The sequence below is a fragment of the Triticum urartu genome, chromosome 2, assembly GCF_003073215.2.
Source record: "Triticum urartu cultivar G1812 chromosome 2, Tu2.1, whole genome shotgun sequence".
Lineage (NCBI taxonomy): Eukaryota > Viridiplantae > Streptophyta > Magnoliopsida > Poales > Poaceae > Triticum > Triticum urartu.
Genome location: NC_053023.1, coordinates 86,831,576 through 86,903,143, shown reverse-complemented (window position 1 = coordinate 86,903,143; position 71,568 = coordinate 86,831,576). Strand labels below are relative to the sequence as shown.

The window sequence follows — 71,568 nt, the reverse complement described above, 5'->3', positions numbered from 1 at the left end:
GGCACTTGTTGATATATCTATCATATCAATCCTATTAAACCTTGCTGATGTCTAGGACTTTGTTCATGTTCATGAGTATGATGAAATTTTGAAAAAATATTTCAAACTTCCCGGTCATATTATGTATCATATTTTGAAAAATAATTCAAATTTTTTTTCGAAACCATTTTTTCTGTTACTAGTGGCGCACCTAGCATACGGTGCGCCACTAGTAAGTTTGAATTTTTTTGCCTCCGGATCTTAAAAGCCCCGTAACTTTTTTTTGTTAGGTTTTTGGGGATTTTGAAAATGTTTAACGGGGTACCCCCGTTAAATTCGGATGTAACTTTCGAGTAGATGATTTTTCATATAGAAAACTTTTTAATCCGAGTCCGTATGCAAAAGTTATGCCCATTTTACAAATTTCAGAGAGATTTTGCAAATAAAGTCGAAATTCATATTTTTTTAATTTTCCCAACAACTAGACCACATATCACATGGGAAACTTTTTTTTTTTGACATTTCCAGCATTTTCTTTTATTTTTTTAACTGAAAAGGCGGTCCAAGGGGGTGGGGGTGGGGGATGCATTCGGTGGAAGTTTTGAGCCAAGTTAGTAATGGCGCACCATGGGAGTGGTGCGCCATTACTAGTTAAACTAGTAATGGCGCACCACACCCACGGTGCGCCATTACTAGTTTTGAAAAAAAATAAAACAAATTCTGAATTTTTTTTGAAAAAACTTAGTAATGGCGCACCAGTTGATAGTGCGCCATTACTAGTTTTAACTAGTAATGACGCACTGTCCACTGGTGCGCCATTACTAGTTTTGAAAAAATAAATAAAAAAATTAAAAAAAAACTGAAAATAATTTACTAGTGGCGCATCATGGATGTGGTGCGCCATTACTAGTTTAACTAGTAATGGCACCATTACTAGTTTAACTAGTAATGGCGCACTATCCACTGGTGCGACATTACTAGTTTTGAAAAAAAATGAATTTTTTTTGTTACTAATGACGCACCGTGGATGTGGTGCGCCATTAGTATATACTAATGGCGTGCGGTGCGCCATTAGTATTTGGACACTAATGTCGCACCAACACATGGTGCGCCATTAGTATATACTAATGGCGCACCACATGTCTGGTGTGCCATTAGTGGCCATATGATCTATAGCCCTTTTCCTAGTAGTGCAAGGTCCTTTTTCCAATACTCATCAGACGAATCCATTGTTTGCCTACAAATGAGCAAAATAAAAAAATTACTTGGACATTTCATCGATCACATAGAGTGCGAGGTGTATGCCGGGAGGAGTTGGACGTATCAGGGCAGCGTCCGGTGGCGACATGGATGACGGTGTTGTCGGTTGGGGATGACGACGGAGCTAGGGTGGCGGCGGAGCTATGGTAGCGGTTGTGTGGACGAGGCAGAAAAGAAAAGAGGAATAGGGCAAGTTGGGCTAGGTTAGGGGTGACTTGAAGAGATTTGAGATAGATCCCTCCTGTTAGTACAACGTGGCGGACACGCCCGAGCGTCCCTGTATTCAATCCGCCACAGATATGGGTTGGAGGGGTGCAGGACAACCCAAACTTATGTTGCCGGTTTAAGGCATTCGGTTGGGCGGCAATTTTTTCATTGGTAGTGAATAGGTTATCTGCCAGGACGTATTGGGGATGGGGGATTTTAAGAGGTATAGTTGTAGATGCTCTTATGTATTAGGCGATGAGAGAAGTTGTGGGGCCTCCTTATATAGCATTAGTCATGAAAACCTTAATCACCACATCCCCTCTCTCTCACTTCACACCTTGGAACGTGATTAATAGATGGTTTCTTGCCTTCAAAGTTAAATCCATTTGTGAAAATTCCAAATTTTCCACATAGTCTTGCTTGCAAATTATCCACACAACGCATGCATAAACTTTTAACCGTAGTCCGTGCAAAAATAAGGCTGTGAAATTTAGGAGATACCCACATAATGCTAACATTATTGAGAGAAATTGCAATTGAAGGCATTAGCTTTTCAATGTGTTATGCTCCACACTTATATACGGCGTGTGTGTATTCATTTTCAACGTTTTTAACTCTTTGTTTCAAATATGTAAGAAACATACTCACATAAATATTCTTTTTTGGCTGATTAGGATGTGAGAACAATCCTAAGTAGGGAGAATAACAACAGAGTTTTTGTTACTTTAGCGACCATAGGTTGGGCTAGAAGACCAACAAGAAACAACTTCCTAGATTTGAACCGTCTTGGTGCGTCTGAGGCTTTGGGTGTTGCTATGAGACCCACTTGTAAGGGTGTATGTTTCTGGTTGAGGGTAACACAAACCGGATGAGGATCCCCTCACGTGAGCAATTATACCATTGGGTCACTGACATGTGGGTCCCGCCAAGCGTGGGTCCCACCTGTCAGCGTCGGGAAGGCAGGGTAAGGCAGTGATAGCCACGTCAGAGGATCCATGTCCAACACAAACCTAGCCGTAATGGACTGGCCGAATTTTCTGGTTTTGAGAAGGCACTGCCTAATTTTTTTTGCTATTTTTATATTTTAATGGTTTAAATAATTTATTATTGTTATTATTACTATGTTTTTGGATATTTATTAAAATTCATAAACATTTTTAAAAGCATGATCATTTTCTAAAATACACACACATCTTTAAATTCAAGATTTTTTTAAATCCACAAAAATATATATTAAATTTACGAACATTTTTATAAATTCATTTTTTAATTCGCCACATTTTGTAAAATCCAAGATTTTTAAAATTTGCTTTATATAACTTTTTCAAATAAAAACACGATAGCAGATTTTCTAAGCTAGAAGTGGAGCAAGCATAATAAAACCTAAGCGAGCAAGAACTTCATTGTTTTCCCCGTTTGAGCATCATAGCAGCAAGTTTTAACATGAAAAAAACTTCGCTAGCACATAATTAAAACTTAAGCCAACATAATAAAACCAAAACGAAATAACCGGACGTAATAATCTGCTAGAGAGAAAAAGTTAATCCCATAGGTGAAGAACGCACGTTAGCCTATATCACAATACTACGCCGGCAAAAAAAGACATAGAACTAGTACAAGACTTCTGTTTAGGGGCAAAAAAAGTGAAGCAGTACAGAGAGACAGAGATCTCAGCAAAGATCAGCTCATGCGATGACGAACACCCTGAGCTCCCCCCTGTCCCCTCGGGTGATGCGGGTGTCGTCGTCGAGGTAGGTCACGTCGAACTCGCCGCTCCCGGTGTTGGACGCCGGCGGCCGGAGGCTATCCGGGATGCGGGGCACCTCCAGCAGAGGCAGCTGGGACAGGTTCCCATTCGTCTTCACCGTCGTCTTGTCGAAATTGATCTTGATACTCGCGATCCCTGGCCGTGGCAGCCATCATGATTCAGGAAACACCCATCAATCAAGCAAAAAAGGCGTGCAGAATCGAGAATTGCCTCACCGGTGATCTCAAACTTGTGTGCCAGCGTGGCCGTGGCCTCCACCGGCGGCAGCGGCCACGGCGCGCCGAGCTCGAGCTCCACGATGTTGTCGAAGTCCTGGCTCACCACGTCGATCCTCTGGAACACCTGACGAGCACACGCACGATTGGGAATGGAGTTCAGCGTCACATTTCTGAAACCATTTTCGGTGCGGTTGAGCTGGGCTCAGGATTGGTGTCGGGTCCTGACCTGGCCGAGGGTGATGGGGAGCAGGCGGCCGGTGGGCGGGCCGGGGCGGCTACCGCCGAGCGTCCGCGACGAGAAGGCGCTGCTGTAGACCAGCCTCCACCGGCCCTGCAGCTTGTCGAGGTCCTTGGCGAGGTTCACGGGGGCCGGCGCCGCCGCCTCGAGCTGCCTCGCCGCCGCGTCCGCCCGGTCCAGGTCCTCCTGGCTCGCCGCGAGGCCCCGGTTCAGCCCGGCCACCGCGCTCTGCGTCCACGAATCATGCGAGCATCCGTCATCAAGCGAGCGAGCGGCTACGAAATGTCGGGTCAGATGCTGGAATATTCTTATCGGCCACTCACCAGCAGCTTGATTTTCAGCGAGGGGACGTCGGCGGCGCCGGCGCCGGTGTCCGAGTAGTCCACCGCCGACGAAGGCGCGGCCACCGCGCGGATGGACAGCTGCTGCTGCCTCTTCCCTCCGCTGGCGCTCCTCCTGCCGCTGCTTGCCCGCCATGGGTTCCCGCCCTTGCTGCTCGCGGGAGGGCTAGGCAGAGGACGGGTGGAGGTGGAGGCGCAGCAAGATGACCACGACGGCGATGCCATGGCCACGGGCACCGTCCGGTGAAGCAGTCAATCGATCGAGGAGAGCAACGAGAAAAGAAATTTTCAGTTGGGTGCCGACCGGCCAGAGGTCAGAGACGAGCACGAGAAGCTGCTCTTGTGTTCTCAAAGAAAAGAAAAGGGCAGCTTCCCTACGGGCTACGGCGGGGAATTTTTGTGGTGGGTGACCGAGATGACAATTTGGCCGCGGAGAGGAGTGGCGCAGGTTGGGACGCGTAGGGGGGTGACGACTTGGCAGCCTACGGTTACGCTTTTGTCAGGCCGGTGGCACCTCCGGAGCCGAGTGGCCGTTCTAGGTGGCCGAGGTCGTCGGGGCGCCAACGTTTCGTGCTTTCCTTCGGTTTTTTTTTTTTTTTTACAACGAGCTAGAGAGCTTTATTGATTAACTAGAATCCGGATGAAATCCGCCCGAAGGCAACTAACAAGAAACTAAGGGCTTTGATCCAGCCAACAATCCGTCCCGTCTGGTGTACTAAGGCCAACTCCACCGCATGACCCCAAACGGACGTCCGTTTTGTCCGTATTTCGTTCGTTTGGAGGGGGATTTGGGGTCGTGTCCGGGCGTGTCCTGGGATGCGGTGGCCGTGCGTCCAGCGCGCAGCCACATTCATTTGCCTCATTCTATTCGTGTCTATTTAAAAAACCAAAAAAAACGTTTCAAATGCTAAGCCCTAGTTCAGGCCAGCGGCCTACACGTCCATCGTCGCCATCAGCCAGCGGCCAGCAACACAGCGAGCCTCCAAAATAAACAATTGTCCTCGCCGGCAACGCAGCCAGCGGCCGGCAACACAGCCGGCCACCAAAATGAATGTTTTCTCGCCAGCACACAGCCAGCGGTCCAGCAGGCGGGCGACACCCATACCAGCCTCCAAAAAGAACGGCCACGGCCGATCGGACGACCTAGTTCAGGCCTTTGGCTTCGAGCATCTCCTCCTGCTTGGCCTTAAACCAGGCCCTCGTCTTATCGCTCATCTTCGACAAGTCCACGCTCATGATCGCAAGGGCCACCTCCTTCGCTCTGGTGGCGGCGTTCGTGGCCTCGATATCGAGCTGCCTCTGCCTGGCCTTAACGTTGTCGGCCTCGATGTCGAGCTGCCTTTGCCGGGCCGCCTTCTTCATGTCGATCTTCCTTCTCTTGGCCGCCTCCTCCATCTCAAGTTTCTTTCTTTGAAGGTCTAGGTATTGCTTCATTTGCTCCTCCTTGCTTTGCCGCTTCTTCTCGTCCCTCACATCCTTTTGGGACATCATGCCATGCAAAGCGTCATGCAATGCCATGGATGAAGCATCACGTATGTCATCAACCTTGGAGTTGGTCTTGCCCCTCGGCCTCTTCAAGGCCTCGCCATCTCCACCTCCGGCGTACTTGGCCGTCTTTAGTCCTCTCTTCCTTTGTAGTTCACGGTATTGGTCCTTGAACTTAGGGCAATTGTTGATGATCGTCCAACAATGCGTAAGAGTGAATGGCTTGTCATTGTCCCGGACCTTGAATGCCTCCAAATATTGAAATGCCTAAATCACATGATCAACAACAAGTGAACATGCAAACATATACACAACCGAAGTGTCATGGCCGTAGCAAGGAAAGGGCTAGGAAGACGAGAGCATACCATGTCCCCAACGCCGAGACCACTCACGGGCCGTGCTTCAACGCTCTCAAATGCGGCGCAATACTTGTTGCACTCTTGTTGGATGAACAACCATCTCTTTTGAATCGAGCCGATGCCACGGTTGCTTGTAAATTGGTAGGGCTCAAACATCTTCCTTTCATGGAATGTTTTGTGAACTCTCGTTCAAAAAACAATGCCCTTTTGTTGCGTGCCGTTCCTCGGATCTTGGCTAATCTCCATCCAAGCTTGGCAAATCAACTTGTCCTCATCTTGTGTGTATGAACCCGTGCGAATGCTCTTCCTCTTCTTTTGTGCTTCCGCTCTTTGGGTGAGCTCGTCGATGAACAATGGCTCGCCACTAATATCAACGTCATTGCCTTCTTCTTCATCACCGTCACCTTCGACATAGATGTCATCGTCTTCATGCCACGAGTCACCATGGTCGTAGTCAGCACGACCGTCGGCCTCTTCATCAGGCACGTATTGGGCGCGGCCATCCTGACTTTGGGTCTCCTCGGGGTCGTAGGCACGACCATGCCCATCCTCGAAGATCACGTCCTCCATGTACTGGTTGTAGAAGGGGTCGTCGACCGTTGGCGTTGGTGTTGGCATTCCGTCAAACAAGACGCGGGGGGCCGGCATGGTGCCTATGAACGGTGCCCGTGCTTGCTTTCTTTGCATCTCGACGGACGCCCGGCCGCCGCTGCTGGAACCAGGCGTGACGTTGAGGTCGATGACGGCCGCGGGACGCGGTGTGGACGGCGCGAACAAGCCCACATCCGGCGACCCCAAGAAACGGGTCTGGCCGTCGTGCCTTGGCAGAGGAAAGCCGGACAACATCGGCGCAGTCCGCGACGTCAGCGACTGGCAGTGCGGAGGCTGGGTGACCGACGAGCCTGTGCTCGCGGGGCCGGCGGCCGCTGCAAGGAACCCGGCCGGACGGCCCATGCAAAGCATGAGGATGGCGTGCGCTTTGTTGAGGAGGTCCTCCTTCTCGTCGGCAGAGGCCTTGCGCCGTGCAGCCTCCAGCTCCTCGCGCTGGGGGCAAACTTGGCCGCGGCGGCATTGACCTTGACGGCCGCTCTCCGTTCCCTCCTCTTCGCCAATTTCGTGTCCAACTTGGCGATCTCCTCCGACATGCATTCCGACCGCGGCTTCCTTGGCACCTTGGCCGCCTTCCTCTTCACCATTGTGGGCGGGTCGACGGCCAGGCCGCCGGAATTCAGTGGGGCGTCGGCCATGGACGGGGGAGAGAGAGGGTGGGCGGGAGGGAGGAACGTGGGAGGGTTTGTGGAAAATGGCGCCAAATGGGCGTGGGGGGGGGTTGGTTTCTCCCACCGACAGGCGGGCCAGGGGAGGACAAGCGCGCGTGTCCTGCCCGTCCGCGCGCTGTCCGTTTCACCCCAAAACCGGCGCAAACTTGGGCCACAGATGGGTCGAAAGCGGACACAAAGCGGAAAAATGTCCGTTTGCGGTCGCGCGCTGGACCGTCTGGTTTGTCCATTTTACCCCAAACGGACGAGGCGGACAAGATAGAGTCGCGCGGTAGAGTTGGCCTAACACGCTGAGCACACATATGGGCGGGAAGGTTCAAATTCCTTCCGACATGAGTAACCCAAAAATGAATAAAACTATGGACAACAGCTTCTAATTCTTTCAAGATAGGCGCGAAAATAGAGCCAGAGTTGCTACACAAGTTCCATAGGTTCACCAATTTCATGGAGTCAACCTCCAAGTTCACATGTTGGGCAAAGATCACCCCCTCCCGGAAGGCCAGGAGCTCGGCCGTAAAAGGAACAGACACCCCTAGAAGGAAGCTAGGAAGCAACTCATGTTGTATGCACGTTGGAATAGCCTGAATGATAGATTTCAAAAGCACTTTCCTAGCCGCGCACGCTAGAGTCCTCTCAAACCATCCCTGCATTTTGCTTTTGCTTCTCTCGTTAATATGCATGAAAGTACCACTTGTAATTCTGCCAATAGCCGCTGGGAGACCCAAATAACATTCAGCGAACGCTTCCACTAAAATACCAAGAGTTTGCTTCAAGAACTCACGAAGGGACTGCAATACTAAAATAATTGAGCTCTTCTCTCGGTTCACTTCTTGACCAGAACAATCAGTATAGATCAATATCATTGAGTCTCTTTGCACTTGCAGTTTTAGCACTGAGTAAGATCAAACTATCTTTAGCAAGAAGGGTGTAACACCCTCAGTGTCATGCTACAGTAATCTCTGTTAATGGTGCCATGTCATCATGTTACTGTTGCTAATCTTCACTTGATCCAAATCACAATTCAAATTCAAATCCAATCTAAAGTCAAAAATTCATATTTGTCAGACGTGAAAACTAAAATGTTCATCATGTGCCAAATATTCCATAACCAATTATGGTTGCGACCCAACAATTTTTGTAAGGTGTTTAAATGCCCTAAACTAATTAAAAGGGTTCTAGAACAACATAGTTAAATGCCTTCCATTTATGAAAAATTCAAAAAAACTCGAAAGCCTCCCAAACTTTTTGTGGCTGTGCTAGTTAATGCATGGTTTTTATGTGGCCAAGTCCCTTTTTTTTTCAAAATACATTTGCTAGCTAAAATAAAATGCAAAATAGAAAAGACAAAGGGAAAATAGAAAAGGCCCATTGCCCCCCTCCCCCTGGGCCTTAGCCTACCCAGCCGGCCCAACGTCCCAGCCAGCCCACTTCCCCCTCGCGGTCGTCTTCTCCCTGTTCAACCGACCGCTCGGTCGCGGTCGCCACCCGACCAGCTCGTCGGCGTCGTTGGCGAGGGGATACGATCCCCCGACGCCTCGGGTTCCCCTCGTCCCCTCCCACTTTCCCTTGCGCTCCCCCTCATCCTCTCTCTCCCTTTTGCTACACTCCCCTCCTCCAGATCCAGCCGCACCTGTCACCGTCATCGCCATGGTTGCCCTCGCCGGCGTGGCTACGCTCCTCCCCGGCGCCTGACGACATGTCCCTCTGCCCCGCCGTGGTCTGCTTCGTCGCCTGGACCCACAAGACCAAGACGGAGAGCCTCACATCGTGGGGATCGAGCTCTCTTTCCTCCTTCGGACGTCGCTGTTCGTCCCCGACTTCGGCGCCATCGATCCTCCCCAAGCCCACCTTTGCACCACTACGGGATCCCGGTGAGCCGCTCGTCCAATCCCTCTGTCCCTTCTCGTCGTATGGACGCCGTAGGTCGCCCCCACCATCACGCCCGAGCTCCCGAGGAGCTCACGGTCGCCACGCGCCGTTGACGCGTTCCCCTGCCCCTCCTCTCCTTGTGCCGCGCCCGCGCGCCTCGCTGCATCGCCGTCTCCACCCACTGCTGCAGCTGGAGCTACTACTGCCGCCATTGCCTGCACCCGCCGCGACCGCAACCTCCCATGCCGCACACCTGCCGCCAGCGCTCACCGCAATCGCTGCCGCTCGCGTGCCTGCACAGCCTCGCCGTCCGCCGCTGCCCCGCCTGCCGCTCGCGCCGTTACTCATCGCCGCCTCGCACTGCAGCCCGTTCTGGTCGACCCGCCTCCCCGCAGATGCCCCTGCATGTGCCTCGCTCGCCGCCGCATCGCTCGCTGCCGATGCCCTGCTACAACCCCCTCCCCACTGCGCTCGCCGCCCCGACCACCATCCGCGACTACGGCGCTCCCCCGCCTCTCCTGGCCACCACCGCCGCCGCACAGCTCCGGCCGGTCGCCCCCCACTTCCCCGACCTCCCGTGCGGCCTACTGACCCTGGCCGCCGGCGCCTCGTCGGGTCACGGCCTCGCCCCCACGCCCAGGCGGGAGGCGCTGCGCCGGGTCCGCCCCGACGGGCTCCCGCGCCCATTAACCCGCTCCGCTGGGATGGCCTTATAACACTGCCAGCGGGCCCCACGCGCCCTGGCTTTAAAACAGGATTTTTTTTGAAATAAAATAATTAATTAGTTGGGTGATTAATTAACTTAATTAATCTTGCTTAATTAGCCTAATGAACTAGATTAGTCTAATTAAACCTACTCAATTAGTTGAGTCTATGACAGATGGGCCCCACTGCCCTGTTTGACCAGTCAACGGTCTGTGTTGACCACTGACGTCATGGTGATGTCATGCTGGTGCAATAACTAAGTTTTAGTTTTATTAATAATTTCAGAAATTGTTTAAATATTTAAAAAATCATAGAAAAATATCCGTAACTCGGATGAAAATGTTTTCTACATGAAAGTTGCTCAGAAAAATCCCACGAATCTGAATGCGCGGTCCATTCACCTGTCACCTGCCCCTAACTACCTGAACATGCAACTTTTCTCCTCCGTTTCATATGTCCGAAAATGCTAAACCCGGGGAAACATTTCCGGATGTTATCCCCCTTCGCCGGTAACGTGTAGCACCGCGTTAGAACACGTCTAGCTCTGCCTGCTGTCCTGTTATGCTCTTGCTTGCTATGTATTTACTGTTTCTCCCCCTCTTCTCTCCGGTAGACCCCGAGACTGCCGCTGATGCCGCTGTGTTCAAGTACGTCGACGACGACCCCTTCTTCTTGTCTGAGCAACCAGGCAAGCCCCCCGTTTGATCATCGCGATATCGCCCATTCCATTCTCTCATGCTTGCATTAGATTTTGCTACTGTTATTGTTTGCTCCTATTCTGATGCATAGCCTGCTTTTGTATCTGCTGTTGTACCTTACCTGCTTATCCTAAACTTCTTAGTATAGGTTGGTTAGTGATCCATCAGTGACCCCACCTTGTCCTTGTTGCCCCTGCTTCATCATTGAAGACCCGATCAACGGGATCGAAGACCAGGCCCCGGCACCGCACATCACTTTCCCCTTAGTTGCTCGACACTACTGGGTTACTATCGAGTGTCGAGGGTGAGACCTCTACAACACTTCTGATGTTAACCCTGTAGTGTAGCTATTCGGTCGTGGTCATCGAGGGTGATTCCGCCTTAACCACTTTCGATAGGACTCTGTCGTGCAACCCCTCAAGTGTGAACCTCGGGGGTGGTTCCTCTTACGTTCACCTTGATGATTACATCGAGTGGAATACACCGGGGATGATTCCTCGGGTTTTCCCCTTGATGTTTGGACGCACGGTTACTATGGTTACTATGACTTTACACTGAACCATGTTACTAAAGACGGGTCGGCCCTGAGGGGTACCCGTGCGAGCTTAATTGCGAGTGATGTGGAGTCGGGTTGACCTGGAGGGTGCCCGCGAGATTATTACGAGGCGTGGCCGGGCATTCTTAGCCCTTGTCGCAAGTACTCGAGACGGGGCAACGGGGTCACATCTTTCGTGAGTCTCTGCTTGTTACCGCCCGTTCCTAATCCATTACGATTTGGATATTTGATCCGAGGGGCCTCTGGCCTAATAGCACTAACCATCACGTGGGCATTGTATGGGCGTTCTGCGTCGTATGCATCAGCCGAAGCTTAATAGACGTCAGCGACGGAGCGGCGCGTGCCGGGTTGGACTGGTAAGCTCCTGCCTTGTTGAAGGAGGTGATAACCCACAAGTATAGGGGATCACAACAGTTTTCGATAAGTAAGAGTGTCGAACCCAACGAGGAGCTAAAGTTAGAACAAATATTCCCTCAAGTTCTATCGACCACCGATACAACTCTACGCACGCTTGACGTTCGCTTTACCTAGAACAAGTATGAAACTAGAAGTACTTTGTATGTGTTGTTGGATAGGTTTGCAAGATAATAAAGAGTGCGTAAATAAAAACTAGGGGCTGTTTAGATAAAGAAACAATAAAGTAAATATAGCGAGTGTGGAAAAGCGGTGGTAGGAGTTGCGAAATTGTCCCTAAGCAATTGACTACTTTACTAGACCGATAGCAAGTATTACGTGGGAGAGGCCACTGCTAGCATGTCATCCCTGATTTGGAATTCTATGCACTTATGATTGGAACTATTAGCAAGCATCCGCAACTAGTAATGTTCATTAAGGTAAAACCCAAGCATAGCATTAAGATATATTGGCCCCCCTTCAATCCCGTATGCATCAATTTCTATGCTAGGTTGAAGCTTCTGTCACTCTTGCCCTCCAATACATAGTCCTATTAACATACAACTAACCCTATGGTGTGATCCACGCGCGCTCTCATATGATGGGCACCAAAGGACAACAACATAACCACAAGCTCATTAAATCAATCATAGCAATTCATCAACCACCGATAGGACAACGAAAATCTACTCAGACATCATAGGATGGCAACACATCATTGGATAATAATATGAAGCATAAAGCACCATGTTCAAGTAGATGGTACAGCGGGTTGCGGGAGAGTGGACCGCTGTAGATAGAGGGGGGAAGGTGATGGAGATGTTGGTGAAGATGACAGAGGTGTTGGTGTAGATCGCGGTGATGATGATGGCCCCCGGTGGCACTCCGGTGCCACCGGAAGCGAGGGGGAGAGAGCCCCCCCTCCTTCTTCTTCCTTGACCTCCTCCCTAGATGGGAGAAGGGTTTCCCCTCTGGTCCATGGCCTACATGGCACGGGAGGGGCGAGAGCCCATCCGAGATTGGATCTGTCTCTCTCTGTTTCTGCGTTCTCAGATTCTACCCCTTCACCGTTTCTTATATTCCCGGAGATCCGTAACTCTGATTGGGCTGAAACTTTAACACGATCTCTATCCGGATATTAGCTTTCTTGCGGCGAAAGAAGGGCACCAACCGCCTTACGGGGTGGTCACGAGGGTCAGGGGCGCGCTTGACACCCTGGGGCGCACCCCCTACCTCGTGGGCCCCTCGAGCATCGTCTCGCGTGGATTTTTCTTCCCCAAAATCATATATATTCCAAAAAAAATCTCCGTCAGTTTTTATCCCGTTTGGACTCCGTTTGATATGGATATTCTACGAAACAAAAAACATGCAACAAACAGGAACTGGCACTGGGCACTGGATCAATATGTTAATCTCAAAAATAGTATAAAAAGTTGCCAAAAGTATATGAAAGTTGTAGAATATTGGCATGGAACAATCAAAAATTATAGATACGACGGAGACGTATCAGCATCCCCAAGCTTAATTCCTGCTCGTCCTCGAGTAGGTAAATGATAAAAAATAATTTTTGATGTGTAATGCTACCTAGCATAATCTTGATCATATGTCTAATCATGGCATGAATATTAAGACACGAGTGATTCAAAGAAATAATCTATCCTTTAACATAAAAATAATAATACTTCAAGCATACCAACCAAGCAATTATGTCTTATTGAAATAACATAGCCAAAGAAAGCTCATCCCTACAAAATCATATAGTCTAGCTATGCTCCATCTTCACCACACAAAATATTCACATCATGCACAACCCCGATGACAAGCCAAGCAATTGTTTCATACTTTTGACGTTCTCAAACCTTTTCAACTTTCACGCAATACATGAGCATGAGCCATGGACATAGCACTATAGGTGGAATAGAATAATGATGGGGGTTATGTGGAGAAGACAAAAAAGGAGAAAGTCTCACATCAACGAGGCTAATCAATGGGCTATGGAGATGCTCATCGATTGATGTTAATGCAAGGAGTAGGGATTGCCATGCAACGGATGCACTAGAGCTATAAATGTATGAAAGCTCAACAAAAGAAACTAGTGGGTGTGCATCCAACTTGCTTGCTCATGAAGACCTAGGGCACTTGAGGAGGCCCATTGTTGGAATATGCAAGCCAAGTTCTATAATGAAAATTCCCACTAGTATATGAAAGTGATAACTCAAGAGACTCTCTATATGAAGAACATGGTGCTACTTTGAAGCACAAGTGTGGAAAAAAGGAATAGTAGCATTGCGCCCTTTTTTATTTAGCCTTTCTCTTTTTTTGGCCTTTTTTTATTTGGCCTTTCTCTTTTTTTTTGCCTTTCTCTTTTTTGGGGACAATGCTCTATTAATGATGATCATCACACTTCTATTTATTTACAACTCAATGATTACAACTCGATACTAGAACAAAGATATGACTCTATATGAATGCCTCCGGCGGTGTACCGGGATGTGTAATGATCTAGCGCAGCAATGGCATCAAAAAATGGACAAGCCATGAAAACATCATGCTAGCTATCTTACGATCATGCAAAGAAATATGACAATGAATGCTCAAGTCATGTATATGATGATGATGGAAGTTGCATGGCAATATATCTCGGAATGGCTATGGAAATGCCACGATAGCTAGGTATGGTGGCTGTTTTGAGGAAGATATAAGGAGGTTTATGTGTGATAGAGCGTATCGTATCACGGGGTTTGGATGCACCGGCGAAGTTTGCGCCAACTCTCGAGGTGAGAAAGGGCAATGCACGGTATCGAAGAGGCTAGCAATGATGGAAGGGTGAGAGTGCGTATAATCCATGGACTCAACATTAGTCATAAAGAACTCACATACTTATTGCAAAAATCTATTAGTCATCGAAACAAAGTACTACGCGCATGCTCCTAGGGGGATAGATTGGTAGGAAAAGACCATCGCTCGTCCCCGACCGCCACTCATAAGGAAGATAATCAATAAACTCCTCATGCTCCGACTTCGTTACATAACGGTTCACCATACGTGCATGTTACGGGACTTGCAAACCTCAACAAAATTATTTCTCAATTTCACAATTACTCAACTAGCACGACTCTAATATCACCATCTTTATATCGCAAAACTATTGCAAGGAATCAAACATATCATATTCAACGATCTACAAGTTTTATGTAGGATTTTATGACTAACCATGTGAATGACCCGTTCCTGTCATCTCTCTAAATAGATATAAGTGAAGCAAGAGAGTTTAATTCTTTCTACAAAAGATGTGCCCGTGCTCTAACAAATATAAGTGGAGCAAAAGGGCATTCTACAAATGGCGGTTTTCTATGTAAAGAGAAACAGGCAATCCAAACTTCAAATGATATAAGTGAAGCACATGAAGCATTCTATAAAGCCATACTCAAAAGATATAAGTGAAGTGCAATGAGCATTCTATAAATCAACCAAGGACTATCTCATACCAGCATGGTGCATAAAAGGAAAATGAAAACTAAACGCAAAAGACGCTCCAATATTGCACATATCGCATGAACGAAACGAATCCGAAAACATACCGATACTTGTTGAAGAATGAGGGGATGCCTTCGCAGCATCCCCAAGCTTAGACGCTTGAGTCTCCTTGAATACTTACTTGGGGTGCCTCAGGCATCCCCAAGCTTTAGCTCTTGCCTCTCTTCCTTCTTCTCACATCGAGACCTTCTCAATCATCGAACACTTCATCCACACAAAACTTCAACAGAAAACTTGGTAAGATCCGTTAGTATAATAAAGCAAATCACTACTCTAAGTACTGTTGCAAACCAATTCATATTTTGTTTTTGCATTGTGTCTACCGTATTATAACTTTTTCATGGTTTAATCCACTAATATAAATTGATAGTTTCATCAAAACAAGCAAACTATGCATCAAAAACAGAATCTGTCTAAAACAGAACAGTCTGTAACAATCTGAACATTCACCATACTTCTGATACTTGAAAAATTCTGCCACAATTAGGAAAAATAAACAATTTATATAGGAAGACAGTGCAAAAAGAATCAGAACCATTTGACGTTCCAGCTAAAAATGTAAAATCTCACACTACAGCCAAAGTTTCTGTCCTGCACCGTACAAACCATCAAGCAAATGTAAACATCCTAAAGGCAAACCTTGGCACATTATTTTTATTTCTAAACTTTATAAAAGCACACAACAGAAATAAATTACTATCTAAAACTTCCGGGTTGTCTCCCAGGCAGCGCTTTCTTTAAAGCCATTAAGCTAGGCATAACGTGCTCAAGTAGTGAATCGACCCGGATCCCAAGGTATATCAAAGCCAATTTGAATCAACAATGATTTGTAATTTAGTGGTGAGCACAAGTTAACATATATCATGTAATGACGAAGTCTAACTCTCTTCCTATGCATCGGCATGTCATAAAAGAACAATTCATGCACACAAAGTAAAGGCCAATGCATAGTATAAACAATTTCTTGCAATTTTATCGTGTTGGAGACATAGAGAGGTGGAGATATAGTTCCTCTCTCATAATAATTCCAAGTAGGAGCAGCAAGCACATGCATATTATATCTATCAAAATCATCATGTGCAACGGTAAAAGGCAACCCATCAATGTAATCGTTAATAAGTGCAAACTTCTCCGATATAGTGTAGTCGGGAGAATTCAAAAAGATAATAGGACTATCATGTGTGGGTGCAATAGCAACAAATTCATGTTTAACATAAGGAACTATAGCAAGTTCATCTCCATAAGCATAATTCATATTGACATCTTGGCCACAAGCATAGAAAGCATCATCAAAAAGGGATATTTCAAAAGAATCAATGGGAGCATAACAATCATCCTCCGGTAAGCACGAAGGGAAATTAAACAATGTATGACTTGAAGAGTTACTCTCATTAGAAGGTGGGCACGGGTAGCTAATCCGCTCTTCCTCCTTTTGTTCTTCGCTCTCCTCCTCATCTTTTTCATCCAATGAGCTCACAGTTTCATCAATTTCTTCTTCCATAGACTCCTGCAAAATATTAGTCTCTTCTTATACAGCAGAGTAGTTCTCAATATATAGTTTAACATAAGCATTAGAAGCATAATTATCATAGCAATATTTAAATATGGCAAAATTTTCAGATTTGTAAAGAGTAGCATCATACTTTTCAATCAAAGAAGCAATTTCAAAAGAACCCTTAAAAGTAATAAATTCTTCAATTTGTTGAACATCATAGTAATTATAAACACCCTTAGCATATGAAGATAAGATTCCATTATCAATAAACTCACATTGGTAGGGAAGGTGTTTCTTAGGGTTTTCAGAGCAACAAGTAAAATCATAAATTTCACATAAATTCCAAGCATAGCATTGCAAACGATGAATTTGATCCAGTAAAATTTTCCCTTTTTCAGATATTCGGTGTTGCGCATAACAAGCATGCTCATCTAAGGATTTGCCCTCAACTAAGCTAGTTGGGGTTTCAGCACGAGCACAAAGAGATCGAAGATGATCCAAGTAATAAGCTTCAGCAGTGTGATAGATTTTGAGTGGTTCTTCAACCATTGGTTCAGTAGGTACAACTAATTTTTTTGGTATTTTGCGTTTCCTACCCATGACTAAAGATAGAAAACAACTAAGAGAAGTAAATAAAAATTACTTAGTGATAAAGCAAACAAGCACACACGAGAATATTCACCCCACGCTATTGCTCCCCGGCAACGGCGCCAGAAAAAGGTCTTGATAACCCCAAGTATAGGGGATCGCAACGGTTTTCGATAAGTAAGAGTGTCGAACCCAACGAGGAGCTAAAGGTAGAACAAACATTCCCTCAAGTTCTATCAACCACCGATACAACTCTACGCATGCTTGACGTTCGCTTTACCTAGAACAAGTATGAAACTAGAAGTACTTTGTAGGTGTTGTTGGATAGGTTTGCAAGATAATAAAGAGTACGTAAATAAAAACTAGGGGCTGTTTAGATAAAGAAACAATAAAGTAAATATAGCGATTGTGGAAAAGCGGTGGTAGGAGTTGCGAAATTGTCCGTAAGCAATTGACTACTTTACTAGACCGATAGCAAGTATTACGTGGGAGAGGCCACTGCTAGCATGTCATCCCTGACTTGCAATTCTATGCACTTATGATTGGAACTATTAGCAAGCATCCGCAACTACTAATGTTCTTTAAGGTAAAACCCAACCATAGCATTAAGATATATTGGTCCCCCTTCAATCCCGTATGCATCAATTTCTATGCTAGGTTGAAGCTTCTGTCACTCTTGCCCTCCAATACATAGTCCTATCAACATACAACTAACCCTATGGTGTGATCCACGCGCGCTCTCATATTATGGGCACCAAAGGACAGCAACATAACCACAAGAAAATTAAATCAATCATAGCAATTCATTACCCACCGATAGGACAACGAAAATCTACTTAGACATCATAGGATGGCAACACATCATTGGATAATAATATGAAGCATAAAGCACCATGTTCAAGTAGAGGGTACAGCGGGTTGCGGGAGAGTGGACCGCTGTAGATAGATGGGGGAAGGTGATGGAGATGTTGGTGAAGATGGCGGAGGTGTTGGTGTAGATCGCGGTGATGATGATGGCCCCCGGTGGCACTCCGGTGCCACCGGAAGCGAGGGGGAGAGAGCCCCCCTCCTTCTTCTTCTTCCTTGACCTCCTCCCTAGATGGGAGAAGGGTTTCCCCTCGGGTCCATGGCCTCCATGGCACGGGAGGGGCAAGAGCCCCTCCGAGATTGGATCTGTCTCTCTGTCTCTCTCTGTTTCTGCATTCTGAGATTCTACCCCTTCACCGTTTCTTATATTCCCGGAGATCCGTAACTACGATTGGTCTGAAATTTTAACACGATCTCTATCCGGATATTATCTTTCTTGCGGCGAAAGAAGGGCATCAACCGCCTTACGGGGTGGCCACGAGGGTCAGGGGCGCTCCTGACACCATGGGGCGCGCCCCCCTACCTCGTGGGCCCCTCGAGCATCGTCTCGCGTGGATTCTTCTTCCCAAAAATCATATATATTCCAAAAAAAATCTCCGTCAGTTTTTATCCCGTTTGGACTCCATTTGATATGGATATTCTGCAAAACAAAAAACATGCAACAAACATGAACTGGCACTGGGCACTGTATCAATATGTTAGTCCCAAAAATAGTATAAAAAGTTGCCAAAAGTATATGAAAGTTGTAGAATATTAGCATGGAACAATCAAAAATTATAGATACAACAGAGATGTATCAGGAGGTAGCTAGGTCTGCTCACCGGCCGCCCCCGCAACGTGCAGGAGTTCTTGGGGAGATGGCCCATGACCCCTGGGGCATAGGTTTAGTCCGGCGTGCTGACCTCTCTATTAAGCCTAGGTCGGGTTGCGGCGTATTGTTTGGCCGAGGCCGGGCATGACCCATGAAAGTGTGTCCGGCCGGAGTTAATCGAGCGTGGTGGGTAAGTTGGTGCACCCCTGCAGGGAAGAAAACATCTATCGATAGCATGTCCTATGGTAACGGACACTTGGAGTTGTATACCGATCGATACAACTAGAACTGGATACTTGAGATGAGACATGGATATGAGAATTGGATTATGATTGGAACTGGATAGTATGGCTCTGGGATTGCTTTCTCGCAGGGAGTCTAGAAAGGATCTCTGGCCGAGGTTGATAACACTTCTACTACTTTGCTTTATGCTACTCTACTCCCTCCTGTTGCTGCAAGTTGGTGGTTTCCAGAAGATGCTAGTCTTCGATAGGACTAGGCCTTCTCTCTATTCTGGCATTTCTGCATCCCAGTTCACATATACAACCTTCCTTTGATAATGTTGCATATGTAGTGTAGATCCTTGCTTGCGAGTACTTTGGATGAGTACTCACGGTTGCTTTTCTCCCCCCTTTCCCCCTTTCTTCTTTTCGGTTGATGCAACCAGATGTCGGAGCCCAGGAACCAGATGCCACCGTTGATGCCTACTACTACTACGTGAAGACCGCCGACGACCAGGAGTAGTTAGGAGGCTCCCAGGCAGGAGGCCTTGCCTTTTTGATCGATGTTGCTTTTGTGCTAGCCTTCTTAAGGAAAACTTGTTTAACTCATGTCTGTACCCAGATAATGTTGCTTCCGCTGACTCTTGTGTATTCGAGCTTATGTATTCGAGCCCTCGAGGCCCCTGGCTTGTAATATAAAGCTTTTATTATTTTAATTTGTGTCTAGAGTTTTGTTATGATATCTTCTCGTGAGTCCTTGATCTTGATCGTACATATTTACGTGTATGATTAGTGTACGACTGAATCGAGGGCGTCACAAAGGAGATGACTAACCCAAGGTGCATGAATAATACCTGGATGCCTCTATCAATTTGTGCACCACGGTAATTATTTAGCAAAGAAGTGAGGCCCTGGGCACACAAGAGGAACAAACATGGTGACATCGATCGGATCCCCTTGTTGGAGACCTCTGATGGAGTAAAGTACAATAGAAGATCACCATTAACTTTTATCGTGAACCTTACAGAGGTTACACACTTCTTCACCAGACGGATGAAACAATCATTGAAGTCTAATCTTATTACTGGCATAGTGATCGTGCGTGATTTAATTGAACTTGTATTAGATTAGCTATATACAACAATCAATAAACTTGCAACAATGCGATGAACTCAAACACACACACAATAGTGTACTTGTATGACTACACGGTCTGCCGTGGTATTAGTATTACTAGCAAACGTGTACATGTGTTGCAATGGAAGAAACAAACCCTCACATGCCTTTGTGACCAAAAATACATTGCAGCTCATGATCTCATTAACCTTCATTGTCCAATGCCCCACTTGTACATGCTATTGTCTCTATTGCAGATGAATGAATCTCTCCATAGATATCGCCCATCATCTCTCTTTTTCATCCATGATCAATGGTCGATCTAATGATCATGCAAACAATGAGTTACCATGCATGTAGTACAAGCTAGATCGATCACGGAACAGGGTGATTAACTACCCATTAATCAGCTTGGTTTTGCTTCCAATTACAAAGCTAGGCTCATGTTTTGACAAGATTTTTTTGGAAGCTTGTGTTATGAAGAACAACTGAGATACATGCGTGAGCTTGTAGAAAGGAGCGGAGCTGAGGGATGGGTAAACTGGAGTCGAGAGAAACTTACTTGGGTGTGCGCAGCTTCTCGAAGGTGGTGACGAAGCTATTTTGGCTTGGCAACCTCTTCAGCCTCCTACCTGCGTTCGTTGTTGTCGTCGCTGCCCTGCCTCCTCTACCACCGCGGTGGCCACCATGACCACGTCGGCCCGATCCTCATATACAAAATTCAACTCCCGTGGGTATGTTTTGGAGATTTCAATGAGATCTTGTTCAACCATGAGAAGCAAGGAGGTGTCCCTCGAGCCCATAGATATATGTAGAATTTTCGTGATGCTCTTGATTATTGTAATTTGCATGACCTCAGTTTCGAGGGAGATGTTTTCACATTGAGGAATAAAAACTACCGTGTTCAGGGCTATATTCGTGATTGTTTAGATCGTGTTGTTGCAACTCCGGAGTGGTGTGCTCGTTTTCCAGTGTACAAAATAATGAATGGGGATCCCTGTCACTCTGATCACCGTCCTGTGACGCTACTGCGGGATGGGAACCCTCGTGTGCAGCGTCCAGTTGGGGGTGCACGTCTTCTTCGCTTTGTGGCAAATTGGCTGTTAGAGGATGGTTGTGATGGCATAGTCCAGGAGGCCTGGGATGAAGCGACCGGCCCTACTATTTGGCAAAGGTTGGGTGCTGTTGTTAAAGCTCTGAATTCTTGGAGTAGAGAGGTGCTGGGAGATTTGAGGAAGATAATTAAAAAATTAAAGGTGGAGCTGGAGAAAGTCAGGAGGGAACCAATCTCAGATAGTCAAGTTCGAAAGGAACAAACAATTACTTTTAAGATTGAGAGGCTAGAAGAACAGGAAGACCTTGTTTGGAGGCAGCGAGCTCATGTTAATTGGCTGACGAAGGATGGTCGTAATACACGTTTCTTCCAAGCTTATGCCTCGAAGAGAAAGAAACGAAATACCATTCAAAAATTAAGAAGGGAGGATGGAGTGGTAGTGGAGGATGAAGAGGGCATAAAAAATCTTATTACTAACTACTTTACCTCTCTGTTTACCCCTGTGGCTGGTGCTGATGCTAGTAATATCCAAAATCGCATTTCTCCTAAGGTTGCGCCACAAATGAATGATTTCCTCGGTGCGGAGTTCACCCATGAGGAGGTCAAATCTGCTCTAGATGGCATTGGTGATCTTAAGGCGCCGGGGATGGATGGGCTACTGGCTGTCTTCTATAAGCATTATTGGCACTTGGTTGGTGATGATGTGGTACGGGAGGTGTTACATGTGTTGCGTGGTGGCAGTATACCGGAGGGATGGAACGATACTCTTGTAGTACTAATCCAAAAGGTTTAGAACCCCAAGACTCTGAAAGACTTACGCCCTATTAGCCTATGCAATGTGGTGTACAAACTCGTGTCCAAGGTCCTCGCTAACAGACTCAAGTGCATTTTAGGGGAGATTATATCATCGAATCAAAGCGCTTTTGTGCTGGGAAGGCTCATTTCTGACAACACTATCCTGGATTATGAGATGACACATTTCTTGAAGAGGAAGAGGTCCGGAAGTGCTAATTATGCTGCGTTAAAACTGGACATGAGTAAGGCCTATGACCGGGTGGAGTGGGATTTTTTGGAGAAAGTGATGAGGCAACTGGGCTTTGCACCAAGGTTTGTGAGTCTAATAAGCAAATGCATTAGGACTGTACGTTTTCAGTTCAAGGTGAATGGTTCATGTACTGACCAAGTTATTCCCGGGAGGGGTCTTCGTCAAGGCGACCCAATTTTGCCGTATCTTTTCCTACTGTGTGCGGAGGGGCTTTCCGCACTTTTGCAATATGCTAAAAACAGTGGACAACTCAAAGGCATTCAGGTGGCGCCAGGCGCACCGACGATCAGTCATCTGCCTTTTGCGGACGATTCATTATTGTTGTTTGAGGCCAACCCTGCTAGCATTGATGTGGTGAACCAGATCCTGCAGGTTTACGAGTGGGGATCGGGGCAGGTTATTAACCGGGATAAATCAGCAGTGTTATTCAGCCGAAACACCAAAATTCAGAAAAAGCAGCAGTTGCTACTATTACTTGGGTTACACATGGAAAGCCTGCAGGGCAAGTACCTTGGTTTACCGAGCTATGTTGGACAGTCCCGTCAAAAGTGTTTTGAATATCTAAGAGACCGGATTTGGGAGATTATTCAGGGCTGGAAGATAAAGCTTCTTTCCAAGGCGGCAAAGGAGATATTGATCAAAGCAGTGCTACAAGCGGTACCCACTTATGCTATGGCCTGTTTCGATCTCACAAAGTCCTTGTGCGAGAGTATCAGTCAAATGGTTTGCAAGTTCTGGTGGGCTAATCAGGAAGAGGAGGATAAACACCACTGGGTGAGCTGGGAAAAAATGTCATTACCAAAGGAACAGGGGGGATATCATCCAAGTTCCGGATTCACTTTGTGCACGTGTCTTACAAGCCAAATATTTTCCAGAGGGTGATGTCCTAAAGGCTACAAGCCAGCCCGACATGAGTTATGTATGGAGAAGTCTGCTTCAAGGAGTAGAGGTTGTCAGGGCAGGCATGATATGGAGGGTGGGCTCGGGTGAGCATATCAATATTTGGTCGGACCCTTGCTGCCTTCCAATGACACATGACTGCCTAGGACATTGCAAGGTGTCAATATTCTAACAAGGGTGTCTGAGCTTCTAGATCCTATTACAAATACATGGGATGACCAGCTTGTTCGTCAGACTTTCTGTTCGGTGGATGCATCAACCATTTTAAGTATCCCAATTTTTGAACACTATGATGATTTTGTGGCCTGGTACTTTGACCCAAAGGGGTTGTTTTCTGTACGATCTGCTTACCGGCTGTACGTGGATATGCATTCAAGACAACGTGTGCAACAAAGGGGGGCTAGCTCATCGGGCTCTGAAGAAGTGGTGAGTTTCTGGAAGAGTTTATGGGCGATTCGGTGTCCTGGTAGAGTTCATCATTTTTTGTGGCGTCTTGCACATAACAGTCATCCCTAGCTGCGGAATGTGGAGCGTATTGGTGTCGATTTGGATACTAAGTGTGTGATCTGCCAACGCCTACCAGAAGATGGTGCTCATTTGTTTCTGCGGTGCAAGGAGGTTAAAAAAGTATGGAGAGGTGGAGGTTTGGAGCAGATCCGCCAACAACTTCTCATATGTCAATCTCCAATGGAAATGCTTCAGGCCATCTTTAAGCTCCCGGAAGGAAAGAAGGTGCGGGTCTTGTGCACCTTGTGGTCGTGGTGGTTGGAGAGGAACAAAATGAATCATAAGAAAAAGAGACTATCAGGTGTTGCTTTCTAGGCGCATGTTGGTCTTGCAGTTGCTGAATGGCAAGAGTTCTTGGGTACGAAACCGACAAATCAATCAAAGCCCAATCCTAGATGGTGCTATCGTTCTTGCCGCTGCTGGGAAGCTCCTTAACCAAAGTTCAGCCTTACAAGCTGAATCTGAAGCTCTTCTACATGCTATCAGGTTAGCTAAATTGTACGGAATGGGGCGGGTGATGTTTGAGATGGATTTCTTGTCCTTGCAATAGGCTGTATCATCTGCGGGCCAGGATCACGGACCTCTCGGTGTATTATTTCGTGAAGCAAAGCATCTGCTACAAATAGGTTTTATAGATCATCAAGTCATGTACTGCCCCCGATTATGTAATGTCCCAGCGCATGTGTTGGCGGCTTGTGGGTCGAGGAGAGCTCCAGACAACCTACATGTGTGGCAGTCGGACTTCCCGGACGATGTAACCCGACCGCTGATATGGTCGGTCCCTCGTAATTGGAATGCTAGGTGTTCCAGATCAAAGAAAACATAAATGTTTGTCTTATGTTGTCTTTTTATGCCGAATTAGCACGAGACATGTGGTTTCATGAAAATTACAAACTATATTGCCCGACTACATATGATAATTAGCTACACTGGTTTACAAAAGTACTACTCTTCATAGATAAAATGCTTTAATGATGAAAAAATGCACACATATATGAATGATATACGCTTTGTTATTGATTGAATGATGTTGAGGATGTGAGCTAATGTGGTGATGTTTCTATGAATCTGCTGCTACCGTAAAATCCTCTATGTCATCCTGAACAGACCCCACATGTTGACACTCTGGTACGGAATATCTGTCGGGGACTGCAAATATAACGGCTATCCTTTTTTCGTGGAAACAATCTTTCCTTAAAATCTTTATCTGGCAAGCCATGAGAGATGCGGCTATCCTTTTAAAGTCAAAATCTTTATGTGCCAAGCCATGAGAGATGCAGCTATCCTTTTAAAGTCAAAATCTTTATGTGGCAAGCCATGAGAGATGCAGCTATCCTTTTAAAGTCAAAATCTTTATGTGGCAAGCCATGAGAGATGCGGCTAACCAAATTTCAAAAAAGGAATGGTCCAGGCTCTGATCTTTGTGCTCTTTGTGGTCACATTGAGGACACGGAGCATGTTATCTTAAAATGTGACCTACGATCATGTTTTGGTGCTGCATCCGATCGGTGATGGGGGTTCAGTGGACCCCTAGTTCGCTTATGACTTAGAAACTTGGCCGACAACCTCTCTAGTCAAATTAGACACATCTTTTGGTTTGGTTTATTGGCTGTTTGTTGGGTGCTTCGGACTACTAGGACGAAATTTACTATTGAGCATGTCTTCCTAACAAACCTGCTAATCCTTTGTTCAAACTTGTCTCCTTGTTATAGCCGTGGAAATCACTGACTAAGGATTATGGCGTGGAGGCCACCGAGTTGCTAATCACCTGTGTGAGGGCTTTGGCTATATCTATTTGCCACACGGATTAAGCTATGGTGCCCCAGGGACGCGTCGGTGCTCTCCCGATTCATGCTTTAGGTTCTTTTGCTCGTAGGTAGTGGATTGTGTGTTGTTCCGAACCGTATTGCTACCATGGCAGCCTTAAACTGTGTGGGTTATGTTCTTTGGCAATGTGGTTGTTTGATTTTGGTTGTGACTCTGGTTCAAGTGCCTTTTCCCTTTATCTATAAACTCGAGCATCTGCCTTTTGTTTACAAAGAATAATTTATCATGCAACCATGTTACGGGAAGGTCAAATGTCAATGTTACATGCTTCAACTTGAAGTTGTAGGCATAATTAGAGAACATTTGGGAAAACTCATAGGTCTCATCTCCGGTTAAGGGTAGATGACTATCATTAGTAATCAAATGAACAAGATCGTGGCAATGTAGATGTTGAATTGACTGGTAGTTCATACTATGCTCCTTTTAGTGGAGATGTCAACGAATATGGTGTTGGTCCATCTTCTACAACAACCAATTACTACTAGGCATTTGAATACATCAAATGGATTGTAGCGACCCGACCTCAAACGGTCAAGCCTCTGTGTATCCGTGCCATCCCTGGATCGGTATGCTGGCACACATAGTACATCAATGTATATATCAAAGTGCAATCACATGTATAAATAACATAAAACTGGTATATACCTCATAAGTCTCAACGGAAACAACATAAGGGTGTGGAGTCCATCAACGCCAACGGCAAATTGAGTGTAGATCGTAACCCTACAACGTAACTCTTACTCGTCGTAGAAATTCCTGCAACATAAGACGTTGTAGCCCTGTAGGTCAGTACATTGAATGTACTGGCAAGTCACATCATAAGAATAATGAACCTATTTGTACATGCAATTTGGCTGGTGGAAAGCTCTAAGTTTAGTTTTTGCATAAAGCTAGTTTTTCCCTAGAATAAAAGATATTATTCTACCACTACAGTGTAGCATAGGATGAGTTGGCAAACCCAACTCAATCTATTCCCAAAGTTTCATTTAAAACCCAACTGCTTAAATTAAGTGTGATGAGATCTACCAGCATTTCCACTACTAGATGCTCAAGTTGTCCGTAACCGGGGACGCGGCTAATCGATTAGGTTTTAACACTCTGTAGAGGTTTGCGCACTTTTCCCCACAAGACTCGATCGCCTCCCTTGAAGTTCTCGCACTGCCTGGCGTTTGAGAACAGGATGACCGAGACATAGTCTTTCGAAAATGTTCCCCCTTAACCCACGGATAGGCCAGTACACCTACATCATTCTACATTTGTTAGCCCATCCCGGAAGGGGTCACACTAACTACTCAACTAAGCCAGAGCCCATATTGGCTTGTGGCTGCACACGTAAGCTTCTAGACATGAGAATACGATTGATCTCTTTGAGCCTGGGCGGATGGACCACTAGTGGTGCACCACCATGGATTTCCCATGCATGCTCCCACTTTACTTCGCCACCATTCAAACCAAACCTCCGCCCGGGTAGTTCATTAAGTTATCTTGGTCCTACTTACTACTTTGTCACTCATCTCTCACAATGAACACCTCCCAATCCACGTCTACATTGGCGAGGCCAAATTAAACTTACGCGGTGGTGACAAAGGTATATGGTTCAAACCTACCTCAATGAACTACTAGGTAACGACATAACCATCTGGCAACAATAAATCCTACCATGCAATCCTACCACAAAAGGACTAAGTGCATAATATAAACATAGGTAATTGGAAGAATGGTCAAATGTGAACTTGTCTGGTAATAGTTGATGAAGATTATATCGCTCTCAGAAATTTACTTAATAGAACTATTCGTCACTCTCTGATGAAAATCTATAAAGTCAAACATTGCATTCACATAAGCAATCATTTCGGAGAACCAAATAACATGCAACATGGAAAGACTAGGAAAATCGAAATGAACACACAACACACTTAACTATCAAAAGAAAATACTAAGTGCAAAACAACATAGGGCATGGGTGCCAAAAATTGTGACGTGGACCACAGTGCATACTAGGCATATGAGTAAAACTACTATGGACAGATCCTAATGTGTGAAAAATATCGTGAGATAGGTCCAAGTGATAGGGTTTGGCAACGGTGACACGGTGCAAAAAGAATCACATCAATTGGAGCTACGGTTTAGGAGATATGGCCAGTTGAAGTTTGAATTCAAACCTGAATAAATTCAAATTTGAAATTGGCCAAAAGTTTTCAAAGCTAGTTCTCTGGATAAAGCTATTCGATATGAACATTTTGCCGTTGGTTTCGTCGAATTTGGAGTTACGGTTAAAAAGATACAACCATTCGAAGTTTAGGGGCTAAACTAAAAACTCAAGGACTTGACTGTGAAAGTTTTATTCGCGACCAGGTCCCTGGCCACGTCGCGGATCCTGGCTGGCTGGTAGTGTTCGCGGCTTTGGCTAAACGGCAAACGGCCACTAAATAACTAAAACGGCTACTGCGGCTAAAAAAATAACTAAAAAAACCAAGATCGGTTTAACTAAACCGATCGTTTACTAAACCGCAGTTAACCGATCTAATAGAAAAAAAAGAACGGGGAAGCAAGCGGTCGTCTTACAGAGGCGAGGGGCGGCGACGCTGGCGTTGGCCGGTGATGGGGCGGCGACGCCGGCGCTCCTCGGCGACGGGGAAGGAGGCGGCGGGGTCCGGCGCGGCATGGGTGATCCGCTGGTGGGGTCGGCAGGCAGCGGGGTCGTCGGGGTCGTGCTGCGCGGGGCGGGCGTCTCTATGCTCTGGCAAGGACGCAGGTGGTCGGGCCGGCGCCTCCGGCGAGACCTGGGGGGCAAAAACATGTCAAAATGACGCGGGATGGCGAAGCAAGTTGATTGACATGGAATACTAGGGTTCGGATGTGCTACCGGCGACGAAAACGACGACGAGTAGCTCCGACTCCGGCGAGATCCAACACGGCAGTGCGGCGGTTGCGCAGGAGCTAGGGACGACGTGGAGTGGCAGAATGGAGAGAGGGGGTCCAGGGCTTCTTATAGGCGCGGAAAGAGGGCTCGGGAGCTAGGGATATGCTCTATCCCTAGAGCTTCGGCCGGCGGGTTCGGCGTGTGCATGTGCATGCTCATCTAGCAGGGTCTGCGGGAGGTTAGGGACGACCTGGGGAGTGGGCCCCGCGGGTCAGTGATAGGGGAGAGAGCGAGCGAGGGAAGAGAGAGGGCGGGCGAATGAGGCGGAGGCCTACGGGCGCTGGGGTCTCGCTCGGGCACGGGATTGGGCTAAATGGCCGGCTGGTTCGCCCCTGGGCCGAACACTGTTTCGGTCCAGGCGGCGCTTCTTTTTTTTTCCAGAAAGAAAACTCCAACCGAGAGAAAATAAATAAAAAAAAATCTTCATAGGCACATTATATACCAAAATGTTCAGAAAAATAGCAGCAATAAGATGAACTATTTTTCAAGTTCAACTAAATTCCATAAAAATTCATAAAAGTCAAAGAGTGCTACTGTTGCATTTAAAATCAATAAAATCATTTTTAAAAATAGCAAAATGATTTCAAATTTATTTTCTCCCAATTTTCCATTGAAGGGAATCATTTTACCCTTATTTCCATTTATTTATTTTTAGGAGAAAAATATTTTGAATAGAAATTCAAATAACTTCCAATTGGATTTGAATTTGGAATTTGAAACAACTTCAATTGGAAAATGAGTTCCAAATAACTTCAAAGTGACTTCCAAATTATTTATTTGAAACTCCCAACTCTCTTTCTTCAATTTTGGAGAAGTCATTTTATCTTCCCTCATGAACTCATTGAGTTGCTTAAAGTTTCTAAGTTTGAAATATTTCAAAATGGAATTCAAATCATTTTCAAACCCCTTTTCATTTCTTTAAATGGAAGAAGTCATATCATCTTCACTCTAGGGTTTTGTGATGAAATGAATTTGAATCCATGGAGATAAAAAAATGCAAGATGAAAGTTTTGGGAAAGTCCTTTTATTCCCTCTCATTCAACTTTCAAAAAGTTTCAATTTCCATTCAATTTCACACAATCAATCACACACACAATCAAACAAACAAACAAAATTATTTATTTAATATAACATTCCAAAATTTAGAATTTTGGGATGCTACAAAACTACCACCCTTAAAATGGATCTCGTCCTCGAGATTCGGAGAGGCTAGAAAGAAAAGGTTGGGGTTTGGGGGTCTTCTTGAAAATCCATTGATCATCACAACGTCTGGGGTGCTACCACCCTTAGAAGCATGGTCACGGTTCCAACAAAACTCATGTACTCCATCCTTCGCGTTGACGGTGTCGGTCTTCTCATATTCTCAGAGATAACTCCTTCACTTTTGCTCTTCTGGTAAGGGCATAGCCTTTTCCTCAAAATCAGGAGTCCTTGCATCAAAATGGGATCCTTATGAGACTTGACATGTCTGGCACCAATGCTAAACAACTATCGAAAACATCATGGTGGTCGACAAATTTTGGTTTCTCCTGCGGGAAATGGGTCTGGGTTGAACCTCACCGCATAACCTACGATTGGCAATAGGTGCATGTACAGGGTTTCCATCGTCCTGCCATTCTAAGGTTTTTGGCTTATCGTGTCGACACTCTTCTAGGGTTTTTAAGTCTCTCTGATTTTTTATCAACATATGATAGCTCCTGATAGAAGTCTCCGGTATGGGGGCCAATCCATCCCGTACTTGAATCATTACTACATACGCAGATAGTGAATCACGTTTTCTAACACTTGGGCATCATCACAAGCATTGCAGAACTTCTCCTCTCCACGAACTGGGTTCGGGTAAATCCATTGGTTCTGCAAGCCACACAAAATATCTACCGTTTCTTCACAACTCTCAGGTTTTACGTAACCTCCTATGAAACGTATGCTGATGAAATCATAGCTTCTTTCAGAATTATTTTCTTCAACAAGAATGTGCTTGTTTCCTTATCAAATCCTGGGTCCTGTGGGTTATGGCCCACTTCAACACTTGTATATCTTTAACTCATCCTTGGAGTTACTATTGTTCCATATTCCAACATTACATCTCCTTTAAATCCAATAGTACTTCATTCCTTCATACTCTTGGGGTAACCATCATAACTAAAACCAAACTCCAACTCATTTGTGCAAACTTCACTCTATGGAATACATTTTCTTTTCCATTGGTCAAGTGTTCACACAAACAAGTATCGCCAAAAAATGCACTGGTTTATCCATAATTCATATTCTCTTCATATCAAATCCTTTATTATATCCTTAACCACTACTCAAAACTCAAATTTCAAAAGTACCCTATTACAAAAGCTTCCATCCACATAGTTTGGTATGGTCAAGCATTACTTCCATCTTTATTCATTTGCCCTTCTTGAAGATGCTTCAGTCCCACTAGAATTGTGTGATGTGATCCTTCAATTCATCGATGTTTTGCTTCATTGTGGTGGCCATGAGCTTCATCTCCATCATCTCTGCATGGACCTCCCTCAGGTATTCCTGAGTGTGACGGAGTCTTGCTTCTAGTATTTCTCCAATATGACGTATGGCTTCCATGGCAGCTTCACAAACAGAGTCAAAGAATGTTGCTCGTGGTACTCAAGAAATGAAAAAGTATTGATCCATAGTCTTTGGACAAACTCCCTTCACACGGTGGAGGTGTACCTCCACATACCAAAGTTCAACTCCCTTCTCCATGAAAGGATAACCCTTGTAAACTGCATCTCCTTCAAGATGAATATTCTTCATCATGTCCTTCAGGATCTTCAGGTAATCCTGATCACTAGTTAGGGTCATGATCATTTACGGGCCCTTGATAAAAGACTCGTAAAGGGTTGTCATCTGCAGGTATAAGATAGAAGGGGTACTCAGGATATTGTATGTATTTCCTTGGGTGAAATGTGGTTATTTTTGGGGGAAAGGTTTCGGGTCAGCTTGTCCATGGGTTCAAGGTTTAAGTCTGGGTGACATAGTGAGATAGGCACTCACAATCAACAAACAACCCATAACATTTCACATGAGATTCCAAACACCTCAACTTTTATTGCTTCATGAGCTATTACAATTTCCATTTCACAACTCAACTCAACAGCCCCAACGAAAATAAAAGTGTGTTCCAACTTTATTACATGCTTTATTCCAATATCAAGATCTCAACTACTCTGCTCAACCTCTCCTCGGGTCTGAACATTCTCTGGCAAAATGTCCTACTCGTTTGCAGCATAAACAAATGACTTCAGACAAATCCAGGGCTTCCTGGTGGTTATCTTAGGTTCTTGGCTTCCTTGCTGGGCATTTGCTAGCGTAATGACCTAAATCCTTGCACCTATAACAAGTGATTTGACTCAGGTCCTTTTCTGCAAAAATTGGGTTGTTCTGGGGATACATGCTCTTTCTCTTCCTCGACTTCTTCGTTTCGATCAATTCCTCTATCTCTTGTCGATCAAACTCCACTTCTATTGTCGTGAAGTTTCCCAGATACTCTTGGCTTTCCTTCGTGCAATACTGTGAAAAATGTCCTTCTTCTCCACATGAATAGCAAGCATTGGAGTAAAATCTGTTTAGGCTTTCTCCATCAGGGTCGTCAACATCTTCTTTCATCACCAGTTTTCTTAAACTTTCCCCGAGGGCTTCTTTCACTGCTTCCTTCTGCTGCTTGGTAATTTCTTGTACCTTGGGATAAATATGACACTGGACAGGGTAGTGCATAGTTCCTTCACACAAGAAACAAGTAACCTTCATGGTTGGACATTCTTCAGCTTGGTGATTTCCTTCACAATGAGGGCATCCATCCTTGTGTTCTTCATGGGTATGTCCTATCTCACCACAAATCTTGCATGCACAAGGTTTCTTCATTTTATTGCCATAGGGCTTCTGAATAAGACGAGACCTCAGTAGAGTCATCTTGAATTCCTCCCAAGTTTTTGCTCCGTTACATCCTTGTATGGCCTGATGCATTTTCCACCAGGTTGCAGCACTTTTTGTAAAGTACTGAAGAGCGTATTGAACCTCAAACTTCCTTGCAACCAAATTGCTCCTGAAGCGATTCTCCATGTTTTGAATCCATAGCTCTGCCTCCAACTGAGTGATCATTTCAGAGAATACAAGTCCATCTTCATTCATCATCTATTGGGTCCAAGGGTTTTGGGATGAGATAAGAGGGGTAGAGAGATACACACAATACACACAATATAGTTTTGAAAATAAGTTTTATTTGTGGCTGTCAGGATAAACATCAAACAATGACAGCTCACAAACATCGCATCTAACATGAGTATACAACAGGGGTTTGGTCCTCTAAAGTTCATATAAATCTTGGAATATGTCAGTGTCTTCAAATTCTTCAATTCTTCAGAGGATTCGTCAGTAGTAGCTTCAGTTCTTCTAGTGTATGGTGAAGTCTGATATCTTGTCGTCCTCGGAGTGGCTTTAGTTCATCCTCCGTGTGGTCCAAAGGGAACGGGGTATTGTCTAACTATTTGAGGTAAAAGGAAAGATTTGATAAAGCTCACAAAAGAAGAGAGGTAAAGGACCTTTTTGAAAATAAAGTTTAAGAGAAATCATTTCCTAAGGGCTTTCCAGTTTCTAGGGTCACGTCCTACAGTCAACATGTGCTCTGATATCATCTCTATAGCGACCCGACCTCAAACGGTCAAGCCTCTGTGTATCTGTGCCATCCCTGGATCGGTATGCTGGCACACATAGTACATCAATGTATATATCAAAGTGCAATCACATGTATAAATAACGTAAAACTGATATATACCTCATAAGTCTCAACGAAAACAACATAAGGGTGTGGAGTCCATCAACGCTAACGGCAAGTTGAGTGTAGACCGTAACCCTACAACGTAACTCTTACTCATGGTAGAAATTCCTGCAACATAAGACGTTGCAGCCCTGTAGGTCAGTACATTGAATGTACTGGCAAGTCAGATCATAAGAATAATGAACCTATTTGTACATGTAATTTGGCTAGTGGAAAGCTCTAAGTTTAGTTTTTGCATAAAGCTAGTTTTTCCCTAGAATAAAAGATATTATTCTACCACTACAGTATAGCATAGGATGAGTTGGCAAACCCAACTCAATCCATTCCCAAAGTTTCATTTAAAACCCAACTGCTTAAATTAAGTGTGATGAGATCTACCAGCATTTCCACTACTAGATGCTCAAGTTGTCCGTAACTGGGGACACGGCTAATCGATTAGGTTTTAACACTCTGTAGAGGTTTGCGCACTTTTCCCCACAAGACTCGATCACCTCCCTTGAAGTTCTCGCACTGCCTGGCGTTTGAGAACAGGATGACCGAGACATAGTCTTTGGAAAACGTTCCCCCTTAACTCACGGATAGGTCGGTACACCTACATCATTCTACATTTGTTAGCCATCCCGGAAGGGGTCACACTAACTACTCAACTAAGCCAGAGCCCATATTGGCTTGTGGTTGCACACGTAAGCTTCTAGACATGAGAATACGATTGATCTCTTTGAGCCTAGGCGGACGGACCACTAGTGGTGCAGCACCATGGATTTCCCATGCATGCTCCCACTGTACTTCGCCACCATTCAAACCAAACCTCCGCCTAGGTAGTTCATTAAGTTATCTTGGTCCTACTTACTACTTTGTCACTCATCTCTCACAATGAACACCTCCCAATCCACGTCTACATTCGCGAGGCCAAATTAAACTTACGCGGCGGTGACGAAGATATATGGTTCAAACCTACCTCAATGAACTACTAGGTAACAACATAGCCATCTGGCAACAATAAATCCTACCATGCAATCCTACCACAAAAGGACTAAGTGCATAATATAAACATAGGTAATTGGAAGAATGGTCAAATGTGAACTTACCTGGGAATAGTTGATGAAGATTATATCGTTCTCAGAAATTTACTTAATAGAACTATTCGTCACTCTCCGATGAAAATCTATAAAGTCAAACATTGCATTCACATAAGCAATCATTTCGGAGAACCAAATAACATGCAACATGAAAAGACTCGGAAAATCCAAATGAACACACAACACACTTATAACTATCAAAAGAAAATACTAAGTGCAAAATAACATAGGGCATGGGTGCCAAAAATTGTGACGTGGACCACAGTGCATACTAGGCATACGAGTAAAACTACTATGGAAAGATCCTAATGTGTGAAAAATATCGTGAGATAGGTCCAAGTGATAGGGTTTGGCAACGGTGACACGGTGCCAAAAGAATCACATCAATCTGAGCTACGGTTTAGGAGATATGGCCAGTTGAAGTTTGAATTAAAACCTGAATAAATTCAAATTTGAAATTGGCCCAAAGTTTTCAAAGCTGGTTCTCTGGATAAAGCTATTCGATATGAACATTTTGCCACTGGTTTCGTCGAATTTGGAGTTACGTTTAAAAAGATACAACCATTCGAAGTTTAGGGGCTAAACTGAAAACTCAGGGACTTGACTATGAAAGTTTTATTCGCGACCAGGTCCCTGGCCACGTGGTAGATCCTGGTTGGCTGGTAGTGTTCGCGGCTTTGGCTAAACGGCGGACGGCCACTAAATAACTAAAACAGCTACTGCGGCTAAAAAAACTAAAAATAAACCAAGATCGGTTTACTAAACCATAGTTAACCGATCTAATACGAAAAAAAAGAACGGGGAAGCGAGCGGTCGTCTTACAGAGGCGACGGCGACGTACAGGGGCGGCGGCGCTGGCGTTGGCCGGTGATGGGGTGGCGACTCCGGCGCTCCTCGGCGACGGGGAAGGAGGCGGTGGGGTCTGGCGCGGCACGGGTGATCCGCTGGTGGGGTCGGCGGGCAGCGGGGTGGTCGGGGTCGTGCTGCGCGGGGCGGGCGTCTGTGTGCTCCGGCAAGGACGTGGGTCGTCGGGACGGCGCCTTCGGCGAGACCTGGGTGGCAAAAACATGTCAAAATGACACGGAATGGCGAGGCAAGTTGATTGACAGGGAATACTAGGGTTCGGATGTGCTACCGGCGACGAAAAAGACGACGAGTAGCTCCGACTCCGGCGAGATCCAACACGGCAGTGCGGCAGTTGCAAGGAGCTAGGGACGACGTGGAGTGGCAGAATGGAGAGAGGGGTCCAGGGCTTCTTATAGGCGCGGAGAGAGGGCTCGGGAGCTAGGGATAAGCTCTATCCCTAGAGCTTCGGCCGGCGGGTTCGGCGTGTGCGTGTGCGTGCTCATCCAGCGGGGTCTGCGGGAGGTTAGGGACAACCTGGGGAGTGGGCCCCGCGGGAGCGATAGGGGAGAGAGCGAGCGATGGAAGAGAGAGGACGGGCGAACGAGGCGGAGGCCTACGGGCGCTAGGGTCTCGCTCGGGCACATGATTGGGCCAAATGGCCGGCTGGTTCGCCCCTGGGCCGAACACTGTTTCGGTCCTGGCGGCGCTTCTTTTTTTTCTCGAAGAAAACTCCAACCGAGGGAAAACAAATAAATAAAATCTTCATAGGCACATTATATACCAAAATTTTCAGAAAAATGGCAACAATAAGATGGACTATTTTTCAAGTTCAACTAAATTCCATAAAAATTCATAAAAGTCAAACAGTGCTACTGTTGCATTTGAAATCAATAAAATCATTTTTAAAAATAGCAAAATGATATCAAATTTATTTTCTCCCAATTTTCCATTGAAGGGAATCATTTTACCCTTATTTCCATTTATTTATTTTTAGGAGAAAAATATTTTGAATAGAAACTCAAATAACTCCCAATTGGATTTGAATTTGGAATTTGAAACAACTTCAATTGGAAAATGAGTTCCAAATAACTTCAAAGTGACTTCCAAATTATTTATTTGAAACTCCCAACTCTCTTTCTTCAATTTTGAAGAAGTCATTTTATCTTCCCTCGTGAACTCATTGAGTTGCTTAAAGTTTCTAAGTTTGAAATATTTCAAAATGGAATTCAAATCATTTTCAAACCCCTTTTCATTTCTTTAAATGGAAGAAGTCATATCATCTTCACTCTAGGGTTTTGTGATGAAATGAATTTGAATCCATGGAGATAAAAAAAATGCAAGATGAAAGTTTTGGGAAAGTCCTTTTATTCCCTCTCATTCAACTTTCAAGAAGTTTCAATTTCCATTCAATTTCACACAATCAATCACACACACAATCAAACAAACAAACACAATTATTTATTTAATATAACATTCCAAAATTTAGAATTTTGGGATGTTACATGGATGGTCTTTTTTTGGGTTATGTAATGATATTTTGCACAATTTACTCTAGTTCATATTTTACATCATATTCTGTTGGTGCCCGATATAGCATTTTGGAAAATTCTAGGACTAAGGTTCTTATTTCATACTATGTTAGGCTTTCTGGACAATGTTTGTCGTCTTTCAAAGTTCAAATCAGTAGCAATTCTATTTTTAGATGTTGCTATATTATGCGGTTATGCCTCTCAATTATGTGACTCGCGTGTGAAACCTATAATAGATATGAGTCTTGTCGTATCCCATCATTCGCGTGTTGCTCCCGAGCGACTCGGGGGCGCCCCCAAATACAACGACACTCCGCCCCACCTTCTTCATCCTCCCCTCGCCGCCGCCCTTGGGCGCTGCCAGGCAAAGCATGCAGGGGGCCGGCGGCAACATGGATTCCTTCCCTTGCACATCAGGTGGATGTGAGTGTGGCTACAGGTGGTCGTTTGGTGCTGCTGCAGCTAGCTCCTTCCCCGGTGAGACGACGGTTGGGATGCTGGGCGAGTTGCGTGGGGCTGGCGTGGAGGTGTGTACTGCTGCAGTGGCCGCATCAGAGTTGCATTAGGCGCATGCCTACGAATGGTCGCGGACATGCAGACGCCATCAGCTTGCATCCCTACGCGTGACAGCTACGCACAGGGGGTTAGGAAGACCGGCGGCATGAAGTGTGAGCTTGTCGTGATCAGTGCAGTGATGTCTACTACACAACCTTCTTCTTGTAGACGTTGTTGGGCCTCCAAGTGCATAGGTTTGTAGGACAGTAGCAAATTTCCCTCAAGTGGATGACCTAAGGTTTATCAATCCGTGGGAGGCGTAGGATGAAGATGGTCTCTCTCAAGCAACCCTGCAACCAAATAACAAAGAGTCTCTTGTGTCCCCAACACACCCAATACAATGGTAAATTGTATAGGTGCACTAGTTTGGCGAATAGATGGTGATACAAGTGGAATATGGATGGTAGATATAGGTTTTTGTAATCTAAAATATAAAAACAGCAAGGTAACTAATGATAAAAGTGAGAACAAACGGTATTGCAATGTGTTGAAACAAGGCCTGGGGTTCATACTTTCACTAGTGCAAGTTCTCTCAACAATAATAACATAATTGGATCATATAACTGTCCCTCAACATGCAACAAAGAGTCACTCCAAAGTCACTAATGGCGGAGAACAAACGAAGAGATTATTGTAGGGTATGAAACCACCTCAAAGTTATCCTTTCTTATCGATCTATTCAAGAGTCCGTAGTAAAATAACATGAAGCTATTCTTTCGGTTCAATCTATCCTAGAGTTTGTACTAGAATAACACCTTAAGACACAAATCAACCAAAACCCTAATGTCACCTAGATACTCCAATGTCACCTCAAGTATCCGCGGGTATGATTATATGATATGCATCACACAATCTCAGATTCGTCTATTCAACCAACACAAAGAACTTCAAAGAGTTCCCCAAAGTTTCTACCCGAGAGTCAAGACGAAAATGTGTGCCAACCCCTATGCATAAGTTCACGAGGTCACGAAACTCGCAAGTTGATCACCAAAACATGCATCAAGTGGATCACGTGATATCCCATTGTCACCGCAGATAAGCACATGCAAGACATATATCAAGTGTTCTCAAATCCTTAAAGACTCAATCCGATAAGATAACTTCAAAGGGAAAGCTCAATCCATTACAAGAGAGTAGAGGGGGAGAAACATCGTAAGATCCAACTATAATAGCAAAGCTCACGATACATCAAGATCGTGCCAAATCAAGAACACGAGAGAGAGAGAGAGATCAAACACATAGCTACTGGTACATACGCTCAGCCCCAAGGGTGAACTACTCCCTCCTCATCATGGAGAGCACCAGGATGATGAAGATGGCCACCGGAGAGGGATTCCTCCCTCCGACAGGGTGCCCGAACGGGTCTAGAATGGTTTTCGGTGGCTACAGAGGATTGCGGGGGCGGAACTCCCGATCTAGGTTATTTTCTGAAGGTTTCTGTATATATAAGAGGTGTTGGCGTCGGGGACAAGTCAGGAGGGTCTCCGAGGCGGCCACGAGGCAGGGGGCGCGCCCAGGGAGGTAGGGCGCGCCCCCACCCTCGTGGTGGCCTCGGGACTCTTCTGGCCCATCTCGTGTACCCCGTGGGCTTCTTCTGGTCCAAAAATGATCTCCGTGAAATTTCAGGTCAATTGGACTCCGTTTGATTTTCCTTTTCTGCGATACTCAAAAACAAGGGAAAAACAAAAATTGGCACTGGGCTCTAGGTTAATAGGTTAGTCCCAAAAATCATATAAAATAGCATATAAATGCATATAAAACATCCAAGGTTGATAATATAATATCATGGAACAATCAAAAATTATAGATACGTTGGAGACGTATCAAGCATCCCAAAGCTTAATTCCTACTCGTCCTCGAGTAGGTAAATGATAAAAACAGAATTTTTGATGTGGAATGCTACCTAACATATTTATCAATGTAATCTTCTTTACTGTGGCATGAATATTTAGATCCATAAGATTCAAGACAAAAGTTTAATATTCACATAAAAATAATAATATTTCAAGCATACTAACAAAGTAATCATGTCTTCTCAAAATAACATGGCCAAAGAAAGCTATCCCTACAAAATCATATAGTCTGCCTATGATCTATCTTCATCACACAAAATATTTAAATCATGCACAACCCCGATGACAAGCCAAACAATTGTTTCATACTTTTTATGTTCTCAAACCTTTTCAATCTTCACGCAATACATGAGCGTGAATCCATGGACATAGCACTATAAGTGGAATAGAATGGTGGTTGTGGAGAAGACAAAAAGGAGAAGATAGTCTCACATCAACTAGGCGTATCAACGGGCTATGGAGATGCCCATCAATAGATATCAATGTGAGTGAGTAGGGATTGCCATGCAACGGATGCACTAGAGCTATAAGTGTATGAAAGCTCAAAAATAAACTAAGTGGGTGTGCATCCAACTCGCTTGCTCACAAAGACCTAGGGCATTTTGAGGAAGCCCATCATTGGAATATACAAGCCAAGTTCTATAATAAAAGATTCTCACTAGTATATGAAAGTGACAACATAGGCGACTCTCTATCATGAAGATCATGGTGCTACTTTGAAGCACAAGTGTGGTAAAAGGATAGTAGCATTGCCCCTTCTCTCTTTTTCTCTCATTTTTTGTTTTTTGGGGCCTTCTCTTTTTATGGCCTCTTTTTCTCTTCTTTTTTTCGTTCGGAGTCTCATCCCGACTTTTGGGGGGAATCATAGTCTCCATCATCCTTTCCTCACATGGAACAATGCTCTAATAATGATGACCATCACACTTTTATTTTCTTACAACTCAAGAATTACAAGTCTTAGAACAAAATATGACTCTATATGAATGCCTCTGGCGGTGTACCGAGATGTGCAATGACTCATGCGTGACATGTATGAAATAATTATGAACGGTGGCTTTGCCACAAATACGATGTCAACTACATGATCATGCATAGCAATATGATAATGATGGAGCGTGTCATAATAAACAGAATGGTGGAAAGTTGCATGACAATATATCTTGGAATGGCTATGGAAATGCCATAATAGGTAGGTATGGTGACTGTTTTGAGGAAGGTAAATGGTGGGTTTATGGTACCGGCGAAAATTGCGCGGCACTAGAGAGGCTAGCAATGGTGGAAGGATGAGAGTGCGTATAATCCATGGACTCAACATTAGTCATAAAGAACTCATATACTTATTGCAAAAAATCTATTAGTCATCGAAAAGAAGTACGACGTGCATGCTCCTAGAGGGATATATTGGTAGGAAAAGACCATCGTTCGTCCCCGACCGCCACTTAGACAATCAATAAATAAATCATGCTCCGACTTCATCACATAACAGTTCACCATACGTGCATACTATGAGAATCACAAACGTTAACACAAGTATCTCTCAAATTCACAACTATTCAACTATCATGACTCTAATATCACCATCTTCATATCTCAAAACAATCATCAAGTATCAAACTTCTCATAGTATTCAACGCACTATGTATGTAAGTTTTTATTATACCCATCTTGAATGCCCATCATAGTAGGACTAATTTCATAACCAAAGCAAACTACCATGATGTTCTAAAGACTCTCAAAATAATATAAGTAAAGCACAAGAGTTCATCTATTTCTTCAAAATAAAACCACCTCCGTGCTCTAAAAGGATAAAAGTGAAGCACTAGAGCAAATGACAAACTACTTCGAAAGATATAAGTGAAGCACAATGAGTAGTTGAATAATTATGTAACTATGTGAAGACTCTCTAACATTTAAGAATTTCAGATCTTGGTGTTTTATCCAAACAGCAAGCAAAGCAAAATAAAATAAAATGACACATCAAACAAAACACATATCATGTGGTGAATAAAAATGTAGCTCCAAGTAAAGTTACCGATGAATGAAGACGAAAAAGGGATGCCATCCGGGGCATCCCTAAGCTTAGGCTCTTGGTTTTCCTTGAATATTACCTTGGGGTGCCTTGGGCATCCCCAAGCTTAGACTCTTGCCACTCCTTATTCCGTAGTCCATCGAATCTTTACCCAAAACTTGAAAACTTCACAACACAAAACTTAACAGAAACTCGTAAGCTCCGTTAGTATAAGAAAATAAATCACCACTTAGATACTGTTGTGAACTCATTCTAAATTCATATTGATGTAATATCTACTGTATTCCAACTTATATATGGTTCATACCCTCCGATACTACTCATAGATTCATCAAAATAGTCAGTGAAATTTGTACTTCCCGGGCCACAGTTTGGGCACTTTGATGATGGAATTGAGAAAGTCAGTGAAATTCCTTCTTCTCAGGCCACTGTGTGTACACTTATTCACCTGAACGTGTCCTTCTCCTCTTTCGTTCTCTTGGTGGTATGATGGCATAGTCCGTGGCGCACAGATTCGTTGGAATCAGCGACAGTAGCTAGCAGATGTGTTTCCACACACGCACATGTCATTTTACCCGGCAAAACGGGCAGCCTTGTAAAGGCATCACCTGTGATGGGGATGAATGGAATAAGAAGAGAATGAGAAGACAAAGAAAAATCTCGTCGGAGTGCATGTGCAACAAAACCGTGGCGAGGAAGGTGGGGAGGAGCACAACCTTCACGTTGTTGAAGGAGAGAGAATCGCACCACGATTCATACCAGTACCCCCCCCCATTCATATTAATTGACGTATAATTACTACAACCTTAGGGCATGTACAATACAGACGCTAAAGCCAGGCGCTAGGGTCAGGATCCTGGCCGTTTCCTCCTAATCCCGTCCAAATTCCGAAATTTGGTTAGCGTCGATGCCATAAGAGTCACCAGCGCTAAACGAGCTGCCCATTCAAAATTTTGCGCGTAGCGCCCGTATACTAGCTCTGAGCGTTGCATGCCTGGACTCCAAGCCGAGGCGCTAGGAGAAAAATCCTTTTTTACTCCTAGTCAAGCGCCTGATTAGGCGCCTTGCGATGGAGATGCCCTTAGTACAAAGTTGTACAAGTGTGTACCGATTAATTTGGATCGGAAAGCACCTTTCTAAAAAAGAGACAGAAAGCAACATGTCTGTTTTCTACGGACAGGATTGGCGATGTTTGTAATCCGACAGCTACCATCGCCCCAAACGGAGGAGCTACCATGTAACCAAGTCCTAGCGTTGACGTCACTGGAGTGATCCGTTGCGGCACGCCGGTTCCACCACCTCTCAACGCACGCACGGTTGGTGAGCACTGACTTGGCTGACCAAATGTTTGGTCCTGCTGCTCCAGTCAAACTCACAACAACCATCTACCCAAAGAAGACTGCCACCAACCATCTCCAATAGGACGGCTCCGTTGCGTGTTAGGCCCACAAGGCAGTGGCACAGCAGGTGCACAGCAAAATTCAGAAACGGGCAACAAGGAACAACAAAGGGTTGCTTAAATTACCATGACTTTAGGTGATTGCTTAGCGCTATTGTAATCATTTTTAACCCTGGCATCTATAATATACTTACATATCTTAGCTTCGATGCTAGATAATCTTTCCTACCCGCAAAAAGAAAGATAATCTTTCCTATCTTAACATCAAAGTATTCTCCTAGCACTTACTACAAATGTAGTTCCCCCATCTCGTATTAAATGGCGCTCAAACGAATGTATCTAGTTTGTTTGGGCGAAGCTATTGTATCGAGGGGGCACAAAGCTATAATGATGTCAATTGACTAGAAAGAAGAGAAGGGAAGTGGCTCTTACATCGACAGTAAGAGCATCTCCAGCCGCGCCCCCAACAGGCCCTTTCTATGCGTTTTTGCCTCGCTGACACCGAAAAAATGGCTCAGTCGCGCCCCCAGAAGCCCGTTTTTCGCCGGCTCGGGCCGAAACTGGTGCCGGCGGATCCAGACCGAACCCGGCGCCCTACGGGGCGTCTAGGGGCGCCGACACAAGCGAAAAGGGCGCGTGGGTCCGCCCTGTCGGCGAGTCGAGCGCCTCTTCCCGCCGTTTCATCCCGCTTTCCCCCCACTTCCCTCCCATTCTCTCCATTCCTCCCGCCAATCTCCCGCTCGCCTCCGCCGCCATGCCACCGAAGAAGTACGTCGCCCCCCGCGCCGCGGCAACTGCGACCGCCTCTGTCGCCCAGCCGAAGCAGAGGAAGCCGAGGGCGCCGCCGTCCAAGCCACCGGGCATGACAAACGCCGAGTGGAGGGCGGAAGTTCAGCGACGGGAGGCTGTCACCGCCGACCGGCGAAACAGGGCGATCGCCAAGAAGGCCCGTGACAACACGGCGCGTGCGGCTGCGGCTTCGGCGGACCAAGCCGAGGCCGAGGCGACTCGCGCGGGGATGATGAATCCACCCGGCAGCCACGCCCAGTACGCGCCCTGGGCCAGCAAGGCGTCGGTTCTCCGTCACCGCAGCCATGGGGATGCACGCCTTCACCGGGCTACGCCGACGGGGACGCGCACGGTGGGTTCAACCCCAACGTCACCTCCCCCATGGACACCCGGCCCAGCGGACGCCCTCGCCCGCCTTCACCGGCGTGCAGTACCCTCCATACAACTACTCGCTGCCCGCCTACGCGTCCTCCCCGACGCCCCCTCTCCGCCATGGCGCGCTGCCCTTCTCGCACCTCAGCGACACCGACGAGACCGAGACCGACATGGACGACATCATCGCGACAGGCTCGGCCGCGGCCGCCGCGTCTCCCGGGTTCGTCACCCCAAACGACACGGTGGATCTGAGCGGCGGCATGGACGGCAAGCTCGGCTACGTCTACGGCGAGGAGGAGCAGGAGGAGGAGGAGGAGGAGCCGGCGACTGTTCCGGCGAGGAGGAGCAAGAAGAAGAAGCGGGCGGCCAGGTCCGGCGAACCGCGCATCAAGTGGGCGTCCAAGGAGGAGGAATGCCTCGCCGAAGCATGAAAAGTCGTCTGCCTCGACCCGACCACCAGCACGAACCAGAGCATCGAGACGTACTGGGAGCGGATCAAGGCCGAGTTCGACGAGCGGAAACTCGTCAACCCCTACTTTAAAGGCGTCTACATGCAGCGCGGGGCGAAGGTGATGCCGAACCATTGGGGGAGTATCTAGGGGGCGTGCAACAAATGGCATGGGATCGTCGGGGAGGTCGCGGCTCGCCCAGAGAGCGGCGCCAGCATTGAGGATCAGGTATGGCACGCCGGTCTCCCGCCTCTCTTCGTCGTGTGCGCCCACCAACTGTTTGTTCCTCCACGAAGTTGTTGCGCATGTTCACCATGTATCGGCAGGGCAACAACGACGCCGAATTCAAGTACCTCCACGTTTACAAGCGCATTGACAAATGCGATAAGTGGGCGGAAGTCCGGCGCACCCTCGACAAGGCCAAGGAGACCTACAAGCCGGACGCGCCGACTCCAGGCGCGTCAGAAGAGCGGCCGGACGGCAACAAATCTGCCAAGAAGGGGAAACACGCCGACGCGGCCACCGCTCGAGTGCAGGAGTCCATCGAGCACTGCATCGCCGACGCACAGGCCCGGGCCGCCCTTCGTGAAGAGAAGACCGAGGCGCGGTGGTCGGCGTTGATGTCGAGCAGCGCCGTCAAGCTCGACCTACTCCGGACCAACGTTGTCGCGAAGAAGAGAAACACCGACCTGGCTTTCCTGCTGGGCGAGGCGTGTTGGGGAACGTAGTAATTTCAAAAATTTCCTACGCACACGCAAGATCATGGTGATGCATAGCAACGAGAGGGGAGAGTGTTGTCCATGTACCCTCATAGACCGAAAGCGGAAGCGTTATGACAACACGGTTTATGTAGTCGTACGTCTTCATGGCCCAACCGATCAAGCACCGAAACTACGGCACCTCCGAGTTCTAGCACACGTTCAGCTCGATGATGATCCCCAGACTCCGATCCAGCAGAATGTCGGGGAAGAGTTCCGTCAGCACGACGGCGTGGTGACGATCTTGATGTTCTACCGTCGCAGGGCTTCGCCTAAGCACTACTACAATATTATCGGGGATTATGGTGGAGGGGGGCACCGCACACGGCTAAGAGATCAATGATCAATTATTGTGTCTATGGGGTGCCCCCCTGCCCCCGTATATAAAGGAGCAAGGGGGGGAGGTGGCCGGCCTAGGAGGAGGGCGCGCCAAGGGGGGAGTCCTACTCCCACCGGGAGTAGGACTCTTCCTTCCCTTGTTGGAGTAGGAGAGAAGGAAAGAGGGGGAGAGGAACAAGGAAAAGTGGGCTGCACCCCTTGTCCAATTCGGACCAGAGGGGGGCGCACGCCTCCTTCCTTTTGGCCTCTCTCCTCTATTCCCGTATGGCCCAATAAGGCCCATATACTCCCTGTCGAATTCCCGTAACTCTCCGGTACTCTGAAAAATACCCGAATCACTTGGAACCTTTCCGATGTCCGAATATAGTCGTCCAATATATCGATCTTTACGTCTCGACCATTTCGAGACTCCTTGTCATGTCCCCGATCTCATCCGGGACTCCGAACTCCTTCGGTACATCAAAACTCATAAACTCATAATATAACTGTCATCGAAACCTTGAGCGTGCGGACCCTATGGGTTCGAGAACAATGTATACATGACCGAGACACGTCTCCGGTCAATAACCAATAGCGGAACCTGGATGCTCATATTGGCTCCCACATATTCTACGAAGATCTTTATCGGTCAGACCGCATAACAACATACGTTGTTCCCTTTGTCATCGGTATGTTACTTGCCCGAGATTCGATCATCGGTATCTCAATACCTAGTTCAATCTCGTTACCGGCAAGTCTCTTTACTCGTTCCGTAATACATCATCCCGCAACTAACTCATTAGTTGCAATGCTTGCAAGGCTTAAGTGATGTGCATTACCGAGAGGGCCAGAGATACCTCTCCGACAATCGGAGTGACAAATCCTAATCTCAAAATACGCCAACCCAACAAGTACCTTCGAGGACACCTGTAGAGCACCTTTATAATCATCCAGTTACGTTGTGACGTTTGGTAGCACATAAAGTGTTCCTCCGGTAAACGGGAGTTGCATAATCTCATAGTCATAGGAACATGTATAAGTCATGAAGAAAGCAATAGCAACAAACTAAACGATCAAGTGCTATGCTAACGAAATGGGTCAAGTCAATCACATCATTCTCCTAATGATGTGATCCCGTTAATCAAATGACAACTCATGTCTATGGTTAGGAAACACAACCATCTTTGATCAACGAGCTAGTCAAGTAGAGGCATACTAGTGACACTCTGTTTGTCTATGTATTCACACATGTATTATGTTTTCGGTTAATACAATTCTAGCATGAATAATAAACATTTATCATGATATAAGGAAATAAATAATAACTTTATTATTGTCTCTAGGGCATATTTCCTTCAGGGCGGACATGCTCCAGAGTAACGACGAGGCGGTCAAGGCGTGGTACTTGGCGGAGTGTCGCATCATCCTGAACCAGCTTCCATTGACGACGACGCCCACGCCGACACCCACGTCGCCGCCGCCGCCAAGCCCGACTAATGATGCCGCCGAGACTACCCGCAGCACAGAAGCCATGCCGACGCCGCCCAGCGCAGAGACCCTGCCAAGCCCGCGCACGCCGACTCCGCCGACGCCAGAGGCCGACCTCGCCGTCTGATGCGGACGTGTGTCCTTTCTGCTTTTTGTACGTCGAACTTATGGCCGCTTGATCGCCGGATTTGTGGCGTCTATTTTGTGAGCGGGAATGAGACTATGTTTGAATTTACCGCGGCTGGGGGCGGCGTCTCGGAGCGTGGCTGGGAGCTAGATCGCCCCCAAGAGCCAATCTAGCGTTGATTCGCCCCCAGACCGCTCTTTTTTGGCACCTTGGGAGGCTGAACGGCTAGAGATGCTCTAAGACTCGAAGCTCCAGCCTTTAGTGAGTTCGTCTGATGATGTTTTTGTAGCTGTAATTTTTCCAAAGCAAAACGACTTAAGAGACAATGTATGGTACATGCATTGACTCTAAATGTCGTCGTAGAATTTAAGAACTAATACCTTACTCTTTCTCTGCACATGCCCGGAAAATAGGGATAAAGCTAGATGTGTGACATTAATCAAGTTTTTATTTATATCTTATATTATTACTTTCATCGTAAAAAAATATAAGAACATTTAAATCATTACTAGTGATCTAAACGCTCTTACCTTTTTTTACGGAGGAGTAGTACTCACTCCGCTTTTATTTAGTCGACATATTAGATTCTACTGAAGTCAAACTTTATAAAATTCAACTAAGTTTATAAACAATATAGTACAAACATTTACAATAACAAACTTGTAAAAAAATGTTTTCTTCTACAAACTTTTTGTTGCAACTAATTTTTCTACAAACTTGATTAAAATGTACAAAGTTTGACTCTAGACAAAGCTAGTCCGCGCAGTAAATAAAAATGAAGGGAATACCTTATATACATCCCACCCAAGGAGAAAAACATTTTATATTTATCAAGTTTATTCATGTGCCGACGTCGGAGGTGTGGTTCCTTCGCACGTGTGAAATGCATGTCCTATGCTGCTCGGCTAGAGTTTAGAAATTCGCACCGAGCTTTCTTCCACGAAGCTGGACCAGGTCCAGTCATCCTCTCCCGGACAACAACCGCTCCGGCGAGCTCCCCACCAAACGCCACTGCCTCCCTCCGCTATCTATAAGTACCACCCCGCGAGCTCCTTCCACTCCTCAGGACAACTCGGTCGATCTCGCAACCAGTGCCCCCACTGTTCCACTGATCCCACAGCTCCACCAACCAATCCAGCCGTAAACGATCCAGTACAGACAGACGCGGCGAGAAATGGGCTCGTTGCCGGAGCAGCAGCAGCAGCAGGTCGTCTTCCGGTCGACGCTGCCGGACATCGTCATCCCGGACCACCTCCCGCTCCACGACTACGTCTTCGAGCGCCTGGCGGAGCGCCGCGACCGCGCGTGCCTCATCGACGGCGCCACGGGCGAGACGCTCACGGTCGGCGACGTGCACCGCCTCTCCCGGCGCGTGGCGGCGGGGCTGTATTCCCTCGGCGTCCGCCATGGCAGCACCGTGATGCTGCTCCTCCCCAACTGCGTCGAGTTCGCGCTGGCCTTCCTCGCCGCGTCCCGCCTCGGCGCCGCCACCACCACGGCGAACCCGCTCCACACCCCGCCCGAGATCGCCAAGCAGGCCGCGGCGTCGCGCGCCACCCTCGTGGTCACCGAGCCGGCGTTCGTCGCCAAGGTGCGGGGCCTCGCGGGAGTGGTCATCGTCGCCACGGGCGACGGCGCCGAGGGCTGCGCCTCGTTCTCCGATCTCGCGGCCGCCGACGACTCGGCTCTGCACGAGGCGCCCATCGACGTGGCCAGCGACGTGGTGGCGCTGCCCTACTCGTCGGGCACCACGGGGCTCCCCAAGGGCGTCATGCTGTCGCACCGCGGGCTGGTCACCAGCGTGGCGCAGCTCGTCGACGGCGACAACCCCAACCTCCACCTCCGGGAGGACGACGTGGTGCTCTGCGTGCTCCCCATGTTCCACGTCTACTCGCTGCACTCCATCCTGCTCTGCGGGCTGCGCGCCGGCGCCGCCCTCGTCGTCATGAAGCGCTTCGACACGGTCAAGATGATGCAGCTGGTGGAGCGCCACGGCATCACCATCGCGCCGCTCGTGCCGCCCATCGTCGTCGAGATGGCCAAGGGCGACGCCATGGACCGCCACGACCTCTCCTCCGTGCGCATGGTCATCTCCGGTGCCGCGCCCATGGGCAAGGAGCTGCAGGACATCATCCACGCCAAGCTCCCCAATGCCGTGCTCGGACAGGTACACATACCTAACCTTTCCTTCCTCGTGCTTTGACCATGACTAGTCTAGACGACGACCATGCCAGTTAAACTTATCTGTTTGTCATTTCGTTTGAGCAGGGCTATGGGATGACGGAGGCAGGTCCGGTGCTGTCGATGTGCATGGCGTTCGCCAAGGAGCCGTCGCCGGTGAAGTCCGGCGCCTGCGGCACGGTGGTGAGGAACGCGGAGCTCAAGATCGTCGACCCGGAGACCGGGGTGTGCCTCGGGCGCAACCAGCCCGGGGAGATCTGCATCAGGGGGAGGCAGATCATGAAAGGGTACCTCGATAACCCGGAGGCGACGGCGGAGACCGTGGACAAGGAAGGGTGGCTGCACACCGGCGACGTCGGGTTCGTGGACGCCGACGACGAGATCTTCATCGTGGACCGGCTCAAGGAGCTCATCAAGTACAAGGGGTTCCAGGTGGCGCCCGCGGAGCTCGAGGCCATGCTCATCGCCCACCCCGGCATCGCCGACGCCGCCGTCGTCCCGTAAGCACCAACTTCTTACTCCGGCACGAACTTGAATTCATATTAATGCATGGGTCCTCATTGAGCTGTAAGAGTTATGGATTCTTAACAACGGCCGGCTACCTTGATCAGGATGAAGGATGACGCCAGCGGCGAGGTCCCTGTGGCGTTCGTGGTGCCGTCGTCGGACGGCGCCGACATGACCGAGGACGAGATCAAGCAGTACGTGGCGAAGCAGGTGGTGTTCTACAAGAGGCTGCAGAAGGTCTTCTTCGTGAGCACCATCCCCAAGGCGCCGTCGGGCAAGATTCTGAGGAAGGACCTCCGAGCAAAGCTGGCCGTCGGATCGTGCTGATGATGCTTGATATATTTGTACACGAAATATATAATCGGTTCGGTTTTTGTTCTCGTCATCATGCTATTTTTTTAATGAAATCATGCTAATTTAAAGGGAGAAGTATATTTTTCGTCTCTTAACTTTTTCAAAAGTATAGAAATGGTCCCTCAACTAAAAAACCAGCAAAATTTGGTCCCTTAACTATTCAAACCGGATAAGTTTAGTCCCTCATACCGCTTTGACTGTTTTTTTTCTGACGTGGAGTGGTTTTGACTAAAACTAGATACATCCTATAGGCTGGGCCGTGACATCAGCGTGTACAAATGTGCAGGGTCCCACATGTCAGCCCCAGGAAGAAAGAATAATAGCTTAAAATAAAATGTATGCCACATGTTTCGAACTTAATACCGGAAGTAGGCCAGATCAGTAGGTAACCACCATACCACGGATACTATGTAGTATTACACAGACAAGTATAAAATCTTTTGTAGTTTTGCATATATTAAGCATGTTCGCTGTACAATGATATTAACTCATTTAAAAGTGAATTATTTTTTTCAGTTTCAATCCTCTGCACATATGTTTTTTTTCTGTACTCATGTGCACAATGAAGTAGCTATATTTTCTGCGTGTCTTTTATTTTTTTACACCACATACTGTTCAAATTTCGACCACTAACAAGCTGGTCCCACAGTTCCAAACAACAACCAGTCCACGTCAGCAAAAAATCAACCAAAGTGGTATGAGGGACTAAACTTATCCGGTTTTAAAAATTGAGGGACTACAGTTTGCTGGTTTTGGAGTTGAGGGATCATTTCTATACTTTCGAAAAAATTGAGGGACAAAAAATATACTTATCCCTAATTTAAAATACCACGAAGAGAGTGTGAGCAAGGATCGATCAGTCGCCAATGTGCATGGCATACTGTGTTTCTGGGGTTCTGGATATACTCCAGATAATGTATTCGCACTTTTGTGAAAAATATCAATGAACTGGAAGAAACAGTATAATTTTTTTTTTGGAAGTACCATTGCAGCGTCGTGGCAAGTTTGGTAAAAATATTTTGCATTGTTGAAGAAATCGTTAACTGGTAGCTGCTCGGTTGGCTGGCGAATAGGGGATTAATAGGCTAATCGGCAAATTAATCAGCAATTTAATCAATTAATTGGACGATAAAGTTTATCTGCTACTCGGTAACCCTACAAGTAGGGATGAATCGGCAAGTTAACGGGTTAATCATCGGATGAATTCTTGAACAGGGATATTTTGTTCCAAGATGTTGTTCATCCGTATATGGTGGCATCGGGTTCAACGTTGCGGCAATTTGAAAAAATCCCTAGTTTCCCGCCAAAAAAATCCCTAGTTAAAATTGTACCATCTGCGGTATTTTCTTTTTTTTGCCGATTCAGACTTTTTGTCATTGGAAACAGAAGAAACATGCTAGTTCTATCTCTGAAGAACAGGGCGAACAGATCGCAGCTGGAAGAAAAATACATGTGGTCTATGTTAAGGATAACACAGTACATCTGAATAATGTAGCTGGTTGACCAGGGCTGTCTACATGGTTTTGCAGAAGATGGGAACCACAAAGGAAATATCAGAAATCTTAACATCATCACATCTTCAGCAGTTTCTGATGAATGAAAACCAAATCTTCTAGGCATCTAGCAACAGCTCATCATCAGCTCTTGTAGGCATTCAGGAACCTTTGAGCAGCATCCAGATCCAGTTCTTTGTAAACCTGGCCAAACAGAACAATCCCATAAGACCGCCAGGAAGAAAGATGGTAGAGACGTTATCACGAAGTAGGTTCCGGGAAAAGAGAAGTCAATACAAGTTTCTCGTGAGCTTCTTCGAATGTCTTGCAGAATAGTTCTGCCTTTGTTGCTCCAACCTGAGACAGCGAATAATAACATTATTTAGTAACCAATCAGAAAGTAAGCACTAGAGTAACCGAATCAGCCAATTACACCCCCTTGTCCGAATATTTATTCCATCCAGATCTGCGGGAAAACGGTAACTGTATTTTATATATTCTAGATAGCTGCTGTAGGGCTATTACTCAATTGAAAAGGTAAACTAAAATATATCCAACAAAGGCCAAGCATGCTAACCAAGCTCACAAGCATTTTGCCAGATTATCATCTACCATCCCAGCCAGAGAGTGACATGTTTATGATATCTTTGTTTGCATCCGTAAGTATATACTTCATGTATACGAACAATCTGTTAATAAATATAAATGACACAAAATGCCACGTAATGCTTTTAAAATATTTCAACTTTCTGCTGAGTTGCTAGCTTCCTGATATAAAAGCAAAAGAAAGGTTACCTTTTTCTCAGCAGCCATCTTCAATTTCCGCAGGAATAGAGCTGTCGAACATGCCACAGAATTCATCATTAATATACTGGTGTGTTATGGCATGTTAGCAGAGATAACTGAGTCTATTTTCGGCTATTTCTTGTTGGTTGAGAAGCACACCCTCTGTTATTCCTTGTTTGGTTTGAGCCCAGGGTTGCCCCACCAAACATTTGGCAAGCCAAAATTTTGGTCAAGCACACTCTCTGCTATTCCTTGCCCTGGCTTCCCTAAATCTCGGTTAACCTCTATGACCACGTGTCGAAGTGTGCATAAGCTTGAAAACTAGGGAAAAACCAACTAATTTGATATGGTATAAAGGACTGCGTATTCGTAACATAGTTTGGCTGGCAGTTTAGGAAAATACAGGTTTGTGCATGCAACCTTAATTAAACATAGTTTTTCTAGAAGTAAATAAACTTAGTTTTGATTTTATCGGAAATGAAATTGAATCTTACATTCTTAAGAAGTTGATCCCCACTACAACCAATTTTCTCAACATGCAGCCCCTCCACATCATTATCTAGCCACGTCAGCAATTCTCGTCGTGTATACATGCATTTTGTACACAGACCTCCACGTCACCTGTTAAAACTGAGCCGTTTGATTGTATTATCAATCAAATCCCCGCGTCCAATTCCTAAGACAGTTGCTCGATTCTAATTAGTTTGTTCCCCCTTCTGCCTCTTCGGTTTCCTTTTTAGTCTGTGGCAATTAGTAACCAATCGGCATTATGTCCTCGTGGCTCCAGCTCCACACAGGATCACAAACGACATCCCCATCTTCTAGGTGCAGAACTCCCATCCTCTTCTCCTATTAACTTTTGGGATTCAATCTGATGTTTACAACAGAAGCATGCGACCAGGTAGGCATCGGAGCATAGCTCATCTTTCTCTCTAATCCGGTTATGCTCGTCTCATGAAGTCAGAAACTCTGTACAGTTTTCGTTTGCAAAATTTGTTATTATTAATTTTATTTTGGCGGGTGTTCTTTCCTTTTGCTTAGTGTTTTATGGAAATCTTATGTCAGTGTTGATTAACAGATTCTGCATTGCCAACGAAGTTTCATCTCAAGTGCAGCCTGTGAAGACAACTGAGAGGGATGCATGCAGCGAAACACAATGAACTACACATTTACTATCGTTTTTGCATGTGTGTGCGCGCGCACTAATTTACCTAAGGTGGTCTGCCATGCTTACACAGGCAATTTGTTTATACCTTCCAATTTCTGAATCTAGGTTTAACATCAGAGTTCATTCTGTTTTCTGACACAAAATCTTGATCCATGTTGTGAGACATTTGCAATATTTATTTTCAGGAATGATGCACAATATAGCTTAGCTTTACACCTCAGAACTGTTTATAAAATTCTTTAAATAGTTTGCAATTTATCTCATACATTCAGGATTTCTCATGGTTGAATACACCGTTGCCATGCCTTGGAGTGCACCGTTTCACTTTGCTTTATGTATCAGCCAAATTTTTATAAAATTTATCAGAAAATCCCGCAGCAACGTGCGGGGTGTTCTAGTTCTTAATGTTTGAAAGCCTTAATGAACATTATGTTGCTCGAGAACACAATTCATAACAAATCAGATGAGTTCACTATTAAGTGTAGAAGTTGATAGGACCGAGATGTTCCTCAGTTAGCTGGTTTCTGCAGGCAGCAGTCAGCCCACCCAGCTTTGAATCCCACATGTGCCATATGGGGCGAAAATGTGGTCAAAAGTGCAAACAGCCCTATGTGAGAAGTCTTGTTCTAAAAGATTTAAAGATAGAAGAAAATAAGAAATTGATATAAGATTAAGAGTTATTAACCCTAAGAAGGAACAAAATTCCATGACGTAGACTAGTGAGAGGAAGAATTGAGACTAAAGACGAAAGCCAACAGCAACAGGGCACAGGCTTAAGACCTAGGACCAATTAGAGATTAGGGATGTGTGGTCACGAACAAATTCCCAAGGGTTCGGGGATGCATGTTATAGATCTAAGGCTAATTAGGGATAGGGGTGTGGGGTAATGAATAACTGTCCATGTGATTCACATGAACAAAGTGAAAGGCCGCTACAATGATAATGGCAGATGATGTGGTTCCGGAATAGTTATGAGATGTAACTCTGGTAAAAATTTATCAGAGAAACATAAAAATGCTGATCCATATACCTTCTGCAGCATTCTTTTTGGTTCCTTTTATCTCCTGCAAGAAATAGCCCCGTCGGAATTATTTTCAAGTATAATCAGGCAGCACACAGCTGATCACATCAACCATACCTGAGCTCGTGTTTGCTGTGTGGTGCCTTCGCTTGATGATTCCACTTCATCCTTCTACATTTTGGCAAGAAAAGTTGGCATCAGTTCATAACCACAAGGTCTTGTAACAACATAACAAGCACTTACCATGTTTCCTTCGGTTACTTCTGCAATGAAGCATTGACCATGAATGTTTAGGATTACATGTCAAGTTACTTACTACTGCAATCCTTGTTACCGTTCGACCCACGTCTCTATTTATATACACTTTCTATTTATATACGTGAGCGCATTTAACCGTCTCTTAACCACAGGGCTATAACTCGACTAACATCAAATATCCATGGCAAACACACTATTTGAAAGAGACGCGGCACCTTGACGATGCTGTACTAACATTCTTAACTAATATTAGCCAGATGCTAATATTAGCATGTTTACTTAAATGACACAGGAGAGGAGACATAATCACATGGATCACATGCTTTGAGGGGCTAGAAGTAGGAGTAACTGATGGAATCTGGGAAATTCAGAAATACAGACAATAGACCAGACAAAGAGTTGCCATTTATGTCTTGCTAGGACACAAATACATACACACTTTTATCGCGCTCACAAACGCTCTCATTGTTAACAAGGCCTTTATATTCTTATTTCAATTGAAGACTTTTAACGGGATTTTTCCTTCTTTTATTTGCTTTATTACTACAGAAATATCGATCTGATAATTACTTGTGGATCTGATGTTCGCCTTGTCGATGGAAGATTTACATCTCGTGAACTCCATGGGTTGCTACAAGACCAACACTTCCAAGATCAGCGTAGTGATACCATAGGCTTCGCGTGATCTAACGGGTCGCCAGAACCAACCCTAAGGTTACCCAAATCCAGAGCCATATTCCAAGCGCACAAACCTAGGATAAGTCCAATCAACAGCCACCCGCACCAAAATCCCCTACCCCGGCAAAATCGCGGTTTCTCTAGCCTCCGATTCAAGACCCGCAAGGGCGAGGGCCACCACTACCGCGCCGCAAACACACGAAAAATTCCCCATGCTCAGGAAACAGGAGAGAATTAGAGGAGCGGGGATGAGATGGATTACGCAGTAGTCGCGGGATCGGACGACGGGGAAGAGGTCGAGCATGCGCCGGAACTCCTGCTCGTCCATGGCGGCGAGCACGCTGCCGCCGCTCGCCGGCGTTGGGCCCCGCCTTCGCCTAGCCGCTCCGACGCCGGTGCGTTTCGGTCGGTCTCGAGCTCAGAGGAGACGACGAGTCCACCCGAGACGACTGCGCCGCGCTTGTGCTCTTAATCAAGGGCCCAAGACAGTTTCGGCCTTTTTTTTGAGCCGCATGCAGGGTTTGTGCAGATTAGGGCCTCTCTCGGCCCAAAGCAAATAACAGAAAAAATATTGCGTGACAGCGTACAAGAGAAATGACAACTTTTCTTTTAACATGCGAACCAACCTGTGGTTGTATGGTTAGAGAGACTGTGATATCCCCAGCCCATCAGGGTTCAATCCTGGTGCTCGAACCTCCAGACCTAAGTTCGGACTTCTCACACCATACTAAAGCCCGAACCGTTTTCTAGGGTTTAGTGGCAGGACAGGCGACGGCGGCGGCGATCGCGATCTCCCACGCGCGCGCACCCATCCTGGACGATCTCCACGCTATACCCAAGCCCTGATCGGCGCTTCCCCTACGGCTGCTCTCGGGGTGATCAAGGGGGGGGGGGGTCCTGGTACCCCTACCCACCTTTGGAACACGAAGGGAGAGGTGGCATCTAGGGTTTTATGGGGCGGCGACATGGCGTCAGAGGAATCGAGGAAGTCGAGGGAGAAGGTGGAGCATATGATGGAGAAGATGAAGCTGACAGACAAGGAAAACAAGAAGTTGGTCGTAGATGATCAAGAGGTGGAAGGAGAGGCACCTCCAGTGGCGCTGGTGGGCCGGGTACTGCACCGTAAGTTCATCCATGTAAACTCTATCGCATATGCCCTCCGACCGGCCTGGGGTAACCCGAGGGGATTGAGCTTTAACCCGGTAGGGGAGAACACCTTTGTTGCAAACCTGGAGAATCAACGGGATCGAGATCGCATCTATGGAGGCGGGCCGTGGATGGTGGGGAAACACGCAGTAATCTTGGAACTATTTGATTTTAGGGCCCGGCCATCTGATTGGAAGTCCATCTGATTGGAAGTTTGAGAAGCTGCAGATTTGGGCGAGGGTAATCAATCTGCCCTTTAATCTCCGATACCCGCCATGGCCTAAGCGCATAGCAGGGATGTTGGAAGAAGTAATCAAGTTGGATGTGGACTCAAAGGGTTTTGCCTTTGGTGAGTGCCTTAGAGCACGAATATGGATAAGGGTACAGGAACCCCTTATGAGGTGGGTGCAGCTAGAATCGGCTAGGACAAAAGAATCTGTACTGTATGATATTCAGTATGAGGGACTGACGTATTTCTGCTTCTCGTGTGGCCGGCTTGGACACGCTGACGCTTTTTGCCCGGATCCAGGGGAAAGGTATGAGGAGGGGTGCCTACCATACGGGGAGAAACTTAGGTGGGCTGGACCTCGCAAGAACTAGGCGAATGCACCCCCAATGAGCAGCAACGGGGGAAGGCAGGGCGCCAGGAGAGAAGAGGAGTGGGATGCTGAAGAAGAGGAAGTAGAGAAGGGAGAGGAGGTTACTTCACCACTGAAAAACAAGCAAGGAATGGTCAGGAACGCAGTGTATCAGTTTAATGCCCGGGGCGGCGAGGGTGGCCGCACTGGGCCTGGAAGAGGCTATGACAGAGGTAGAGGTAGAGGCCGTGAGAGAGTGTACCGTCGAGTGGATATGGGGCCTGAAGGCCGCACCAACACATCAAACCAGCTTATGATCCTGGATCAGGACACTTGGAATAAGAAGAGAGCCATGGAAGGCGATGAGCCGGGTACATCCAAGGAAGATAGCAGGGATTCAAAAAAGAAAAAGCCCGTCGAAGGAGGAACTACTAGCGAGCAGGCGGTGGCTGATGCACAACCCCGCCTGGAGAAATGAATTGCATAACGTGGAACTGTCGCGGGCTTGGGAACCCGGAGACAGTTCGTGAACTTCACCATTTGGTGAGGGTTGAAGCGCCCACCTTAGTCTTCTTATCGGAGACGAAGATTGAGGGAAATAAGGTAGCAGATATGAAAGCAAGACTTGGTTTCAAAGGATGTATCACTGTCATCAGTAACGGGCTGAGCGGAGGACTTGCCCTTTTTTGGTCTAGAGAGGTGGATGTTAAGCTCAACAATTTGTCAAACCAGCATATAGATGCTATGGTAAGAAATGTGGGCAGCAACCAGAAGGAGTGGCGTTTTACAGGCTTTTATGCCAAAGCAAAGAGGAGTGAAAGAAGTGAGAGCTGGACACTTTTAAAGTGGTTACGGTGTCAAAGTGACGTCCCTTGGTTGTGTGGCGGGGACTTTAATGAGATCACAGACAACATGGAATATTTCGGGGCCAATGAAAGAGCGGAATGGCAAATGCAAGGTTTTCGGGAGACCATTGATGAATGCAAGTTTCAGGACATGGGGTTTAACGGAATCCCGTACACGTGGGATAACCGTCAAGAAGGCGTGGCGAATGTAAAGGTGCGCTTGGACAGATACCTAGCCGACCCGGGCTTCATCCAGATGCATGGAGACACGGGAGTGAGGCACGTTCCATCCCCACAGTCGGATCATTGCATGCTAGTCATTAAAATCAAGAAGCTGGTGGAGTGGGAGGACATCGGACCTCGCCGTTTTGTTTACGAGGAAGCATGGAGACGGGAGGAGTCATATGAGCCCACGGTGGTGGCTGCATGGGAGAAGGGAGCTCTTACACTTGAGGACCTCAACTCCTCTTTAAATAACATGCAGGGCCAACTCACCGATTGGAAACAAAAGAAGTTTGGGGACATAAAACGAAAACTGAAGAAAGTGAGAAAGGAGTTTGAGAGGGAGAAGGCGAACTCGCTATACCGCGGTTCGTCCAGAAGGGAGAAGGAGTTAGCAAGGCAACTGAATGGTCTTTTGTTAAAGGAGGAAATTATGGCGAGAGCACGGTCGAGAGCTGACTGGCTTAAGGCCGGCGACCGGAATACTGGATTTTTCCATGCTCAAGCATCAAGGAGGAAGCATCAAAATAAAATCCTGGTGCTCAAGAAACAAGATGGAACGATTGTGGATAGTAGGGATGAGGTGAGAGCTGAGGTACAAAGTTTTTATACACAGCTATACACAACTCAAGATGAGGTGGTCATGGACGAAGTGTTGCACCATGTACCATGTATGGTGACGGATGAGATGAATGGCCGGCTGGATAGACCCTTTTGTGCCGATGAAGTAGAGAAAGCACTATTCGCAATGGCACCGGCGAAGGCGCCGGGAGCGGATGGATTTCATGCGGGTTTCTATCAGCATCACTGGTCACTTATAAAGGAGGATGTAACCCGCTCAGTTTTAAATTTTTTAAACGGCAGGCACATGCCGGAAGCTATTAATAAAACTGTAATAGTGCTTATACCAAAGGTCAAGAACCCAAGGAATATTACACAGTATAGACCAATCTCCCTCTGTAATGTCATTTACAAAATCTGTTCCAAGGTGCTGGCTAACAGGTTGAGGGAGATCCTAGATGAGATCATCGCGGAGGAGCAAAGCGCCTTTGTTCCAGGGCGGTTGATTACGGACAACACCATCACAGCTTTTGAATGCATCCATGCAATGAAGAGGAAGAGAACTAAGCAAGGGTGGTGCGCGGTGAAGTTGGATATGATGAAGGTGTACGATCGCGTGGAGTGGTCGTATCTCCAAGGAATCATGCTGCAGCTGGGTTTCTCGGAGGAGTGGGTGTCTCTATTAATGAGATGTGTAAACTCTGTTACTTTTCAAGTGAAGATGAATGGAGAATTGTTGCCCTCTTTTCGCCCATCCAAAGGTATCCGGCAAGGTGATCCCGTTTCCCCATATTTGTTTCTTCTATGTGGGGAAGGACTCTCATGTTTGTTGAAAAACTATGATGCTGGATGGATCGATAGAGGGATACGGCCTGGGTTGAGAGCCCCTTGGATTTCGCACCTCTTATTTGCGGATGACTATTTAGTTTTTATGAAGGCAGATTCAAGGAGTGCACAAAGGTTGAATGAAATCCTTCAAGCCTATCACCTGGGGTCGGGACAATGTGTAAACAAAGCCAAGAGCTCGGTTTTTTTCAGCCCAAACACAAGGGCGTCGGCGAAGGCAGGGGTCAGGAGTAACTTGCAGATATACAGAGAAACTCTTGCCGAGAAGTACCTAGGCTTGCCCATGTTGGGGAACGTAGTAATTTCAAAAAATTTCCTACGCACACGCAAGATCATGGTGATGCATAGCAACGAGGGGAGAGTGTGATCTACGTACCCTTTGTAGATCGACAACGGAAGCGTTTGGTTGATGTAGTCGTACGTCTTCACGGTCCGACCGATCAAGCACCGAAACTACGGCACCTCCGAGTTTTAGCACACGTTCAGCTCGATGACGATCCCCGGACTCCGATCTAGAAAGTGCCGGGGAAGAGTTCCGTCAGCACGACGGCGTGGTGACGATCTTGATGTACTACTGTCGCAGGGCTTTGCCTAAGCACCGCTACAATGTTATCGAGGACTATGGTGGCAGGGGGCGCCGCACACGGCTAAGAATAAGATCACGTGGATCAACTTCTGTCTCTCTGGGGTGCCCCTGCCTCTGTATATAAATGACCAAGAGGGGGAGGCCGGCCGGCCACATATGGCGCGCCAGGAGGAGTCCTACTCCCTCCGGGAGTAGGACTTCTCCCCCAATCCTAGTTGGAATAGGACTCGCGAGGTGGGAAAAGAGAGAGAGAGAAGGAAGAGGGCGCCGGCCCCCTCTCTCCTTGTCCTATTCGGACTAGGGGGAGGGGCGCACGGCCCAGCCCTGGCTGCCTCTCCTCTTCTTCCACTAAGGCCCATTAAGGCCCATGTACCTCCCGGGGGGTTCCGGTAACCTCCCGGTACTCCAGTAAAATCCCGATTTCACCCGGAACACTTCCGATATCCAAACATAGGCTTCCAATATATCAATCTTAATGTCTCGACCATTTCGAGACTCCTCGTCATGTCCGTGATCACATCCGGGACTCCGAACAAACTTCGGTACATCAAAATGCATAAACTCATAATATAACTGTCATCGTAACCTTAAGCGTGCGGACCCTACGGGTTCGAGAACAATGTAGACATGACCGAGAGATGTCTCCGGTCAATAACCAATAGCGGAACCTGGATGCTCATATTGGCTCCTACATATTCTACGAAGATCTTTATCGGCCAGACCGCATAACAACATACGTTGTTCCCTTTGTCATCGGTATGTTACTTGCCCGAGATTCGATCGTCGGTATCCCATACCTAGTTCAATCTCGTTACCGGCAAATCTATTTACTCGTTCTGTAATACATCATCTCACAACTAACTCATTAGTTGCAATGCTTGCAAGGCTTATGTGATGTGTATTACCGAGAGGGCCCAGAGATACCTCTCCGACAATCGGAGTGACAAATCCTAATCTCGAAATACGCCAACCCAACATGTACCTTTGGAGACACCTGTAGAGCACCTTTATAATCACCCATTTACGTTGTGACGTTTGGTAGCACACAAAGTGTTCCTCCGGCAAACGGGAGTTGCATAATCTCATAGTCATAGGAACATGTATAAGTCATGAAGAAAGCAATAGCAACATACTAAACGATCGGGTGCTAAGCTAATGGAATGGGTCATGTAAATCACATCATTCTCCTAATGATGTGATCCCGTTAATCAAATAACAACTCTTTTGTTTATGGTTAGGAAACATAACCATCTTCGATTAACGAGCTAGTCAAGTAGAGGCATACTAGTGACACTTTGTTTGTCTATGTATTCACAAAAGTATTATGTTTCCGGTTAATACAATTCTAGCATGAATAATAAACATTTATCATGATATAAGGAAATAAATAATAACTTTATTATTGCCTCTAGGGCATATTTCCTTCAGTCTCCCACTCATGAGGAAATCAAAATCAGTTCACATCGCCATAGTGAGGGAACTCATTCAACACTGTTCACATCACCATGTGATACCCATAGTGTACCACATCGATGTGAACACCCAAGAAGGACTGAGTCAGTAAAATCAATACACATGCGCTTGGATGTGATTAATCCTCAAAGAGTGACTAAGGTGGCTCGGGTTTTGCTTGTGAGATAATTTTAGTCAACGGGTCTGTCACATTCAGATCCGTAAGTATTTTGCGAATTTCTATGTCAACAATGCTCTGCACGGAGCTACTCTAGCTTATTGCTCCCACTTTCAATATGTATCTAGATCGAGACTTAGAGTCATCCAGATCTGTGTCAAAACTTGCATCGACGTAACTTTTTACGACGAACCTTTTTGTCACCTCCATAATTGAGAAATATTTCCTTATTCCACTAAGGATAATTTTGACCGCTGTCCAATGATCTACTCTTAGATCACTATTGTACTCCCTTGCTTAACACAGTGTAGGGTATACAATAGATCTGGTACACAGCATGGCATACTTTATAGAACCTATGGCTGAGGCACAGGGAATGACTTTCATTCTATTTCTATCTTCTGCCGTGGTCGGGCTTTGAGTCTTACTCAATTTCACACCTTGCAACACAGGCAAGAACTCTTTCTTTGACTGTTCCATTTTGAACTACTTCAAAATCTTGTCAAGGTATGTACTCATTGAAAAAACTTATCAAGCGTCTTGATCTATCTCTATAGATCTTGATGCTCAATATGTAAGCAGCTTTACCGAGGCCTTTCTTTGAAAAATTCCTTTCAAACACTCCTTTATGCTTTGCAGAATAATTCTACATTATTTCCGATCAACAATATGTCATTCACATATACTTATCAGAAATGTTGTAGTGCTCCCACTCACTTTCTTGTAAATACAGGCTTCATCGCAAGTCTGTATAAAACTATATGCTTTGATCAACTTATCAAAGCGTATATTCCAACTCCGAGATGGTTGCACCAGTCCATAGATGGATCGCTGGAGCTTGCATATTTTGTTAGCACCTTTAGGATTGACAAAACCTTCTAGTTGTATCATATACAACTCTTCTTTAATAAATCTATTAAGGAATGCAGTTTTGTTTATCCATTTGCCAGATTTCATAAAATGCGGCAATTGCTAACATGATTCGGACAGACTTAAGCATAGATACGAGTGAGAAACTCTCATCGTAGTCAACACCTTGAACTTGTCGAAAACCTTTTGCGACAATTCTAGCTTTGTAGATAGTAACACTACTATCAGCGTCCTTCTTCCTCTTGAAGATCCATTTATTCTCAATTGCTTGCCGATCATCGGGCAAGTCAACCAAAGTCCATACTTTGTTCTCATACATGGATCCCATCTCAGATTTCATGGCCTCAAACCATTTTGCGGAATGTGGGCTCACCATCGCTTCTTCATAGTTCGTAGGTTCGTCATGGTCAAGTAGCATGACCTCCAGAACAGGATTACCGTACCACTCTGGTGCGGATCTCACTCTGGTTTACCTACGAGATTCGGTAGTAACTTGATCTGAAGTTACATGATCATCATCATTAGCATCCTCACTAATTGGTGTAGTAGCCACAGGAACAGATTTCTGTGATGAACTACTTTCCAATAAGGGAGAAGGTACAATTACCTTATCAAGTTCTACTTTCCTCCCACTCACTTCTTTCGAGAGAAACTCCTTCTCTGGAAAGGATCCATTCGAAGCAACGAATATCTTGCCTTCGGATCTATGATAGAAGGTGTACCCAACATTTTCTTTTGGGTATCCTATGAAGACGCACTTCTCCGATTTGAGTTTGAGCTTATCAGGATGAAACTTTTTCATATAAGCATCGCAACCCCAAACTTTAAGAAACGACAACTTTGGTTTCTTGCCAAACCATAGTTCATACGGTGTCGTCTCAACAGATTTAGATGGTGCGCTTTTAACGTGAATGCAGCTGTCTCTAATGCATAACCCCAAAATGATAGTGGTAGATCGGTAAGAGACATCATAGATCGCATCATATCTAATAAAGTACGGTTATGACGTTCGGACACACCATTACATTGTGGTGTTCCAGGTGGCATGAGTAGTGAAACTATTTCACATTGTTTTTAACTGAAGGCCAAACTCATAACTCAAATACTCTTCTCTATGATCAGATCGTAGAAACTTTATTTTCTTGTTACGATGATTTTTCACTTCACTCTGAAATTCTTTGAACTTTTCAAATGTTTCAGACTTATGTTTCATCAAGTAGATATACTCATATCTGCTCAAATCATCTGTGAAGATCAGAAAATAATGATACTTGTCGCGAGCCTCAATATTCATCGGACCACATACATCAGTATGTATGATTTCCAACAAATCTGTTGCTCGCTCCATTGTTCCGAAGAACAGAGTCTTAGTCATCTTGCCCATGAGGCATGGTTCACAAGCATCAACTGATTCATAATCAAGTGATTCCAAAAGCCCATCAGCATGGAGTTTCTTCATGCGCTTTACACCAATATGACCTAAACGGTAGTGCCACAAATAAGTTGCACTATCATTATTAACTTTGCATCTTTTGGTTTCAATATTATGATTATGTGTATCACTACGATCGAGATCCAACGAACTATTTTCATTGGGTGTGTAACCATATAAGGTTTTATTCATGTAAACAGAACAACAATTTATTCTCTTACTTAAATGAATAACCGTATTACAATAAACATGATCAAATCATATTCATGCTTAACGCAAACACCAAATAACACTTATTCAGGTTCAACACTAATCCCGAAAGTATAGGGAGTGTGCGATGATGATCATATCAATCTTGGAACCATTTCCAACACACATCATCACTTCACCCTTAACTAGTCTCTGTTTATTCTGCAACTCCCGTTTCGAGTTACTAATCTTAGCAACTGAACTAGTATCAAATACTGAGGAGTTGCTATAAACACTAGTAAAGTACACATCAATAACATGTATATCAAATATACTTATGTTCACTTTGCCATCCTTCTTATCTGCCAATCACTTGGGGTAGTTCCGCTTCCAGTGACCAGTCCCTTTGCGGTAGAAACACTTAGTCTCAGGCTTAGGACCAGACTTGGGCTTCTTCACTTGAGCAGCAACTTGCTTGCTGTTCTTCTTGAAGTTCCCCTTCTTCCCTCTGCCCTTTTCTTGAAACTAGTGGTCTTGTCTAGCATCAACACTTGATGTTTTTCTCGATTTCTACCTTCGTCAATTTCCGCATTACGAAGAGCTTGGGAATCGTTTCCGTTATCCCTTGCATATCATAGTTCATCACGAAGTTCTACTAACTTGGTGATGGTGACTAGAGAATTCTGTCAATCACTATCTTATCTGGAAGATTAACTCCCACTTGATTCAAGCGATTGTAGTACTCAGACAATCTGAGCATATGCTCACTAGTTGAGCGATTCTCCTCCATCTTTTAGCTATAGAACTTGTTGGAGACTTCATATCTCCCAACTCGGGTATTTGCTTGAAATATTAACTTCAACTCCTGGAACATCTCATATGCTCCATGACGTTCAAAACATCTTTGAAGTCCCGATTCTAAGCCATTAAGCATGGTGCACTAAACTATCAAGTAGTCATCATATTGAGCTAGCCAAACATTCATAACGTCTGCATCTGCTCCTGCAATAGGTCCGTCACCTAGCGGTACATCAAGGACATAATTCTTCTGTGCAGCAATGAGGATAAACCTCAGATCACGGATCCAATCCGCATCATTGCTACTAACATCTTTCAACACAATTTTCTCTAGGAACATATCAAAATAAACACAGGGAAACAACAACGCGAGCTATTGATCTACAACATAATTTGCAAAATACTACCAGGACTAAGTTCATGATAAATTTAAGTTCAATTAATCATATTACTTAAGAACTCCCACTTAGATAGACATCACTCTAATCCTCTAAGTGATTACGTGATCCAAATCAACTAAACCATGTCCGATCATCACGTGAGATGGAGTAGTTTCATTGGTGAACATCTTTATGTTGATCATATCTACTATATGATTCACGCTCGACCTTTCGGTCTCCGTGTTCCGAGGCCATATCTGTATATGCTTGGCTCGTCAAGTTTAACCTGAGTATTCTGCATGTGCAACTGTTTTGCACCCGTTGTATTTGAACGTAGAGCCTATCACACTCGATCATCACGTGGTGTCTCAGCACGAAGAACTTTCGCACCGGTGCATACTCAGGGAGAACACTACTTGATAATTTAGTGAGAGATCATCTTATAATGCTACCGTCAATCAAAGCAAGATAAGATGCATAAAAGATAAACATCACATGCAATCAATATAAGTGATATGATATGGCCATCATCATCTTGTGCTTGTGATCTCCATCTCCGAAGCACCGTCGTGATCACCATCGTCACCGGCGCGACACCTTGATCTCCATCGTAGCATCGTTGTCGTCTCGCCGAGCTTGTGCTTCCACGACTATCGCTACCGTTTAGTGATAAAGTAAAGCATTACAGCGCGATTGCATTGCATACAATAAAGCGACAACCATATGGCTCCTGCCAGTTGCCGATAACTCGGTTACAAAACATGATCATATCATACAATAAAATTTAGCATCATGTCTTGACCATATCACATCACAACATGCCCTGCAAAAACAAGTTAGACGTCCTCTACTTTGTTGTTGCAAGTTTTACGTGGCTGCTATGGGCTTAAGCAAGAACCAATCTTACCTACGCATCAAAACCACAACGATAGTTTGTCAAGTTGGTGCTGTTTTAACCTTCGCAAGGACCGGGCGTAGCCACACTCGATTCAACTAAAGTTGGAGAAACTGTCACCCGCAAGCCACCTATGTGCAAAGCACGTCGGGAGAACCGGTCTCGCGTAAGCGTACGCGTAATGTCGGTCCGGGCCGCTTCATCCAACAATACCGCCGAACCAAAGTATGACATGCTGGTAAGTAGTATGACTTATATCGCCCACAACTCACTTGTGTTCTACTCATACATATAACATCAACATATAAAACCTAGGCTCGGATGCCATTGTTGGGGAACGTAGTAATTTCAAAAAAATTCCTACGCACACGCAAGATCATGGTGATGCATAGCAACGAGGGGAGAGTGTGATCTACGTACCCTTTGTAGATCGACAACGGAAGCGTTTGGTTGATGTAGTCGTACGTCTTCACGGCCCGACCGATCAAGCACCGAAACTACGGCACCTCCGAGTTTTAGCACACGTTCAGCTCGATGACGATCCCCGGACTCCGATCCAGCAAAGTGTCGGGGAAGAGTTCCGTCAGCACGACGGCGTGGTGACGATCTTGATGTACTACTGTCGCAGGGCTTCGCCTAAGCACCGCTACAATGTTATCGAGGACTATGGTGGCAGGGGGGCCGCACACGGCTAAGAATAAGATCACGTGGATCAACTTCTGTCTCTCTGGGGTGCCCCTGCCTCTGTATATAAAGGACCAAGAGGGGGAGGCCGGCCGGCCACATATGGCGCGCCAGGAGGAGTCCTACTCCCTCCGGGAGTAGGACTTCTCCCCCAATCCTAGTTGGAATAGGACTCGCGAGGTGGGAAAAGAGAGAGAGAGAAGGAAGAGGGCGCCGGCCCCCTCTCTCCTTGTCCTATTCGGACTAGGGGGAGGGGCGCACGGCCCAGCCCTGGCTGCCTCTCCTCTTCTTCCACTAAGGCCCATTAAGGCCCATGTACCTCCCGGGGGGTTCCGGTAACCTCCCGGTACTCCAGTAAAATCCCGATTTCACCCGGAACACTTCCGATATCCAAACATAGGCTTCCAATATATCAATCTTAATGTCTCGACCATTTCGAGACTCCTCGTCATGTCCGTGATCACATCCGGGACTCCGAACAAACTTCGGTACATCAAAATGCATAAACTCATAATATAACTGTCATCGTAACCTTAAGCGTGCGGACCCTACGGGTTCGAGAACAATGTAGACATGACCGAGAGATGTCTCCGGTCAATAACCAATAGCGGAACCTGGATGCTCATATTGGCTCCTACATATTCTACGAAGATCTTTATCGGTCAGACCGCATAACAACATACGTTGTTCCCTTTGTCATCGGTATGTTACTTGCCCGAGATTCGATCGTCGGTATCCCATACCTAGTTCAATCTCGTTACCGGCAAATCTATTTACTCGTTCTGTAATACATCATCTCACAACTAACTCATTAGTTGCAATGCTTGCAAGGCTTATGTGATGTGTATTACCGAGAGGGCCCAGAGATACCTCTCCGACAATCGGAGTGACAAATCCTAATCTCGAAATACGCCAACCCAACATGTACCTTTGGAGACACCTGTAGAGCACCTTTATAATCACCCATTTACGTTGTGACGTTTGGTAGCACACAAAGTGTTCCTCCGGCAAACGGAAGTTGCATAATCTCATAGTCATAGGAACATGTATAAGTCATGAAGAAAGCAATAGCAACATACTAAACGATCGGGTGCTAAGCTAATGGAATGGGTCATGTAAATCACATCATTCTCCTAATGATGTGATCCCGTTAATCAAATAACAACTCTTTTGTTTATGGTTAGGAAACATAACCATCTTCGATTAACGAGCTAGTCAAGTAGAGGCATACTAGTGACACTTTGTTTGTCTATGTATTCACAAAAGTATTATGTTTCCGGTTAATACAATTCTAGCATGAATAATAAACATTTATCATGATATAAGGAAATAAATAATAACTTTATTATTGCCTCTAGGGCATATTTCCTTCAGCCCATGGCGGCAGGTCGGGTAACAGAGGGAAGTTTTGTGCATGTGAAAGAACAAGCAAGGTCAAGAGTGCAAGGATATTGCGAGAGGCTCCTGTCAATCGCGGCTAGGATGGTTCTCCTCAAAGCGGTGATTCAAGCCCTACCGGCCTATTCTATGAGTTGTTTCAAACTCAATAAAGGCTTATGCCAGAAAGTCACGACAGTGATGTCAAAGTTTTGGTGGGATGAATCTCTTGATAAGAGGAGAATGCACTGGCAATCATGGGAGAAGATGGCTGTATCTAAGTCCAAAGGAGGCTTGGGCTTCCGGGATTTGGAGATGTTCAATGATGCGATGCTCGCCAAACAGGCGTGGCGATTGCTGGATAGACCGGATAGTCTATGCGCGCGTGTTCTGAAGGGTAGGTACTACCCAGATGGAGATTTCTTGCAGGCAGGATGCCCTGCTAGAGCCTCCACTACGTGGAAGGCGATAATCATCGGCAGAGAAGTACTCAAGAGGGGGTTGATACGTAGAATTGGTGACGGAACTACTACGAAGGTATGGCATGACAATTGGATACAAGGGAGCAATACTTTCAAACCTGTGTGTAATATGGGAAGCGAGCCCATACATCTTGTGTCCGATTTGATGATGGAGGATGGTGACTGGAATGAGGAAATTATCGAGAGAACCTTCATCGCCCTGGATGCGAAAGCTATCATTAACATGCCGAGGCCGCGGGTAGCTCTACCTGATTTTTGGGCATGGGGCTATGAGAGGTCCGGGATTTTCACGGTTCGTTCAGCGTACAGAATGCTGATGGAAGCCCGGGAAAATGAGTTGAACCAGGTTGGCAGCTCCTCCCAAGGGGAGGAGGTGTGGAAATCACTATGGAGGCTGAAGGTGCAGCCCAAGATTCGAATTTTCTGGTGGCGGGTCCTTAAAGGATTCCTACCGGCGAAGGAAGAGTTATGCCGACGACATATAGGGGAAGATCACACTTGCCCAATGTGCGGCAATCAGGAGGAGTCGCTGTTTCACTCTCTGGTTACATGCAATCATGCCAAACTGTTTTGGACAGAGGCAGAAGATTTCTTCGAGTTCAAAATACCACGGCTACACCCAGCGACGTGGTCGAGGGATTTGCTTGATTCCAGTTTTATCGGGAGAGACCGGGCAGGTATCATTATCTCAATCATGTGGGCAATCTGGTCAAGTAGGAACAAATACACTCATGAGGAAATCAAATATCAGCCCGGGAGATCGATGGTCCTAGTGAGGGAACTCATTCAAGCTCTGTACATCCCGCCCGATACTGCCGAAGGGAGGTGTACCACAAAGGAGAGATGGAAGCCACCGGAAGAAGGATGGTGTAAAATCAATACGGACACTGCGGTGGACGTGAGCGGGTCTTCCTCAGCGATCGGACTAGTGGCTCGGGGCCACGACGGAGAATTGAAGCTAGCGGGAGGCCGCAAGCTGCCCGAGGTAACTGATCTGTATTGTGCTGAACTGCTAGCTGTCAGGGAGGCTGTGCGTCTGGCTATGGAGAAGGGCTGGACGCGGGTGATCGTCGAGACAGACTGCAAAACTGTTATAAGCGAGTATATGGCAACGGAGTGCAGGTCGACAGGAAGCCCGATCATTAGCGAGATCAAATCCTATCTCCAACACTTTCAGGGGTTGCAATTAAACTTTGTTAGAAGAGATGCCAATGAGGTAGCTCACTGGTGCGCCAGAGAGAGTCTGGCTAGTACTTCGATTGTAAAATTTCTTGATATTTTCCCTGCTTCATTGATTGCCCTAGCGCAATCGGATGTAAACTGTCTTAATAATGAATAAAGGCCTTTGAGGGCGGTTCTAAAAAAGGGTTCAATCCTGGTGCTCGCATTTATTTCTAGATTTATTTCAGTATTTTCGGTGATTTGCTTTCAGTGGGAGGATAAATGCGAGCATCATGACTTTTTTTCTTTGAGATTTTTTTCATTCATATCACGAATCAGTACAAAAAAGTTGACCCTTACAAGCACACTGAAACGCAAACACAAAGGACCATGAACACCTGGAGTACCCTAAGACAACCATATGCTCGCATTTATTTCTAGATTTATTTCAGTATTTTCGGTGATTTGTTTTCAGTGGGAGGATAAATGCGAGCATCATGACTTTTTTTTCTTTGAGATTTTTTTTCATTCATATCATGAATCAGTACAAAAAGTTGACCCTTACAAGCACACTGAAACGCAAACACAAAGGACCATGAACACCTGGAGTACCCTAAGACAACCATAACACAAGAAGATCTCCAGAGCCCTATGTCATCATCCCTGAATCTTGAGAGAAGACCCCTGCAGCAGAAGGATCTGCAACCAGTCGCAAGCAGGTCATCATCTTCGACCACGGTGTAATTGTCGCCATGCTGCTTCCTCCTTTCTTGGCACCAGCACTGAAAGGGCATGGACATTAATCCAACACACCTGCAACAGCCGTCGCCATCTTTGGCTTTGAGCGAGCATCAGGACTTGAACCATGGTGGGCTGAGGATACTACTGTCCACCTAACCATTCAGTCACAGGTTGGTTCGCAAATGATAACTTTTTCTTAACACGGTGCAATAAAAGTCGTACATGCGCATACACTCACTCCTATAAACACAAGCACACACATCCTATCTTTATGAGCATCTTTGAAAGGCTAAGACGACACATCATATTGAGATATATGAATTTGTAAAAGACACATTCGTAGTCAATGAAAACGTCTCCTCTCAGTAAACACACATACAATGTGTCACCGGGCTCACAGCTGCCACTGTGATGCTCCGGCGACGCGGCAGCGGGCGCAGGTCACTGGGCCCCACAGCAAGCCATGGGCAACGAACTCGTACGAAGGTGGAACCCGTCCCGCGACAACACCCTGCATGGGGCGCGACACATTGTGGCCGCCGCAGCGCACCATCAGGTCGGTGTTGTACGGGCCCCGCCGCCGCAGCACGACACCGGCGACTGCCCGCCAAACCCGTGTCTGCGTGGGTTCGCAGTGAAGTCTCCATGGCCACGGCCGCGCCAGGGTGACGCCAACAGAATGTGAGCAGTCCACCCTGATCGTGCGGTTGTGCAGCCCAACGAAGTCGTTGAGTCACCTGAGGCAACCGAGCACGTCATGTCATTGGTCTGAAACTTGGTCAGCTCCCCCGGGTTGCATCCTAGCGGCAGGGTCTTGGGGACGACCACCGCCTTGGCGCCAACTCGATCAGCAAGGTGACGAAGGCGCTGATGCCGGTGACGACGTTGGGGATGTCGTAGGAGCTCACCTCGCGGACCGGCCTGCCTTGGAACAGGGACTAGTTGTAGCGGCCCCGCCGATCTGTCCCGCCAGGAACAATGAACTCATGATTGTTTCTCTTTTTATTTTGCTAATACTCTATTGCCCTATTGCGTACCTACAGGTGTGGCAGATCTC

At 46.1% G+C, this 71,568-nt stretch overlaps 4 protein-coding genes across 4 annotated transcripts; 2 read left to right on the top strand and 2 right to left on the bottom strand.

Annotated features, from left to right (window-relative positions):
- Window positions 1-2,936: 2,936 nt before the first annotated feature.
- Window positions 2,937-4,388, bottom strand: LOC125536028 (plastid-lipid-associated protein 6, chloroplastic). Its single transcript, XM_048699104.1, has 4 exons — window positions 3,994-4,388; window positions 3,659-3,898; window positions 3,430-3,556; window positions 2,937-3,349 (listed from the first exon to the last, which is right to left on the bottom strand). The coding sequence occupies exons 1-4, from the start codon at window positions 4,234-4,236 to the stop codon at window positions 3,132-3,134; spliced, it is 828 nt and encodes a 275-aa protein (XP_048555061.1). The 5' UTR covers window positions 4,237-4,388; the 3' UTR covers window positions 2,937-3,131.
- Window positions 4,389-8,606: 4,218 nt separating this feature from the next.
- On the top strand, window positions 8,607-19,497 carry LOC125541140. Its single transcript, XM_048704613.1, has 3 exons — window positions 8,607-9,006; window positions 10,323-10,397; window positions 19,322-19,497. The coding sequence occupies exons 1-3, from the start codon at window positions 8,832-8,834 to the stop codon at window positions 19,396-19,398; spliced, it is 327 nt and encodes a 108-aa protein (XP_048560570.1). The 5' UTR covers window positions 8,607-8,831; the 3' UTR covers window positions 19,399-19,497.
- A 28,194-nt stretch (window positions 19,498-47,691) lies between these two features.
- On the top strand, window positions 47,692-49,762 carry LOC125536026 (4-coumarate--CoA ligase 5). The gene is made up of 3 exons (XM_048699102.1): window positions 47,692-48,809; window positions 48,911-49,323; window positions 49,435-49,762. Exons 1-3 carry the CDS (start codon window positions 47,817-47,819, stop codon window positions 49,655-49,657), a joined length of 1,629 nt encoding a protein of 542 aa, XP_048555059.1. The 5' UTR covers window positions 47,692-47,816; the 3' UTR covers window positions 49,658-49,762.
- A 1,358-nt stretch (window positions 49,763-51,120) lies between these two features.
- Window positions 51,121-55,583, bottom strand: LOC125536027. Its single transcript, XM_048699103.1, has 6 exons — window positions 55,351-55,583; window positions 54,270-54,323; window positions 54,162-54,195; window positions 51,973-52,013; window positions 51,475-51,534; window positions 51,121-51,381 (listed from the first exon to the last, which is right to left on the bottom strand). The coding sequence occupies exons 1-6, from the start codon at window positions 55,414-55,416 to the stop codon at window positions 51,322-51,324; spliced, it is 315 nt and encodes a 104-aa protein (XP_048555060.1). The 5' UTR covers window positions 55,417-55,583; the 3' UTR covers window positions 51,121-51,321.
- Window positions 55,584-71,568: the final 15,985 nt, after the last annotated feature.

Excerpts from the sequence above, each read along its gene's own strand:
- LOC125536028 (XM_048699104.1), bottom strand. The coding sequence starts at position 4,236 with ATGGCATCGCCGTCGTGGTCATCTTGCTGCGCCTCCACCTCCACCCGT. Across the intron at positions 3,899-3,993 it reads CGCTGAAAATCAAGCTGCTG|AGCGCGGTGGCCGGGCTGAA; the intron begins GTGAGTGGCCGA and ends TCGTGGACGCAG. Across the intron at positions 3,350-3,429 it reads ACACAAGTTTGAGATCACCG|GGATCGCGAGTATCAAGATC; the intron begins GTGAGGCAATTC and ends TGCCACGGCCAG.
- LOC125541140 (XM_048704613.1), top strand. The coding sequence starts at position 8,832 with ATGTCCCTCTGCCCCGCCGTGGTCTGCTTCGTCGCCTGGACCCACAAG. Across the intron at positions 9,007-10,322 it reads TGCACCACTACGGGATCCCG|ACCCCGAGACTGCCGCTGAT; the intron begins GTGAGCCGCTCG and ends TCTCTCCGGTAG. Across the intron at positions 10,398-19,321 it reads CTTCTTGTCTGAGCAACCAG|ATGTCGGAGCCCAGGAACCA; the intron begins GCAAGCCCCCCG and ends TGATGCAACCAG.
- LOC125536026 (XM_048699102.1), top strand. The coding sequence starts at position 47,817 with ATGGGCTCGTTGCCGGAGCAGCAGCAGCAGCAGGTCGTCTTCCGGTCG. Across the intron at positions 48,810-48,910 it reads CCAATGCCGTGCTCGGACAG|GGCTATGGGATGACGGAGGC; the intron begins GTACACATACCT and ends TCGTTTGAGCAG. Across the intron at positions 49,324-49,434 it reads GCCGACGCCGCCGTCGTCCC|GATGAAGGATGACGCCAGCG; the intron begins GTAAGCACCAAC and ends TACCTTGATCAG.
- LOC125536027 (XM_048699103.1), bottom strand. The coding sequence starts at position 55,416 with ATGGACGAGCAGGAGTTCCGGCGCATGCTCGACCTCTTCCCCGTCGTC. Across the intron at positions 54,324-55,350 it reads TCCGATCCCGCGACTACTGC|AAGGATGAAGTGGAATCATC; the intron begins GTAATCCATCTC and ends GCCAAAATGTAG. Across the intron at positions 51,382-51,474 it reads AAGAAGCTCACGAGAAACTT|GTTTACAAAGAACTGGATCT; the intron begins GTATTGACTTCT and ends CTGTTTGGCCAG.